This window comes from Sapajus apella, unplaced genomic scaffold, assembly GCF_009761245.1.
Source record: "Sapajus apella isolate SASKATOON/1434 unplaced genomic scaffold, GSC_monkey_1.0 scaffold43, whole genome shotgun sequence".
NCBI classification, from domain to species: Eukaryota; Metazoa; Chordata; class Mammalia; order Primates; family Cebidae; genus Sapajus; species Sapajus apella.
Window position 1 is genome coordinate 8,868,111 of NW_022436983.1, and position 71,026 is coordinate 8,939,136.

The 71,026-nt window shown below is 47.0% G+C and overlaps 2 protein-coding genes and 2 long non-coding RNA genes across 17 annotated transcripts in view; 3 read left to right on the forward strand and 1 right to left on the reverse strand.

The window, feature by feature from the left end:
- The first annotated feature begins 9,107 nt into the window (after positions 1-9,107).
- TMEM51 (transmembrane protein 51) lies at positions 9,108-32,429 on the forward strand. Of its 2 annotated transcripts, none has more exons than XM_032301165.1 (4): positions 9,108-9,118; positions 21,585-21,657; positions 26,662-27,199; positions 31,328-32,429. In XM_032301165.1, exons 3-4 carry the CDS (start codon positions 26,859-26,861, stop codon positions 31,740-31,742), a joined length of 756 nt encoding a protein of 251 aa, XP_032157056.1. In that variant the 5' UTR covers positions 9,108-9,118; positions 21,585-21,657; positions 26,662-26,858; the 3' UTR covers positions 31,743-32,429. The 2 variants fall into 2 exon arrangements, with proteins under 2 accessions (XP_032157056.1, XP_032157057.1); XM_032301166.1 differs by having other exon boundaries at positions 31,332-31,392.
- On the forward strand, positions 19,632-32,429 carry LOC116566595. The gene is made up of 3 exons (XR_004275929.1): positions 19,632-19,645; positions 24,038-24,040; positions 31,856-32,429. It is a non-coding gene; the product is annotated as an uncharacterized LOC116566595 (long non-coding RNA).
- A 19,699-nt stretch (positions 32,430-52,128) lies between these two features.
- Positions 52,129-53,769, reverse strand: LOC116566324. The gene is made up of 2 exons (XR_004275832.1): positions 53,731-53,769; positions 52,129-53,098 (listed from the first exon to the last, which is right to left on the reverse strand). It is a non-coding gene; the product is annotated as an uncharacterized LOC116566324 (long non-coding RNA).
- Positions 53,770-56,410: 2,641 nt separating this feature from the next.
- The window catches only part of FHAD1 (forkhead associated phosphopeptide binding domain 1), a 160,279-nt gene continuing 145,663 nt past the window's right edge, over positions 56,411-71,026 (forward strand). For all 13 annotated transcript variants that reach the window (XM_032300467.1, XM_032300474.1, XM_032300468.1 and 10 more), the window contains exons 1-2: positions 56,411-56,555; positions 61,293-61,399. In XM_032300467.1, coding sequence (XP_032156358.1) covers positions 61,307-61,399 — 93 coding nt within the window. In that variant the 5' untranslated portion in view covers positions 56,411-56,555; positions 61,293-61,306. The remainder of the gene's footprint in view (positions 56,556-61,292; positions 61,400-71,026) is intronic.

Here is a 71,026-nt window from a genome sequence, read left to right on the forward strand (position 1 = left end):
CCACCTCAGCCTCCTGAGTAACTGGGATTACAGGTGCCCTTCACCAGGCCTGGCTAATTATCCTTTTTTTTTTTTTTTTAATAGAGACAGGTTTTCACCATGTTAGCCAGGCTGGTCTCAAACTCCTGACCTCAGGTGATCCACCCACCTCGGCCCCCCAAAGTGCTGGGATTACAGTCATGAGCCACGACGCCCGGCCATTGTCATTACTATTGTTATTGTGGTTGTTGTTCAGCCTGGAGGTTTCTCCAGGCCCAGGAGGAAGTCTTGACCCTTGCTGGCCTTCACCCCTCTGGCTGCCTCCATTCCATGCCTAAACATGTGGAATTACAATTCCTTAGCTCATCTTTGGATCCAAACACCCCAGAGGATAGAGTTGATGCTGGCGTAGCTCCGGGCCTGAGGGAACACTCACCCATGCACCAGAGGCCGGGACACCTACCATGAGGCTTTCAGGAGGAGGATCTGGGTTTGAATCTGCACAGCGCTGGTTATGAGCTTGTGACCTCAGCTCCCTTCCCTCCTCTTACAGCAGGGATTAGGTAGCAGCCAGGGAGTGCTGGGATGATTCCAGTCACAAAGATGACGTCCAAAATGTCCAGCTCCGAGCCTGGTACCGGGTCAGGGCTCTAGGCCTGTGGGTTCAGATTCATCTGTGTAGCCCAGAGAGGGCAGAGTTCCCGGACATAAAGCTTCGGGCAGCCCCGTGAGCCCTGGATTGCAGGGGCTGAACCAAGGTGTCAGAGAGGCCCTTTTAGCATTCAGCCTTGACCCTTGTCTTCAAGGCAGATTACTTAACACATTGGCATTCATCTTTGCTACTGACGGCCTGAGACAACCCCTCGTCCCCTTCCCTCTCTCTGTCATTAGCAAACCTCTGCTTCTGACCTTAGATAAAGGAGTACCTTGTTCATGGAACTGGTGCATAGATTAAAAACTCCTTCTTTTAGAGCGGGGCTTGGGGGCAGGTGAGAGACAGGATTTTAGAGGGGTTGAGAGGATGGACTCTGGACTCACTATCTGTCTCACAGCCATGCCCTGCTACTTATTAACATGAGGCTTTGGGCAGATTAAGGAACATCTCTGGGCCTGACTATCTGTGACTCTAGCATGGGAATGGCAGTGGTGGTTGTTACATGATGACATGAGATGATCATCCAGGCTCAGAGGAGGCATTTGGTGCGTATTAGCTCTTCTGAAGATGATCTGAGATGCATACATGCTTTTTTTTTTTTTTTTTTTTTTTGAGATGGAGTTTCGCTCTTATTGCCTAGGCTGGAGTGCAATGGCGCAATCTTGGCTCACCAAAACCTCCACCTCCTGGGTTCAAGAGATTCTCTTGCCTCAGCCTCCTGATGCATGCTTTTAAAAACAAAGGGCCCCCTGAAAATGTGTACTCCAGTTTGGAATCTGACACACATTGTCTAGATCCACCTGAAGCTGCAAGAGCCATGCTGCCAGATACCAGGGTAGGAAATCTTATCCTGGGGGACGGTCCGTGAAAAGCCAGTGAATTTCCTTTAAATTATACAGGATTGTGGCTGCGGCCCTTGTAGTAGGCTAAATAATGCCTCCCAGTCCCACCCCCAAAATATCTACATTCTAATCTTAGAATCTGTGGTTATTTACATTATATGGTAAAAGGGCCTTTGCTGGTGTGATTGAAGTAGGACTTTGAGACAGGAAGATGATGCCGATTTATCCAAGTGAGCATGATGTAGTCCCAAAAGTTCTTAGAAGGAGGAGACAGGCAGGCTGGAGTCAGAGCCGGAGACGTGATGAGCAAAGCAGAAGTCGGAGGGATGGACTTTGAAGATGGAAGAAGGTTCCAGCAGCCAAAAAGGGCAGGTAGCCTCTAGAAGCTGGAAGAGGTGAGGAAATGGATTTCTCCCCTGAAGACTCCAGAAGGAACACAGCCTTTGGTCACCTTGATTGTAGACCTCCGACCTCCAGAACCACAAGAGGATACATTTGTGTGGCTTGAAGCCACTAAGTTGGTGGCATTTGCTATATTGAAATTAACAACATGAAATTAACACATCTCTTCTTGCAGAGGTGGGTAGCCATTTATCAGGTTTTCACCCACATCAAGTCTGCTGAGGAACAGCCACTGGTCCAGGTCACCCCACCTGGCCCCTAGAAACCCCTGCTGGGAAGGGCAGCCACCACTGCCATTCCCATGCGACGCTCAGGCCCAGAGAGATTCCGTAATCTGCCCAAAGCAGATTACTGTAGCTTTCTGAAGCGGCATCTACAGCAGTCAGGTCATCCGACGTTCCTTCAGTTGTCGTGTCTGTATTTGAAATGTCATACCCGACGTTGTCACGTTGAGGGTCAGAAGTGGCGGCAGCAGACCCACCCACCACATGACATGGAGAGGATCATTTCTGACCAACTGTCCGTTTTAGCAAACAGCATTTCACCCATAGACCGCGCTGTCTCTAGTCTGCCAACTGCACAGATTTCTTCATTTTCAGGGATTGTTTAAGAAGTCTTTTTCTTTCTTTTTTTGTCGCCCAGACTGGAGTGCAGTGGCGCAATCTCAGCTCACTGCAACCTCTGCCTCCTGAGTTCAAGCAATTCTCCTGCCTCAGCCTCCCGAGTAGCTGGGATTACAGGTGCCTGCCACCATGCCCGGCTAATTTTTTGTATTTTTAGTAGAGACGGGGTTTCACTATGTTGGCGAGGCTGGTCTCAGATTCCTGACCTCATGATCTGCCCACCTTGGCCTCCCAAAATGCCGGGATTACAGGCATGAGACCCAGCCACAGGTCTTTCTAAATCCAGAAAATCTAGGGGTCTTTCACTTAGTGTAGGTACACAATGTGGTGTTTTTAGCGCCAAGGGTTTAAAGACAGTTGATTGAATAAGATCAAGATCTGCTGGTCTTGAAAATGGGACATCTTCATTGTTCCCTGCCTCGACAATCCTGGTTGGAACCTGCATGATCACACCAGCATCTGGAACTCCTTCTTGGACTCCTTGTTCCAGGTCAGCATTGGGCGGTGCTACTTTTCACTTTTCTGGAACCCTCATTGGCTGACTCATGCCTTCCGTCTATTCCATTTCGTACTGAATTCGACTGATTTCTGCATCTCAGCGGCAGTGGGAGAAGGAGACGCTGCCCCCACTCACCAAATGTGTACCGGCTACTGCTCGCTACTTGGCCCTATCGGCTTCTGTGCTTCGGACTAAATTCTTTAACTTGCTTCAATGTGCATATGCTGGATTGAGAGCCACTTTTGTCCCCCTGGGCCCGCAGAAGGGTCCCTGCAAAGGCCGCCACCGCCGGCTCCCCAGGCTCAGGCTGGCACTCTTAGAGGCCGTTGGCCAAGAGCACAGAGGTGCCCAGGCACAGCACCAGCATAGCAGCCCGCAGAGGGCCCCTCTGGGGAGGAATCTGAGAAGCCCATAGAATAGTCTGCACTGTCACTGTGGTTTCTTTTTTCTTTCTTTTTTTTTTTTTTGAGATTGAGTCTCGCTCTGTTGCTCAACCTGGAGTTCAGTAGCACAATTTCAGCTCACAGCCATCTCCACCTCCCCGGTTCAAGCAATTCTTCTGCCTCAGCCTCCCGAGTAGCTGGGATTACAGGTGTGCGCAACCACACCCAGCTAATTTTTATATTTGTAGTAGAGATGGGGTTTCACCATGTTGACCAGGCTGGTCTTAAACTCCTGACTTCAAATGATCCACCTGCCTTGGCCTCCCAAAGTGCTGGGATTATAGGTGTGAGCCACCGTACCCGGCCTACCCTGGGGGTTTCTAAATCGGAGCCATTCCAGGTGGTCCATGGAGGTACCTCCCCTAGTCCCCAATTGCACCTTCGACCAGCCCTCGGCCTCCTCCTCCAAGCTGCCACTGCCTGTCTTTGTGAGGAAACTGGCTGCGGTTCCTGCAGTGGGATATGTGCCCTTCTGTCGGGATATGGGCCCTTCTGTCTTGGGATAACCTCTCAGCAGCTGCTTGAGGTCACAGGCTGGTGCCTAACTTGGGGTTATGATTCACACACCCAGAAAGGCAGCAGCCCTCTGGCACTGCTCTCCGGCCTCCCAGCCTCCCCAGGTTTCCCACAGCAAGTGACAGCAGCAACTTGCAGTGTGCCTGTCCTGTGCCAGACCTGGACTCTCAGAAGTGGCTGGGGAAGTAGACAGCCTTTTCATCTTTATTTTTATTGTAAGACAGAGCCTCACTCTGTCCCCCAAGCTAGAATGCAGTGGCACAATCTCAACTCACTGCAACCTCCACCTCCCGGGTTCAAGCGATTCTCCTGCCTCAGCCTCCTGAGTGGCTGGGATTACAGGTACGCATCACCATGCCCAGCTAATTTTTGTATACTTTTTTTTAGTAGAGACGGGGTTTCACCATGTTGGTCAGGCTGGTCTTGAACTCCTGACCTCAAGTGATTCATCCGCCTCGGCCTCCCAAAGTGCTGGTATTATAGGTGTGAACCACTGTGCCTGGCCAGCATTTTCTTTTTAACAGATGAGGAGGTGAAGTGCATTGCCAGGAATGTATAGAATTAAACCCACATCCCACAGACTCCAAAATCCATCTATATTCCACTCTACTGCTAAGTCAACTACGGATTCTCTTGACAAATTCCACTATACCACTGTGCTGTGCTGTTCCTTCCTTCAACAAACATCTATTAAGCTCCTCTGGCCTGGCTTGTTCTTGAACTAGAGAGAGCAGTGAACAAAAATGACAAAAATTCACGCCCCTGAAAGCTTACTTCCCGCAGCCATGCTTTCCAACAGAAATAGAATTCAAAGCCCAAATATAATTTTAAATTTCCTGGTAACCATACCTTTTTTAAAAAGGACAAAGAAACAGGCAAAATTGATTATAATAATATATTTAGCTCGACATGTCCAAAATATGTCATCTCAGCATGTAATTAATATAAAAATGTTAGCGAGGTATTTTTTTGTCCCCCAAAGCCTCAGAAACCTGGTGAAAGCTAGTTCCCTCTGGCCACCCGACAGCAAGCTGGGTGTGACTATTGTTGGGTCGCCCGGTGGAGCTCAGCCCCGCATTCTGTCCACCAGTCCGTTCCCGCCACGTGCACCTTGGGACTGCACTGGCCACAGCCATGGGCTCTGTGACTGCCTGTTGCAGAATTGGGGAACCACCGTTTCTTTTTTTTTTTTTTTTTTTGAGACAGAGTCTCACTCAATCGCCCAGGCTGGAGTGCAGTGGCGCCATATGGGCTCATTGCAATCTTGACCTCCTGGGTTCAAGTGATTGTCCTGCCCCAACCTCCTGAGTATCTGGGACTACAGGCAAGTGCCACCACGCCCAGCTAATTTTTGTATTTTTAGTAGTGACGGGGTTTCACCATATTGGTCAGGCTAGTCTTGAACACCTGACCTCGTGATCTGCCCTACTCGGCCTCCCAAAGTGCTGGGATTACAAGCATGAGCCACGGCACTAGCCTGCTCCATATATAATTTTAAATTTTCTGGTAACCACTTCTTTTTTATAGAAGGACAAAGAAACAGGAAAAATCAATTTTAATAATATATTTTACTTGATATATCCAAATATGTCATCTCAACATGTCATTAATATGAAAATGTTAGTGAGATTTTCTTTTTATCCTGATAAGCCTTGGCAATCTGGTGTGTGATTTACACTTTAACAACACATCCCAATGCAGACTGGCCACATCTTGAGTCCCACAGAGTTTATTGGGACTCTCTTGTCTCCAGAGATTGCTCCCATGAGACCCCCACCCTCATTCATCTTCTCTAAGTTATCTCAAAGGAACTGGTTTTGCCCTGATTCTCTAGGATGTTCTAGCACCTTCTCTGAGTCCCTTGATGAGTCTCTTGACTCACTGATTCTTCCTTGAGTTCTGAGATTACTACCTGCTGGTGCTTGCCACGTGTCACCTTGTCCTCATGTCACCACCGTTCTGAGACTCAGGGAAGAACTGGCCCAGGGTCGCACAGCTAGTAGCCACGAGCCCGATTCCAGACTCCAGCAGCCTGAGCACAGAGCCCGGCTCCTGATGAGCGTCCGCTGCCCGACTGACTGCCCTCCGCCTTGACCCAGCAGGATTCCCGGGAGATGTGGCTTGTGGGAAAGAAGCCCAAGCAGTCCTGGCTGAACTTCTTTTTCTGAGACGTGTTGAGAGTATCAATTACGTGTGGGTCCTCAGAGACCTGCAACTTGACGGCTTATTCAAGGCAAAACATTCCCTCCCACTCACTTAAAAGATGGAGGCAGTCCTCAGCCCTGAGTTTTTCTTCCTGTTACTTTGCTGCGTGTGCATCTCACTCACTGCATCTGACAACTGCACAGCCCTGTGTGGTGTGCACCTGGTTCATCCACCCACCCGCCCCCCAACCGGAGACACCCACACTGCCTCCCGCAGTCTGCAGTGGACAGCCTTGCCCCCCACCCCTGCGTGGGATATGAACTCAGATGAAGGCCGGCAGTGCCGTGCCAGAATGAGTGTGGATCATTTTGTGACAGCCAATTGTGTACATCTCCTGCCTGAGTTCAGTGACCTTACGTCAGTAGCTTGACAGTGCCGTGGTGGGAATATTTATACCACAGCAATGGGCAGTGGCAGTCATTACAAATCTGGGCTCTGTGTGTGTGTGTAGGTGCATGCGCACACACATGTGGAAGAGAGGGGGAGGGAGAGAGAGCCAGTTTACCAGTCACCACTGGGATGGGGTATGTGGAGACTTTGTTTTCTCGAGATATGATCTCAAGCATGGTTACCCAGGCTGGAGTGCAGTGGTGTGATGAAAACTCACGGCAGCCTCAAACTCCTGGGTTCAAGTGATTCTCCCACCTCAGCTTCCTGAGTAGCTGGGACGACCAATGTGTGCCACCAGCACACATAGCAAGAGACAGGGTCTTGCTATGTTGCCCAGGCTGGTTTCAAACTCCTAGCCTTAAGCAATCCTCCCACTTCGGCCTCCCAAAGCACTGGCATTACAGGTGTGTACCCCTGTGCCCAGCCCTTTAGTTTTATTGAATTCAGTGCTTCCAGGCTGGTACCAGAATGACCATCCAATTTTATGGATCATTTCAAAATTTTTTTCCCCAATTTCCAATTTAAAGAGATATATGAACAAGTATGTGCACCAAAAAACAATGACAGCTGGGCACGGTGGCTCACACCTGTAATCCCAGCACTTTGGGAGGCCAAGGCAGGTGGATCACCAGGTCATGAGTTCAAGACCAGCCTGGCCAACATGGCGAAACCCCGTCTCTACTAAAAATATAAAAAAGTAACTGGATGTGGTGGCAGGCACCTGTAATCCCAGCTACTCGGGAGGCTGAGGCAGGAGAATCTCTTGAACTCAGGAGGCGGAGGTTGCAGTGAGCTGAGCTTGTGCCATTGTGCTCAGCCTGGGCGACAAGAGCAAGACTCTGTCTCAAAAAAAAAAGAAAAGAAAGAAAAAACAATGACAGCGTAATTTCAAGTCACTTATTAATTCAGCCAGTTGGCCCCAGATGTAGTGCAGAATTCTAAAGATGAGTGTTGGCTAGAATTCAGTTTCTAGTTCTGGTATTCTAGGACTCTTTCAAATGCAAGGGACAGAAAACTCAACGTAATGAATGAGCTCTTATCACTGAGCATTCCGGATAGCAGCATCCAGGTTTGCTAACAGCGTCATGAAAACACTCACTTCCAGCCGTTTGGTTCTGCCTTTTGCTGTGTTCATTCATTCCCAGGCAAGCTCTCTCTACCCACCACTCTGAGCTGCATCTGAGCTGCATGTGCAATGGAGGAGTGTCTCTTTCTCAGCAATTCCAGGGAAAGTGTTGAAATTTGAAACTCATTGGCCCAGCATGGGTCACGTGTCCATCCTGAAATTATTACTGTACCCAGGAGTGTGGGAGGTCCTGATTGGCCAGGCCTGGGCATGTGCCTGCCCCTTGAGCCAGAATCAAGGTCAACCCTATGGACTGAGAATGGGGAGGGCACTAAAGAAGGAAAACCAGGCACTGTTCCCTACAGGATGGGAGTGGCTGCTGGGCAGGTAAAACAACAGCACCTGCTCAACTTCTCTGGGGCGCTTGAGACTGACCAGTGCCCCTCCCTGTTGGGCACCTCCTCCTGTGACCTTTGGACCCTGCGTTTTCAGGGCTTCCCGGCCTCTCTGCCTGAAGAGCACTTTTCTGAATCTCTACCCTGGCCATTTTCTTAGCCCGCTTCTGGCTGAGGCTTTCTCTAAAAGTCCCGTACTGAATCACTCACCTCATTCCTGCCAAGGGTGTGTCATGACCAGGACTCTGATTGTGGGCACAGAAACTGTGTATTCTCTCGTGAGGATGGTATCATGATTGCCATTTTGCAGATGAGGAAACTGAGGCTCTCAGGAGCGGAAGGAGCAGCTAGTGAAGCAGATGCATGCCAGGGACCTTGCCTTCAGCTGCCATAGCCCTCCACTTCCCCGATCTCCGTGTGTCCCTGTCACCAGGGCCCTACAGCTCTGAAACTATGTCCCTTTCTTTGTGGTATCTGCACCCAGCATAGCTGCCCACGTTTGCTTCTACAACCGTGAGTCTCTCAGGCTGCGTGGGCAGGCTTAGCTTTGGCTGTCCCTGACAAAAAAAAAAAAAAATCAGATTCAATAAAATAAACCTTTATTTTTCTTGTGTAAATAGAGTCCAGAGCTCAGCAGTCCAGGCTGAAAGGGCAGCTTCGTGATCCTCAGGGACCTAGGCTCTTTGTGCCTTGTTGCTCTGCCATTCTCTACCTCATGCCCCAGTTTGGCTGCTTGAGCTCCAGCCATCACATCTGCACTACAACCAACAGGAAGCAGGAAGCAGGGAGAGACATGTCTCTTCATTTAAGAACGCTTCATGAATGTACCCTACCCCCTATACACACCCTGCTAACATCCCATTGGCCAGAACTTAGTCACATGCAACAGCTAGTAAGTTGCCTAAGAGGCTGGAAACTGCTATCTTTATTCTAGGAAGCCACGGAAAGCCAAGCATCAGCTTACTATGGAGGAAGAGGAACACGGATATTGGGAACCACAAATAGACAAAATTATTATTATTTTTTGAGACAGAATCTCACTGTGTCACCCAGGCTGGAGTGCAGTACTGCGATCTCGGCTCACTGTAACCTCCGCCTCCTGGGTTCAAGCGATTCCCCTGCCTCGGCCTCCTGAGTAGCTGGGACTACAGGTGTCAGCCACCATGCCCCGCTAATTTTTATATTTTTAGTAGAAATGAGGTTTCATCATGTTGACCAGGCTGGTCTTAAACTCCTGACCTTAAGTGATCCACCTGCCTTGGCCTCCCAAAGGGCTGGGATCACAGACGTGAACCATCCCACCTGGTCAGGCAAAATTAACCACCCTACTGACCAGATGAAAATGTCAGACCAGTGAATCAGCACGCTGTCTTTTCTTTCTCTCCCTCCAGCACAGGTAGAAGGAGACAAGATCAGCAGCTCACTGTGCGTGGAGGTGAGCCAGGCCCTGCAGGTGTCATCTCACCTCGGCCAGATCTCGCTGGTGCATTCCTCAGGAGGTCAGCCCCATTTCTGGCCTTTAGCTGGGACCTGCTTGGTGTTTATAGATTGATGTGGTAGAGGGGAAAACCACCCAAGAGGTGCCCAGTGAGCCCCCTGTGAAAGCAGTTTCCAGCATAGAAGTTTCACCAGGGCTCCTTTAGAGAGAGTGAGGCCACTTCTGAATGGCATGCTGGCTGGGAAGAAAGTCAATTGTGTCTTTTTTTAGTTCAGGAAGACTTTTTTTTTTTTTTTGAGACGAAGTTTCACTCTTGTTGCCCAGGCTGGAGTGCAGTGGCATGATCTCGGCTCACTGCAGCATCTGACTCCTGGGTTCAAGGGATTCTCCTGCCTCAGCCTCCTGAGTAGCTGGGATTATAGGTGCCTGACCATGCCCAGGTAATTTTTTATATTTTAAGTAGAGAAGGGGTTTCACTATGTTGGCCAGGCTGGTCTCGAACTCCTGACCTTCAGGTGATCCATACACCTCAGCCTCCCAAAGTGCTGGGATTACAGGGGTGAGCCACTGCACCCAGCCAGTTCATGGAGACCTTAAAATCCGGGGGAGTGGTTGGTTGTGAGGGTGGGCTAGCCATGGGTTGGAGAATCATGACGCCAGCTTGTCCCTACGGTGTCATGGCTTGGCAGCACCAAACACAGATGAGGAAACTGAGGTTCTGAGGGGTGTAAGGAGCAGCTAGTGAAGCAGATACATGCCAGGGTCCTTGCCTTCAGCTGCCATAGTCCCCCATCTCCTTGACCTCCATGTTTCTCTGTCACCAGCATCCTCCGGCTCTGAAATGATGAGCCTTTCCCTGTGGTATCTGCACCCAGCCAGCCAAACACTCCACTGGATAATCCTCCACATGGATAACACGCTCACCCCTCAACCCTGTGAGACCTATATTTCATCCCCACTGCCACTGGACAGAGGTGGGATTTAGTTCCCTCCGGTGCGCTCATGTGCCTTGACGTCTCTGTGAAGCGGAAACATGGCCCTTCCTTCCCAGGGCTGCTGGGAGATGATGTGTGAAACGCATTAGCAATACCGTGGAGGTTGTAAGCGCTCGGTCCAGGGTAGATCCTTTTTATTACCCAGTGGGAAAGAGGAGCTAAGCGAAGCAAATGTGGCCTGGATTGCGTTCCCCCTAAAATTCCTCTGTTGAAGCCCCCTGTCCCCAGTACTCACAATGGGATTGCATTTGGAGATAAGGCCTTTACATAGGGGATTAAGGTGAAATAGTCATGAGTGAGCCCTAATCCAATATCACTCGTGTCCTTGTAGAAAGAGAATCACTTGAGCCCAGGATTTTGAGACCAGCCTGGCCATACTGCAAGACTCCATCTTTACAAAAAAATTGTATACACACACACACACACACACACATTAGCCAGGCTTGGTGGCATGCACCTATAGTCCCCAGCTACTCAGGAGGCTAAGGTGGGAGGATCACTTGAGCCTGGGATACTGAGACTACAGTGAACTGTGATCATGCCACTGTATTCCAGCCTGGGCAACAGAGCAATACTCTATCTCAAAAAAAAAAAAAAAAAAAAAAAGAGAGCGACAGATCAGGACACACACACATGGGGACAACCACTTGAGGACACAAGGAACAGGTGGCCATCTACAAGCCCGCAGAGAGAGGCCTCAGAAGGAACCAACCTTGATCTTGGACTTCCAGCCTATAGAATTGCAAAAAAATCGACCTTTGTTGTTTTAGCCACCCTGTGGCGCTGGTTATGTCAGCCCCAGCAAACTAATACAAGCTCTTAGTCTCCCCTCCCCTCGCCTCCGCTGCAAGCTATCCTGTTTTAACCTCAATTTCAGTTTTATGATTAAACATCTCAGCGTCAATTATTTACAACACATCCAGATGAGTATCAGAGTTGCAGGGGACTGAGTGACTCACATCGGAGAAGCTGGTTTTTATGAAGGGAAATGACACTAAGAAAAGCAGGGAATTGTATCTCCTGGCCACAGAGATGAAATTGACCTGGGAGAGTTTCTGGCAGCCGCAGCAGGGGAAGGGTCTCTTCGTGGGAGTGGGGGTCCTGGGGTCACTGGGCAGTGGAGCATGCCACAGGTGCCTCACACCTGTATATGGCACCTGCCAGCACACAGGCTGTTTGCTTACCCAAGAGTTGGTTTGACTGGGCACAGTTCCTTCATTCTGATAAAACTAATCACTCGGGCCAGGCACGGTGGCTCACACTTGTAATCCCAGCATTTGGGGAGGCCAAGGTGGGCAGATCACGAGGTCAGAAGTTCAAGACTAGCCTGGCCAACACAGTGAAACCCTGTCACTACTAAAAATACAAAAATTAGCTGGGTGTGATGGCAGGCGTCTGTAATCCTAGCTACTCGGGAGGCTGAGGCAAGAGAATCACTTGAACCCGGGAGGTAGAGGTTGCAGTGAGCCAAGATCGCACCACTGCACTCCAGCCTGGGCGACGGTTAGACTTAGTCTCAAAAACAACAACAACAACAACAAAACTAATTGCTCGGAGTGAGTTGTGTCTAGTTTGACTCTTTGCTGCGCCATTGACTATATGACTGAGCAAGTTGCTAAACTTCCCTGAACTCCAGGCTCCTCTTCTGTGAAATGGGGCTTATTCTAGAAACTTCTTCATCAGGTCCTTGGGACGTTTAAGCATGATAATAAATAACTGATAAATTAGAATATGATTATATTAAGTAAATGATATTCATAATAGATTAAGAAAAGTATATATAAATAATATTTTATAAACACAAAATAGATCAAAATTAATAAAGTAAATACATAATGAATATTAAAATTTTATAAATAAAAAAATAGAATACATGAAATTAATAGTAAGAATAAGTAATAATAAAGGCATGTAAAGCACCCAGCACTGGCACCTCACAGGAGCTCAGGAGAATGGTCACTGCAGTTGTCACAATTCCAAAATGTAACAGTTGGAAAAAGAACCAAGTGTAACAAGTGACTTCCTAAAAATCAGAGGCAGGAAGGAAACCCAGGACTCAAGAAAGCAGCTCTGGCTAAAATGCCTCAAGTAGGGATGTCAGGTATGACGCGGAGACGAGGGAACGGGGGACGGCGAGAGGAGGGGACTGGACAGGCTCGGCTCAATACCAAAAGGGCTCTTGGCAGCAGGTTTGGGAACCACTTCTGTAGAGATGGCGTTGCTGTGGCTAAAAAAGAAAATGTCCAGATATGGGCAGGACAAGCTTTCTCAAACGGTGTCCTAATCTCCAGAAGCAGAGCTGGTCTAAGAAAAGTCTGGGAACGCAGAGGGCTTGCTTGTACAGGACTCATCGGCCTGCAGTGGGCTGGCTGGCTGCGACGCGTACCTCGAGTTTGGACTTAAAAGCCCTCATCTAATGAGTACTTGAAATAAACATCAGTCTTGTCCCGTCGTCAGCACTTTGGAATTGCGGTTTTGAGCCCCCAGGCAGTGGGGTGCCCGATGACTCAAGCATGAGAATACCTTTATCATGGTTTTTTGTCCCGGCAATGTTAGAACAAGTGTAAACTTGGCTCGCTAGCAGAATCCTGGGTTAAAATGCAAACTTGGTAGAGGTGCACCGCCATGCTGAGCCTCCCTCCAACCTGGCCACACGAGGAAAGGGTGCATAGTTCACCAAGCGATTGGTTTTATCAGGATTAAGGAACTATGTCTAATCAAACCAACTACAGGGTAGGGAAACTGTGTGCTGGCCGGCGCCATGCACAGGTGTGAACGGGATCTACACTGGTGTGAACAGGATCTACACAGGTGTGAACCGGATCACCACCTGCAGGAGTTTCCTGGGTCTGCCATACTAATCACTCCTAACTTCATGGCTGAAAGCAACACACATTTATTATCTTGCAGTTCTGGAGGCCAGAAGTCCAACATCAGTTTCACAGGCAGTGCTGCAGGGGAGCATCCGTCTCCTTGCCTTTTCCAGCTCCTGGAGGCCACCTGCATCCTTGGGCTGGTGACCCCCTCCTTACCTCCTCCCGCTTCCTCCTTTGACCTTTCCGCTTTCCTCAGAGTTTTGATTACGGGTGTTTATTCATTTACCCAACAAAATATTAACTGAGCACCTACAATGACCAAGCGAGGGCACGACTCACCAAATTGGGCCCACCTGGATGATCCAATGTAATCCTCCCCATTGCAAGATTCTTAACTTAATCATGTCCCAAAAGGCACTTTTTCCATATAGGCTAACAGCTACGAATTCCAGAAATTAGGACCTGGATATCTTTGAAGACCATGATTCAGCCTCCCACGTGCCTATTTCCAAATTCCAAGAAACACAGGGTAGTGAGCAGCAAAGAACCCTGAGCAGGACCCCAGCTTCTTCTCTGCCCCTGACTAGAAAGGCCTTGAGTTAGTCTCTGACCCCTTCTGGGCCTCTGTAAAGATGAATGGACGCCCACCTCCTCCACGGCCTCTAAAGGATTTCTGCTACTGTTAGAGCAGGTGCTGTCTGCCCGGCACTGGGTCAAGGTCCTCACGTATTCATTCATGGATTCTTCAGCTTTATGGTCCCTGGAAACTGCCAGGCAGACTCCTGTCTCAGAGCCTTGGTTCTGTGGTTCCCTCCTCCACCTGGAATGTTCTTCCCCAGGTATTCATGTGATTCCTCCCCCCGCATCTTTCGAATTTCTGCTCAGATATCATTTTCTTGGTGACTGTGTGCCTGGCCACCATTTTTAAAATCACAACCCACAGCTGTGTTACTTTCTTCTAGTTTGTATTACCTTCTACCATACCACAGACTCGAATGTGAGCTCTATGGGGACAAGGCCTTCTGTCTGTTTTGATTGTTTCTGTATCCTCAGTGCTTAGATCAGGCCTTGGTCCATAGTAGGTGCTCAGTTAATATTTTGTTGGATAAATGAATAAACACCCGTAATCAAAACTTGGAGCTCATAACTTATGAACCCAGTGAGGTAGATCCCAGTAAAACTCACTTTGCACAGATGACTGAGCTGAAACTGAGAGCCCTAAGAATTGTCATGTCTGGGTAATTACTAAGGTACAGAGCTGAGATATAAACGCGGCCTCTGGTCCGGAGCCCAGGCTCCCAGCCCCACGGCATGGCGGGTGAAGTGGATACTCACCAGCACCCTCTGCAGTCCCTGATTTGATAAATTCTCATTTCTGCCCTTCTCTGCTTTTTTGCTGCTAAATGCCCCTTGGGGAAGACAAACCAAATGAATCCAGTCAGTGTCCAGAACTGCCTGCCACACAAGGACAAATGCTGTGTCCAGATGGCACCGAGGTTGACACAAGCCTGGCTGGCCACCAGGAACACTGACCAGAGGCAGTAACACGGGACGGGCTCCAGCTTCTCTTCCAGGCCCCCGGTCCTCCCACTCTTCAGATTCCAGGACTAAGCCTCCAAAGTTGTCTGCCTAGGCTGGGTGCGGTGGCTCATGCCTGTAATCCCAGCATGGATCACCTGAGGTCAGGAGTTCAAGACCAGCCTGGCCAACATGGTGAAACCCCATCTCTACTAAAAATACAAAAATAAGCCGGGCGTGGTAGGACACACCTGTAATCCCAGCTACTCAGGAGGCTGAGGCAGGAGAATCGCTTGAACCTGGAAGGCGGAAGGTGCAGTGAGCCGAGATCATGCCACTGCACTCCAGCCTGGGTGAGAGAGTGAGACCTCATTGATGGAAACTCTGCCCCGCCTTGGCGGAAAGGCTGGTTTTTCTGCTGCCCTATGGATGAGGATGGCCTAGACAAGGGGGTTTTGTGGAGGGGGGCTGCCACTCACTAAGCTGAGACTTTGGGCACACCGCTCTGTGCCTCAGAGTATTCCTTGATGAAATGGATGGAGATGGGGATGACACTACCCCCTTATATGATTGTTGGATGGGACAAACGAACTAAATTGTGTAAAGCACTTGGTGTATCAGTGCCCTAACTATGTGCTGGGGGTTGGGGGGCTGGGGGCTGACTGGTGGTCAGAGCCTGTGCTTAGCCTTGTTTGCCAGGGTCGGGGGGCTACTGATGTCATGGCCAGAGCCTGGAGAAGGTTCGAGGCGCCAGACTCAACATCGGGCTGACGAGGACAGGAGGTCTCGATCCCTCAGTGCTATCCTGGCAGAAGGAGACACAGAGATGTCACATTTCCCAAGAAATACTGAATGTGACTGGGTCCTCCGTGCCAGCCTTCTAAATGAGGTTGCACCCCAGCCACTTGCTTAGAGAAAGACACTATGTCAGGCTCCTCAAGAAAAGATGTGCTGTTCATGAACTCGCTGCTTCTGCTTCTGGTCCCTGGAGTCTTCAGGATGAACTTGTCTTCCTTAATTTCTCCAACACTCACTAGGATTAGCAAGGACCGTGGTGATGTCAGGGTTCATAAAATTCACTGACATCTTGTGTTTGGAGTCAGGGAGGGAAGCTGCCTCTTTTCTCTGCCAGCCATGACATACTCTGGAAGATACCCACTTTCCCACTGCGGTGGGATTACTGAGGCTGAGCCCTCACTCTGGAGTACCCTGATTTCTTACCCCCAAATTCCACCCAGAGGAAGGTCACAGAGGCCTCAAGACCCCGAAGTGCTGCGTGTGGATCTTCCTTCTCCCTCCCCTCCTCAAATTGAATCCGTCACTCTTTTCAGAAGCTCTTCAGATATGCTCCATTTCACAGTGCTACTTGGTGTTTAAAAGCATGAGTTTTAGGCTGGGCGCAGTGGCACATGCCTGTAATCCCAGCACTTTGGGAGGCCAAGGCGGGCAGATCACAAGGTCAAGAGATCAAGACCATCCTAGCCAACGTGATGAAACCCTATCTCTACTAAAAATACAAAAATTAGCTGGGTGTGGTGGCCTGCGCCTGTAATCCCAGCTACTCAGGAAGTGAGGCAGGGGAATCACTTGAACCTGATAGGCAGAGGTTGCAGTGAGCTGAGATTGCATCACTGCACTCCAGCCTGGTGACAGAGTGAAACTCCGTCTCAAAAAAAAAAAAAAAAAAAAAAAAAAAGCATGGGTTTTAGAGTCAGGTACACCCTACCCCTGCCGTGCACTCGCTGTGTGACATTAGATAAATTACTTTACCTCTTGGAACCTGTGTCCTTATCTATAAAATAGAACAAATAACTATTAAACAATTATGCACGTAAAGAGCTCCCCAGAGGGCCTGGCACAGAATCGGCGTTCAACACACACTGCCTCTTTCTCTGATGTTGACTTCCCTTCCGTTAGGGAGAATCACCTGTTTTCCGGCTGGATTGTAAAGGTCTGTCTCACAAATCTCTGTATCTCCCAAAGCCTCTGGCCCACAGGAGGGGACCGGGAATTGTTTAAATCAAAATCTTCAACAAGTCATTTTAAAAGAAGGGTTCAAGTCCAGTGGTTCATGCCTGGTAATCCTAGAACTTTGGGAGGCTGAGGCAGGCAGATCGCTTGAGGCCAGGAAATCAAGACCAGCCTGGGCAACAGAGCGAGACCCTTTCTCTACAAAAGACACACAAATTAGCCAAACATGGTGGTGTGTGCCTGTAGTCCTGGCTCCTTGGGGGCTGAGGTGGGAGGATTGCTTCAGCCTGGGAGGTCAAGGGTGCAGTAAGCCAAGATCATGCCACTCCAGCCTGGGTGACAGAGTGAGACCCTGTCAAAAAAAAAAAGAAAAAGAAAGAGAGGAAAGAAAGAGAAAGAAAAAGAAAGAAAGAAAAAGAGAAAGAGAAGGAGAAAGAAAAAGAATGAAAGAAAAGAAAGAAAGGAGAAAAACATTTGCCTGTCACCCCCTTGCACTTCTGTCCTGAAGCACCTCTGGAAACCTGGGTGCCTTGCCCAGAAAGTGGCCCCCAGGGACTCAGCTTTGTGGGAACCCGCACAGTACAGGCGCAGGTGGGCTTTACAGTCAGCTGGATTTCATTATGAGTCGACTGCCGCTTACTGGCTGTGTGGCTCAGGGCAAATTACTTACCCTGTCTGAGACTCTGAGATGGTGGGAAGGATCATTCCTTGAAGGGTGGCCGTGAGGATCGGGTGAGTTTAGAAATGCGCCTGATTCATGCTGAGGATCAGCTGCTGCTGCTTTCACGCCAGCTGCTGCGGGGACTATTATTGTTACCGTTATTATTCTTACCCTGCCTTGTGTATTACTTAGCAGCCTTTCTTCTTTTTCCCACCAGCTCTCTGCAGCTGGGCAGCCCTCCTCCCCGCTCCCCGGCCTTTATACCTCATTTGCACATTGCTTTTTGTTTTTCCTGAGTGCACAGTCTAAAAGACTCCTTGCGCTCTGTTGAAACAGGAACCTGACACCCTTTGACCTTGGTCCTTGGGGAGGTGGCCTGAAACTCCCTCCCAGGCGGGACAGGAGCAGGCGCTCAGTGCCTCTCTTCCTGCCCCGACTGCATGGGACTGGAACTTGTGACAAAAGTGATTGTGGGCTGAAACTTGGCCCAGAGAGCCCCACTGAATTCCTCCTTTGTGATGAGAATGTAGCGCAGCCCGGTGGAACCTGGGATCCCTTTCCCAATTATGCAGCTTGGCAGGAAGAGGTCGGTGCAGGGAGAATGCTCAAGGAGCCCCTTTGTCACGGGGGTTGGTAGCACTGCCAGCTGCCTCCAACTGGCAAGACCTCATCCCACTAAAGCCAACTGGGCTGGGCGCTTCTGCCACTGCACCTTCCAGGGCTGCAGCACAGAGCACAGTGGCCACGTGAGGGTCTACATCCAATTCCCAGTTTCTCAAGTATGTCCTGGAGAGTTTCTGCAATTCAGCAGGAAGGCCCAGCCATCAATGCTTGGGCCCTGTATCTGTTCAGCACGGGCAGCACTGCTTTCCATTGTGCCATCTTATTTCAGTCATTGTCTTCACGTTCAAGTTCACGGAGAGTCAATCCAGATGTGCCTGGCTGTGATGGCCCCACTCAGGTCTCAGCCACACTGATGCCTGGAGCTGGGTCTACCTCCCCGGCCCCCACTCCTCCACACCCACAGCACGGTCCCTCCCCGCCGGCTCTGGTTGGCCAAGGGCGTGCACAGGAGTGGAAAGAGCCTCTGCCCAGGATGGAGGGATAAGGCTAAAGGCTCCCACGCTCTCCGGCTGACTTCCACCTGCGAATATCAGGCAGCCGCTGAAATCTCCAGCCCCACCAGAGAGTTCTAATACAGACACTTTCTCAGGTCACAATGGAAACCACATGTATTCTGCACATTTTTCTCATGTTGCCAGCAAATTATTTGCATACAGATACAAGATTTGGGTATCGGCTCTTCCTGAAAGTTAGCTCTTTCTAATCCTCTCCCCTTCAGGGTCAGCCTTGGACAGGGAATTTCCCCTCATTGAATGAGATATTGGTTAAACTTTTGAACTTGCCAGATATTCATGTATTTGTTCTATAAATAAATATCTACTCAGTACCTGCGTAGTTCCTGGCATGCGGTGCTGGGGCCTGGAGCACGCATGGACAAGACAGACAGAAACCTTGTTTCAGAGAGTTCATCCTCCAGCTGGGGAGACAGGGAGCCAGCGAGAAGGCAAAAATGAGATTAGTACTGACTGCAGTGTGTTATCAGCCATCCCTGGGAAGGAAAGCAAGGAACTCAGCAGGGGACCCGAGTGTAGCTGTGTGGGGGGGACATTTCCATTGGGTAGTCAGAGAGGTGTTCACTGAGAAGGTGGCATTCCAGCTTAAAAACAGAGGTCTCTACTGAGAAGTAACCAGATGGCCAAGCATGGTGGCTCATGCCTGCAATCCCAGCACTTTGGTAAGGCCAAGGCAGGAGGATTGCTTGAGGCCAGGAGTTCAAGACCAGCCTGGGCAACACAGTAAGACCCCATCTCTACAAAAGGATTAAAAATTAAAACATTAGCTGGGTGTGATGGTGCGCACCTGGAGTCCCAGGTACTTGGGAGTCTGAGGCGGGAGGATCACTTGAGCCTGGAAGTTCGAGGCTGCAGTGAGCTATGATCGTACCACGGCACTCCAGCCTGGGTGACAAAGAAAGACCCTGTCTCTAAAAATATATATATTTTTTAATTTTCAGTACAAAAATAAATAAGTAGCCGGACGAAAGAGACGGAAGGGTGGTTTCAAGCAGTAGGTATAGCAAGTGCCAAGGCCCTGTGGTACGAAGGGGTTGGTGCTGCTGGGGAGCAGAAAGGAAGCCACTGAGGGCTGGTGAGCAGGAGATGCCAGCTGTGACGGCAAGACAGGGCCTCACCCCGTCCAATGGGGCTTGAGGGTCCTGGCCAAGGAGTTTGGATTTTAAGCTAAGAGTAATAAAAACACGTTGATGGGTTTTTGGACATTCTTGTTACAAAATATTTCAGTCATTTAAAAGAGTACATATAAGATATACATGAATTTTAAGGAATATTATAGTAAAACCATCATGTACCTTCCGCCGTTCCCCTCCCCATTACCATTCTTCATTCTTTATTTCTCCAGGAGTTAGTTTTTGTTTGTTTGCTGTTTTTTTGAGACAGGGTCTCATTCTGTCACCCAGGCTATAGTGCAGTGGCACGCTCAAGGCTCACTGCAGCCTTGACCTCCTAGGCTCAAGCAGAGCCTCCCACCTCAGCCTCCCAAGTAGCTGAGACTACAGGTGTGAGCCACACACTGGGCTTTTATTTATTTATTTATTTGTAAGTAGAGTTGGGGTCTCACTATAGTGCCTGGGCTGATCTCGAACTCCTGACCTCAAGCGATTCTCCCACCTTGGCCTCCCAAAGTGCTGGCATTACAGGTGTGAGCCACTGCGCCTGGCCAGAAGATAGCCTGAATTTGTCCTGAATTTTAGTTTATAGTCTTTGCATTTCTTCCTCATAGTGCAAAAATGGAGCAACCTATGGTTTGGTTTTGCCTGGTTTTGAACTTCCTTTAAGTGGACTTCTGCAGTGTGCTTTCTTCTGCAGGGTGCTTTTCTGTTCCACATTAGGTTTGTCAGGATTATTCTCACTGGTGCACACAGCTGCAGCTGACTCACCTTCACTGCTGCATAGTACTCCACAGAGTAACAGTGTTCTGATTTATCCTTTCTCCTGGGACCAATTTCTAATGTTGAACCAAACCCTGCATTCTTGGGATAAACCTATCTTCATTGTGATATGTTATCTCTTTTCCTTTTAAGATGGAGTCTCACCCTGTCGCCAGGCTGGAGTACAGTGGCGTGATCTCGGCTCACTGCAACTTCCACCTTCTGGGTTCAAGCGATTCTCCTGCCTCAGCCTCCTGAGTAGCTGGGACTGTAAGCGCACTCCAGCACGCCCAGCTAAATTTTCTATATTTTTAGTTGAGATGGGGTTTCACCATGTTGGCCAGGACAGTCTGGATCTCCTGACCTCGTGATCCGCCCGCATCGGCCTCCCAAAGTGCTGGGATTACAGGCATGAGCCACCTCAGCTGGCTGTGATGTGTTATCTTTTTAAAAAACATGATTGAGGCTGGGTGCCCACGCCTGTAATGCCAGCACTTTGGGAGGCCGAGGTGGGCAGATCTCCTGAGGTCAGGAGTTCAAGACCAGCCTGGGCAACATGGTGAAATCCTGTCTCTACTAAAAATACAAAAATTAGCCAGGCATTGGGGTGTGCGCCTGTAGTCCAGCTACTTGGGAGGCTGAGGCAGGAGACTCACTTGAACCCAGAAGGTAGAGGTTGCAGTGAGCTGAGATTGCACCACTGCACTCCAGCCTGGGCAACAGAGTGAAACTCCATCTTTAAAAAAAAAAAAAAATGGTTGGATTCCATTTGCTGATTTTTGTTTGGGCTGTTGGGTCAGACTGGCCTGTCATTTTCCTCTCCTGCCTTGTCCTTTTCTAGTTTTGGTGTCAAGGTCTATACATTCCTTATAAGATGACCTGAGGGTGTTTCCTCTGATATTCTCTGGAGCACGTGTCTAAGGCAGATAAAACCGTGAGAGGGCTTGATAAATGTTAGCTACCATGTTATCCTTCTGCAGCTCACATTCTTCGTACAGAATTCTGGCTTCTTTTGGTACGACTTGTCTTACACAGACACCTACCCCAACCCCTGCCCTTTCCCCCTAAAAACAAAGAAAACATATGCCTCCCCCACGGGTGACTCCAATTGCAATGCTCACAGCTTACTTAGAAGGCTGCATGTCTGTGGTTTTTTATAGGTGGATCTTTAACTCAAGACTAGCATGAAGAGTTGCCTTCATGCCTGCCCTGAGTCTCCTCAAGTAACAACAGGTAGGAACCTTTCTAACTGGTTAATAATTTTTTGAAAAAAACTCAGATATCAAATCATTCATGTCTCCCTTAGGGCCTCCTCAGACATGAGCAGTGATAGGGCTCTAGAGGTTGAGTTTGGCCAAGCCAGGACCCCAGACTGCCCACCAAGCCTACTCTGTTTTAGGGACATATCGAAAGCTGTGTGGTCCAAATTCTCTAAGCATAAAATTAGCTTCTTTCCATATTTTTGAAAGGGAAAGAACATCATGCTAAATATAACTGGGGTGCTGTCCAGGGTCAACAAGCCAGAAACAGGACAAACAGCTGAGCAGCCAACCCTCTGGGAGCCGGGTTTCTACACTCCCCATGGACCCATCAAGATTACGGTCCTTCACCATGTTGAAGACAACGGGCCTTCACCGTGTTGTCCAGGATGGTCTCAATCTCCTGACCTCCCCAAAGAGAGGGCTGAACTTGAAGAACAAGTGTATGTGACCGTCGCACACGTGACCCGCCACGAACCCAGAAAACCAAAACTAGTTTATGAAAGCAACAGATAGACACTTCTGTTTTCTAATTCTTATTCTCCCGGGAAGAAAAAGAAAATGAAAATCATCGTTAATTCCATCACACAGGAAAAATAACTATAAACATCATAATAGATAATCCAACTGTTGTGAAACTTAGTATGATACATTAAAAAGTGGTTCTCAACCTTTCCCCCCACCTCGCCCTCCCTGAGAAGTCTTTTTAGACGTTCTTTTTGGAGTACTTGAAAATGTAACGCCAAGGATGCACTGTGTATCTATTTATGTTCTGTGGCCCTGTGGAGGGCCACAAAGCACTGTAAATAGCCAAGATTTTTCTCACCCCATCCCCAGGAAACAATTCTTGCCCCTTGTGGGTGATTTTACCCACGGAGAATACAAGCTTTAATATTAAATCACAATTTTTTGTCTGTTTAAGAACTTACGGTTGTGCTGCTCACATACTGCTCTCGGTTCTTTATGTATATCGTTGATTTGTCATAACTCCCCTATGATGTAGGTACTAGAGAGTTTTGTGTGTGTTTTTGTTTTTGTTTGTTTGTTTTGTTTTGTTTTTCGGGGTTTTTTTTGAGACGGAGTTTTGTTCTGTCGCCAGGCTGCGGTGCTGTGGCGAGATCTCGGCTCACTGCAACCTCCGCCTCCCAGGTTCAAGTGATTCCCCTGCCTCAGCCTCCCGAGTAGCTGGGACCACAGATGTGCACAACCACGCCAGCTAATTTTTTGTATTTTAGTAGAGACGGGCCTTCACCATGTTGTCCAGGGTGGTCTCAATCTCCTGACCTCATGATCCACCCACCTCAACCTCCCAAAGTGCTGGCATTAGAGGCGTGAGCCACCACACCCAGCCGAGAGTTTTATCTCCATTTTACAGTTGTGGAAACTGAGACACAGAGAGGTTAAGTAACTTGCCAGGGGTCACACAGCTGGGAAGGAATAGAGTGAGGATCTGAGCCTGGGTAGCCTGGGTCCCAAGCTCACTCTTAATCACTCAGCAATGCTACCATGCAGCAATACAGTCAGACTGTAAAAATTCAAAAGAGAGAAATAGAGAGCGAAGGGTACGCTTTCCAAGTTTCCTTTATTCCCAGAAGCAATCATTGGTACAAGGCTGGAAGGTGTCCCCTGGGATTTTTACATACGTGTATACATATATAAATACGTCGTCTCTTTATTTTAATGTCAGTACAATCATCCAGACTTCTTTTCCCCATATATTCATCTGTGTATAGAGAAGTTTTATAAAATTAGAATCAAGCTGAACATACTGTTGTTTTAACCTTGTTGTTTGATTTAAAAATATATTCGCTGCTTTGAGACCATAATTTCATAAGTGCATGAACCATAATTTATTACCCTGATCTGGATTATTGGCTATTGAAGTAGTTTCTAGCTTCTCACCACTGTAAAGCTGTGATGAATATCTCTGTACATAATTCTTAGACGTTGGAATTACAGAGCCAAAGGGTATAAACATTTTTGAGACTTTTGTTCTACAAATGCCAAAACTTGTCATCTAAAAAAATGCCATGTAATTGCCATCCCAACACCTTTCTCCACGCTGAGTATTATCACCTGTTTTTAATCACTGACAGTTTATCAGATCAAAAGAATGTATTAACCTTTTTTTTTTTTTTTTTTTGCTTTTTTGAGATGGAGTCTCGCTCTGTAGCCCAGGCTGGAGGGAATGACTCGATCTCAGCTCATTGCAACCTCTGCTTCCCAGGTTCACCTGATTCTCCTGCCTCAGCCTCCCGAGTAGATGGGATTACATGCACGTGCCACCATGCCTGCCTAATTTTTCATGTATATATATTTTTTAGTAGAGATGGGGTTTCACCGTGTTAGCCAAGCTGGTCTCGATCTCCTGACCTCGTGACCCGCCCGTCTCAGCCTTGCAAAGTGCTGGGATAACAGGCATGAGGCACTGTACCCAGCCAATCCTGACATTTTCATCTCCGCCCATGACCCGCATCTGGAGCCTGTCTTTCTCTCATGCAGCATAAGGCTAAAGCTGGAATGGAGAATTAATAAGAGCAGACAGGGAGGGGGTTAAAGCGGCTCAAATCCCTAGTCTGCTACACACACTCTCAGCGCCCCAGGTACAGGGCCTCCCTGCCGGGCACTTAGCAGGTGCTCAGAACATGGTAGTTGCATCACTCCTGCTTCCAGCAGCAGCCCCCGGCGTCCACTTCTCCACCCTCCGAATCCGACCTTGTCTCGGATCCATTTGGCAGAACCAGTGCATTCCTAAGGCTGTCAGAGCCCCCATCCTTCCTTTGGCCAGCCATGAGTGATACTGTAAGAAACAAGTATCCTTGTGTACAGTGCCCTTCCCAACCGGTCCTACCGCAGCGGTCTGCAGTGGGATCCCTATTCAACGCCCTGCACACCACACACATGCCCGCACCTACCTGTTCATATTCCATCCATATGCATGCATACGTACACAGGTGCTCACAGGTATGCATATGTGCTCATGTGTGCATAAACATGCACCAACTCATGTGTTCATGCACCGGTATACCTTGGTGCTTCTTCCTAACTCCTTCAAGAGCAGAGCCAGTGCGTTCACACACATGCACACACACAGTGCTGTGCATTCAGGGTGCAGGCCCAATGACGCCAGGGGGACTTCTCTCCCACATAGACTTGCTGTGTCCCACAGCCCTGAGCTAGGACACCCTGCTGTCTAATCCCACAGTTCCTATATTTCCCTCCCACTTTATTGGTATTCCCTATAGATCATTTTCCTGCTGGCCTAGAAGCTCTACTAATCCTTTTTTTTTTTTTTTTTTGAGACGGAGTTTCACTCTTGTTGCCCAAGCTGGAGTGCAATGGTGTGATCTCAGCTCACTGCAACCTCTGCCTCCCAAGTTCAAGCGATTCTCCTGCGCCACCACACCTGGCTAATTTTGTATTTTTAGCAGAGACAGGGTTTCTCCATGTTAGTCGGGCTGGTCTCGAACTCCCGATCTCAAGTGATCCTCCTGCCTCGGCCTCCCAAGGCGCTGAGATTACAGGCGTGAGCTCTGCTAATCCTTAACTTGCTCGTTGCTGTTTCTCCAGTGCCTAACATGCTGCTTAGCAAGTAGTTAGATGGAGAAGAAATATTTGTTGAGCAAAAAAAAAGAAGGAACAGACTTCAAGCTGATAAAGGATGTTATTCCAAATATTTTTAGAGTATCTTTTAACAAAGTGGTCAATTTCAGATAAGCTCACAGTTTCATAAGAAAATATCTTCGCAACATCAGATTTCAAGCAGCCTGGTCAACCATCCTTTTGGAGAGATTGGAAAGAACGCAGAATTGTAAACAGGACCTTGCCCAGCTAAACATCTTGTAAATTTTACTGTTTTACAAAAGTGCCTGTCACAGGAATAACTTATGGGCTAGGGGGTGGGGGGGTGCAGTTTAGCCAGGGGCATTGCTAGCTTCTCCTCCTGGGTGCTTGAAAATGTTCTAACCTAAAGCCTTAAGTGACTGCTTCTCTGGCTCACTCGCAACCGACAAATGCTGTGGAATCCCAGGACTGCGGGCTGTTCCCTTTAGTGCAGGGTCTCTGAGCTGCTTCGTGGAAAGAAGGTTTATTTTGTCCAGCTGGGCACAGGAGTGAAGAGGAAGAATGTGCAGGCCTCTGCCCCTTTTAACAAAGGGAGAATTCGGTGTGGCTTCAGAGAAGCTTGTCTTGCTGGGTGGCTTCTCGTGGCCTCTATTCATTTTATCCAGCATTGACTCTGCAAACATTTTTTGAGTCCCTGCTGTGTGCCAGGCTTAGAGATGATGACGGATGCTGTGGTTATGGGAAGAGAGAGACTCTACAGTGGTTGCTGGAAGCTTTGGGGAGCACATGAAAGAGGCACCTGAGCTGGGGTGACCAGAGAACTGAGGAGTTCTGGAGGGTGGTGGGCGGCATGTGCAAAGAAAGGCAGGCTGGGAGATGCAATAGGAGAGGCAGGACCCAGGCTAAGGCCACCGTGAGCAGCAACATTCTAAGCTGGATTTTCTCCTGCAGGAAATAGGGAGCCCTTGAGAGTGGTGGACAGAGGGTGGTAGGCTGTTTGGCCTGGACATACCATTGGGAGGCCCTGTCCCCCGGGCGAGTCTGTTAAAACTATCAATCGTGGCCCATTCATCCCATCCCTCACTCTCCGAGAGCAGCCTCCATCCAGAGCTGAGATTTTACTGCATTTCATTAAATTCCACACAATGTTTTAATGACCTGAGTTCTGAACTTTCTGGCCTCCTGCAGGGCAAGGTCTCGCTTTTCCTTTTCAGGGAGTAGGGGGTGGGCAGACCAGCCTCCCTTCTTGCAGCCTCACACGTAAGACATCTGGAATGCATCAAAGGCGAGGCCCAGCCAGAGCCAGCGGGCTCAGTGCTGTGGCTTAACTCCTTCAAGAGCAGAGCCGCCCCGTTCGCAAAGCGTCTGGAATTGGAACTGATCGTTCTCTCTGCTCTTTCTGCTTTCCTTGCAGGCTCTTCCGCCGCAGCCATCTACACAGGAGTCCTCATGATTGCTCAGAACCATCCCTCCGGAGTTTGGCTGATACTTTTCTAGCGTGGGGCGGGCAATTTTGTGGGGTGCATTTAAGGGGGCTTTGTTGCAGCTGCTCCTTTTTGTATATTTATTTTCTTTCTTGGAACCGGGCCTCGCCCTCCTCCCACTGACACGATGGCCCAGTCCAAGGCCAATGGCTCGCACTATGCGCTGACCGCCATCGGCCTGGGGATGCTGGTCCTTGGGGTGATCATGGCCATGTGGAACCTGGTACCTGGTTTCAGTGCGGCTGAGAAGCCAACAGCTCAGGGCAGCAACAAGACTGAGGTGGGTGGTAGCATCCTCAAGAGCAAGACCTTCTCCGTGGCCTACGTGCTGGTCGGGGCAGGGGTGATGCTGCTGCTGCTTTCCATCTGCCTGAGCATCAGGGACAAGAGGAAGCAGCGGCAGGGCGAGGACCTGGCCCACGTCCAGCACCCGACAGGCACCGGGCATCATGCCCAGGAAGAAGACAGGTAAGGCCTGACTGTGCCCTTCCCTCCCCAGATCGGGGATGGGCAGGCATGCACGCACACACATGTGCACACCTTTCCGTGGTGAAAAGACTGTCATCTACAAGGCTTTACTGTCCCATGTTTGCCCATGAAGGCTCTGTAAAGAGTTTATCATTTTACAGATAACTTTAGACTTTTCTACCAGAGATTCCCAAATAGAGTGGTACAATGGATTACAGGTGAACCAAGATTTTTTTTAAATTTTATTACAATAGATTTTTACACCATGGAATACTATTCAGCCATAAAAAGGAACAAAATACTGTCTTTTGGGCCAGGTGCAGTGGCTCACGCCTGTAATCCCAAAACTTTGGGAGGCCAAGGCAGCTGGATCACTTGAGGTCAGGAGTTGAGACCAGCTTGGCCAACATGACGAAACCCCATCTGTACTAAAAATACAAAAATCGCCAGGCATAGAGATTGCACTGAGCCGAGATAGCACCACTGCACTCCAGCCTGGGCGCCAGAGCAAGACTCTGCCTCAAAAAAAAAAAAAACTGTCTTTTGCAGCAACTTGGGTGGAGCTGGAGTCCATTACTCTTAAGTGAACCAACATTTTGACCTGCCCAGGGCCACTGAGCAGGGCCTGGGGTGGCCAGCACCTTCACACTCAGTGCCTGTCCCTTCACCCCAGCATGCTGTGTATATGCTTTGATTTGAAATGGCTGGGAAGCAAGTTTCCATTTATGCAAAAATGCCACCAACAAATTTAAAAGTGATAACGGGGAACATAAGATAATAGTTGATACCCCTATTATAAAAAGAGCCCTTACAAATGGATATGTAGGATGAATATGCTAATAGGAAACAGACAAAGGTTATAAATATTCCCTGGTCGTTCAGCCAATAGATGTTCGACTTCATTAATCATGACATGCAAGCAAAAAGATGTGTTTTTTTTTTATTTTTGTTTTTTTTTGCCCATCATATTGGTCAAGATAGACAGCCCCTACTGTTGGAGAGTTGTAGGGAAGATGGATGGCTGATGGAACGTTGACTGCTATACACTTTCTGGAGTTTCACCGTAAGGGGCAATACTGAAGATGTGTGCACTGATTCTACTTATAAGAGTTTATCCCTGGGAGACAGTCCCACAAATGCAAAGGAGTGTGTACCAGTAAATTTATCAGATCGTTGTTTAGGATAACAAAAACTTAGAAACAGCCTAAAAACCCATCAATGAAGTGAAATGAAGATGTACCTACTCAGTGGAGTTCTCTGCAGCCACTGCTGAGCTGTATTTGCTAATGTGGGACCATATCCACAGCACTGAGGAAGGGAGTAAGACGGCATCTCTGGTCAGGTTCTGGTCCCATCAAATGTTGTGGCTGTGGGATTGGAGGGTCAGAAGAGGTGTACACCAGAATGTTACAGTGGTCATTCTCCAGGTAAAAGGATTTGGGATGTTTTTCTTTTCTTCATTAGATGTTTCTGTGTTGTTTGAATTTTCTACAAGCATTTCTTATCTTTCTAGTGGGAGGGGAATTGTTCTTAATTTAATACGGATTAAAGGAAACCCGGTACACTAATGGCGGGAATGTAAATTAGTGTAACCACTATGGAGAAGTTTAGAGGTTCTTCAGAAAACTCAAAATAGAGCTGCCAAATGATCCAGCAATACTGCTGGTGGGTATACACCAGCGTTACCAGCTACCATCCCTTTCCATGGTAATGACCCCGAAGTTACCGTCCCTTTCCTAGAAAGTTCTAAATAGCCTGCCCCTCAATTTGCATTAACCCACCCCTTAATTTGCACGTAATTAAAAGTGGGTGTAAGTGGGTATATACAATTTCCAAATTAAACTCGTTTTCTGATACAAAAGATAACAAAAGATAATGCATGCTATATTGGTCAGGGTTCTCCAGAGAAACAGAACCAGTGGGATATATATATTTTTTATTTTTTTTTAATGGAGATTTATTATGACGAATTGGTTCCTGTGATTGTGGAAGCTAAAAAGTCCCACAATCTGCCATCTATAAGCTGCAGACCCAGGAAAGCAAGAGGTATAATTCGTTCCGAGTTCAAAGGCGTGACTGAGAACCAAGGGAGGTGGGGGTATCTATAAATCCCAGTCTGAGAGCAGGAGAGGATGAAATGGGATGGCCCAGCTCACACAGTGAGGCAGGGAGAAAAGGGTCAAATTCCCGCTTGCTCTGACTTTCTGTCTATCTAGGGCCTCCATGGGTTGGATGGTGAGGAGGGGAATCTGCCTTACTGAGCCCACTGAGTTGAATGCTAACATCTTCCAGAAACATCCTCACTCTCACAGCGTTTAATCTGGGCAACCGTGGCCAGTCAGGTTGACACCTAAAATACCTAAAATTAACCATTACACATGCTTATTCTAGAAAACTTGAGAAATACAGAAAAGAACAAAGAAGGAATATCAATCACTCATCATCCCCTACCCTAGCTGTGAGCACACTGAGCTCATTCCTAAAAGAGGGTGGGAGGAGAACCAAGGCAGACGTTGAGGTTTCCGATGTTGGCCATGATCACCCCACAGGTTCAAGTGTAGGGCCCTGGAAAGTGCCTGTTGGCGTTAATTCCTATAAATGTGGAGAAAACATCCCGACTTTTTGGTTTTCTCTTTCAACAGTCAAATAAGAATAAGGCTGAGAGGACCTGATTTTTTTGAGTCTTGGGGTAAACTTGTAAGATAAAATTCCAGAATCATTTGAGACACACATAAATGTTACATTTCAGATATTCTTCCTCTACCTGGAGGCAACCATTTTACTGAAAGTCGGTAGCTACTTCCTACATTTTTGTGTTGCCTTTGGCCAGAGGACCCAGCTGAGCATGGAATAGCTCACCTGGCATGTTGCTAAGTGGGACAGACTCAAGGCAAAGGAAGTTTAACACCCAGATAGCATGGTGCAGTAGTTGAAAGTATGTGTTCATAGGGGCCGGGCGCGGTGGCTCACGCCTGTAATCCCAGCACTTTGGGAGGCCGAGGCGGGTGGATCACGAGGTCAAGAGATCGAGACCATCCTGGTCAACATGGTGAAACCCCGTCTCTACTAAAACTACAAAAAATTAGCTGGGCATGGTGGCGCGTGCCTGTAATCCCAGCTACTCAGGAGGCTGAGGCAGGAGAATTGCCTGAACCCAGGAGGCAGAGGTTGCGGTGAGCCGAGATCACGCCATTGCACTCTAGCCTGGGTAACATGAGTGAAACTCCATCTCAAAAAAAAAAAAAAAAAAAGAAAGTATGTGTTCAGTTCCGGCCTCCCATTTCTGAAGGTCTGACCAAGTCACTTAATCTTGATGTATCCCAGTCCATCTATAAATTGGATATAATAATAGTGAGAGAGAAACTGGCAGGACTTGTTTTCTGGTCATAACCCTGCTGACCAAAACAGGATGTGGTCCAGATGAGATAAGGTTAGAACAAACTAGCCAAAACCAGCAAACAGCAATGAGGGTGATAACACGGCTGCCCTCATTGTTCATCAGCATGGGACACTCTCACCAGTGCCACAACAGTTTACAACTGCCATGGCAACAACCGGCAGTTACCATCCCTTTCCATGGTAATGACCCAGAAGTTACCGCCCCTTTCCTAGAAAGTTCTAAATAGCTTGCCCCTCAATTGGCATTAACCCACCCCTTAATCTGCACGTGATTGAAAGTGGATATAAGTAGATATAAATGCAATTTCCAAGAGCCCCTATGTTGCCGACTCTGGGTGTACTGCCTATGAGTTAGCCCTCATCCACAAGGAGCAGTGCCCGCCCTTCAGTGAAGAATGATTGTCTAACGTCACTGGCTCACCCTTGGATTTCTTCCTGGGTGAAGCCAAGAACCCTCCCAGGCTAAGCCCTGGTTTGGGGACTCACCTGTCCTGCGTGAATAATACTTATAGTGTTGTTAGGAATCTGAAATTGGTTCCTATGTGTTAAAGTACTTAGAAGAGAGCCCAGCTCATAGTAAACACTTGGAATGTTTGCTTTTATTGCCTCTAAGACCCATTTGCTATTTACAAGGCTGCTGTGTGTGGACTCTTTGGAGCCCATCTCTTTGGGATTTTGGATGACTTGAGTGCATGCTAACACTCTCCCTGTCTGTGTGTCTTCTCGCAGCCAGGAGGAAGAAGAGGAGGAGGAGGCTGCCTCAAGGTACTATGTCCCCAGCTACGAGGAAGTGATGAATACAAACTACTCAGAAGCAAGGGGAGTGGAGCAGAACCCGAGGCTGAGCATCTCTCTCCCATCCTATGAGTCATTGACGGGGCTCGATGAGAACACCCCCACAACCACCAGGGCTGATGTGGAGGCCAGCCATGGGAACACCCCTGACAGGCAGAACTCTAAGTTAGCCAAACGACTGAAACCGCTCAAAGTTCGTAGGATTAAATCCGAAAAGCTTCACCTCAAAGACTTTAGGATCAACCTCCCAGACAAAAACGTCCCTCCTCCCTCGATAGAGCCTTTGACTCCTCCACCGCAGTATGATGAAGTCCAGGAGAAGGCCCCCGACACCCGGCCACCCGACTGAACGGCCCCACTTGAGCCACACTCCCTCCCATCTCTCACACCTTTTGCCCCCAAGACTCTAACAAAGCCACGTGAGCCACGGTTGAGAAACAGAGAGGCCAGCTGTGCACAGAGCCATTTGGATGGGGGGAGGGGATTCTCTGTATCCGGAGTGACTTTGTTGTCCCACACTGCCTCCTGCTGCAGGTGCCTTGGAAAGAGATGCTGCCTTGGAGCTGGTGAATCCGTGGACCACACTCACTACAGGCATCTCCTAATCCTCTTAACTCTGAATCGCAGGTCACATTCTCCTTTCCAGCTAGGAAAGGGTTCCTAGCAGCTGGTTTAGACTGTGGTTGTTTTGTTTAAAAAAAAAAAAAAAAAAACAAGTTTTGTGTTTGCTGTCTTCGCTGGAGTCCTGAACTGCAGGTAGGAAATATGACCTGGCTTTGTAGGAAGGACACAGGCTGTTTTATGAATTAAGTGATGAGGCTCAGGTGGCGGCCCTCGCAGAGCCCCTGGTGCTGTCTTTCATTGAGGGCTTAAGGCCTGATGAACTTAGGCACGTGATACGTGATAGTCTTAATTGGTACACCTAACTAGTCTCTTCTGTGTAATCGCGAAAAAAGGAAAACTGTAGGAAATGTTCTGTTCTTTTTGAAATGCCACACGACGGAGCTTTTTATAATAAAATATTTTATATGTAGTACATTTGGGTGTTGAGTTACTTTAGCAGCTCTTCCAGTACTGACTTTCTTAGGGAAAAGCAGCAATAATAATAGCTAATGTGTACTGAACACTGATGCCAGGTGTTGTGCTAAGCATTTCACATATCATCCCATTTCGTCTGGACCCAAGTCTGGTAATAATGCCGTTTTTGGTTGGCTCACAGAGGTTTTAGGTTAATGTTAAGTGCCCTGTGTCACACTGCCAGTAAGCGGTAGAGCTGGGGTTTGAGCCCAGGTTTCCTGGCTCCAAGACCTAGGTTCCTATACACCCCACCTAACAGCTCAGTATGAAGAGCTTTTCCAAACTCTGAATGAGGACTTGTACTTCTCACGTTCAGAGGTTGTCCCTGTTGACCCATGTGCCCAAAAGAAAGTTCTGGTTGTTTAAACAGCAGCTTTCTACCTGTCTAGGCATCCTTCTTATCTCCCTCTCCTGAGAACTAGCCCAGGAGGGAGCTCAGTGCAGCTTGTCCTCTGCCCCCAGAACTGACAGGCTGTGTAAGTGTAGGAGGTGGGTTAGCATGTCCCCCTGGAGGGGGAAAGTGACTCTGTGCAGCCCAAAAAAGCAGTGCAATGAATAAGAAACGCCCCGGGGATCACACAAGGTTGAAGATGGGACACAGGAGGGGAATGGAGACCTATGAGGTCAGGGTCTTGACCATGAAGTGAGAGTACAGGAAAACAAGTCCAAAGGAAGCCTTCCTGCTATTGGTGGGCATGGAGCCAGCCTGCGGGGTGTCAAACCTGGTGTGTCAAACCTGGTGGGAAGAAAATTCCCAGGCCCAGATGTTTCCTACCAAGCTCCGGTGGAGAGGGAAGGGATGACAGGTAGGCAGTGATCACCTTATCTCAAGATTGGCAGCAGCAACTAAATTTCCAAGCTTTCACTTTCCTTATGCAATGCATTATTAAAAGGGGAGATGTTGGGATTGGCTTCGTGGCGTGGGACACCCAGAGGCCTGGTCCATTCCCCAGCCCACTCCTGAGCTGACTCATGGCTCTTTGTGTCTCATGTCCCTGGGCTGGGCTTGCTTTCCTGTTACTCTCTGTGCTTCTTCCCAACCAGAGGATAAATGGGAGGGAAACAAAAGAGAAGAGCAAGGACCCAGATGAGTTGAGACATGACTTTGTGGAAGAGCTCTGAATCTGACTCCTGGTAGACACCTTTTGGGATGTCTCCCTAGTCTAGACCCTCCATGGGGGAGAAGGAGTTGTGGGGCTTGGGTGGGCTGATGGGTGGTCCCCAAAGGTATCAGACTCTAATCCCTGGAACCAGTGAATATTGTAAAGTTTTTGCAGCTATGATTAAATTAAGGATTGGAGATGATGGGACTGTCCTGGATTTGCCAGGTGGGCCCTTAATGCCAACCACAAATGTCCTCACAAGCAAAAGGGAGAGAGTATATCCACAGAAGAGAAGGAGGCAATGTGATCCAGAGGCAGAGATGAGAGTGTTGAATCTACAAGTCCAAGAATGCTAGCAGACACTGGAATCAGGAAGAAGCAAGGAACAGATTCTCCCCTAGGGCCCCTGAAGGATGCAGCCCCCTGCTGACACCTTGATTTCAGACCAGTTAATATGATTTGGGGCTTCTGGCCTCCAGAACTGTGAGAGAACACATCTCTGTTGTTATTGGTCACCATAACAATTTGTTAGAGGGTTCATAGGAAACCAATAAAGGGCTCAATCTTCAACTCACTAGAGGCCCTGCTTTGTCCTCAACAGTTCATGACTCTTCCCACAGATGGGAGTGCAATGGAAATAGCATGTAGGAACCCTGCTTGTATGCCTGGAAATGATCAAGTAGAAAATTATTCATATTATAATGGATATGTAGTGATACACAATATAGAGCATAGGCTCGCCTCTTTCTAAAATGAAAGCAGAGAGAATGTTAGCTGGAAACTTTAACCCCAGGTTTGGAGTCCTAAATAGTGCCTCAAGGCAAGGAAATTCTCTGCAGTATTGGGTTAAAACCACCTGACAAAGCAGGAGGTCACCTTCACTCAAAATTCCCCAAAGCACATTTGTCCTGTTTGCTTGTTGGTTCAGAGCTAGTATTATCATCCTCAGGACTCTCTCTCTTTGGACTAGAAAAGAAGATAGGGAGAAAAAGGAAGGAGAAAAAAGAGGAAGGAACATGCATAGAAGGGGAAGGAAGGGGGGGAGAAAAGGAAGGAAGGAAGGGAAGGGAAAGGAAATGAAGGAGGGGAAGGGAAGAGAGGGAAGGGGAAGGAAGGGATGAGGATGGGAGGGGAGGGGAAGAAAGGGGAGAGAAGGGAAGGGGTAGGGAGGAAAAGGGAGGGAGGGAGAAAGGAAGGGAGAAGAAAAAAGGGAGAAGCTAAGAAGGCAAGAACCAGAAGATTCTAGCTCTTTTCTTTCCTCTCAATCATATTTTTGTTCCTAAAGTAAATATAAAGGCACAAACATGGGGGAAATGGAAGTAGCAGCCCACATGGCCCCAGGGCTATCAGCGAGCAGCAAGAAGAAATATGAATGAATTCTGGTTTTTTTAAGCCCCATTCGGCACTCCCACCCTACTCAAAAGGACAGATCTCAGCATCTTTTTGGGATCATGTGACCTCCATGCTCTCAGGTCGCAGCTGATTGGATCTGAGGTATGTACCCAGGATACCCAGGGAGAATCAATCAGAAGCTCAGTTTGGCTAGGCAAGTCTTTCCCAGGAGCCAGGCTTGGGATAGAGAGTTCAGCTGAGTGATGTGGTCTCAGGGGTTAGGTGACTGTTTGGGGGCCGTCAGGATGGGCCACAGACAAGTGAAGCAGAAGAAGCCACTCTGCAGAGAGAGAATGGAGCTAACTGCTCAAAGACGCAGCCATAAAAAATGAGCCTCAGAGACTGCTGCCTCCTGGTGACTTTCTGGTCCTTGGTCCTTGGGAAGCCCAGCTGTACTGAGAGATGGTGTCCCCAGTCAATTTCATTCTTTAGCGTTAATCTTTGTTTTTTGTTTTTTCTTGAGATGGAGTTTTGCTCTTGTTGCCCAGGCTGGAGTGCAGTGACATGATCTTGGCTCACTGCAACCTCCACCTCCTGGGTTCAAGTGATTCTCCTGCCTCACCCTCCCAAGTAGCTGGGATTACAGGCATGTGCTACCACACCCGGCTAATTTTGTATTTTTAGTAGAGATGGGGTTTCACCATGTTGGTCAGGCTGGTCTCGAACTCCTGACGTCAAGTCATCCACCTGCCTTGGCCTCCCAAAATGCTGGGATTACAGGCATGAGCCACCGCACCTGGCCAGCTTTGATCTTGAGTTTAACTGAAATCCTTGAGGACAAAGCTGCCTTTCCATTGTCCACAGTGCTGGGCCCATAGTTGGTAATCCACCTAACCTCGATATTGATTTTCCCTTTCCTCTGACTGGTTGCAGTTCTGGTGAAGGGGTGCCAGAAGCAGGTGATTAAGGCACAAGACTGGAGCGTGACTGTGATTGCAGTGTAGACCACTGCCTGGGGAGTGCAGCGGAACCAGCTGGACCCATCCATTTCCACGAATGCTTACTCAGCACCTGTTAGACGTCAGGCACAGCTCTAGGCTCCAGGATATAGCAGTGAACCTAAAGACCGCTCTTCATGGGAAAGGTTCATACATGGGAACTGATTCCCAAAGCAGGTCCTGTGGCCTTGGGTGACAATCACCTTTGGGTGATCTATTTCTGAACTGACTAGTAGAACTGGGTGCAATACATTTGAAAGCTGCAGGGTAACCATGTGCACGGAGTAAGCCAGTCCTGCAGGGAGAGATGAAGGAAGCAGAAGGGCATGGAGGAAACAGCCCTTCACAGGAAGAGACAGATTTGCTGCTTTGCAGTTCCTGGTTGGGGAGCCTGGCCACACACCATGGCCTTCGGGTATACACAATGCCCCAGTCTGCTCTCAATCATGCCTATCTTTGCTTAAGCAAGTTGGAGTGGGCTTCTGTCATTTGAAGCCACATGTCCTGAAATGACTCAGTTCTGCATGGACAAGCGTGAGATGGCAAAGCTGAAATCAATCCATAAGCCCTGAGATACTGAAAATGGGACACAGCTGCATCGCTGGAAATGCACGAATCAACTGAACCACAGGCTCTAAAAGGCAGTCCACGAAAAGCCCTTCTGAGGATTAGTGGACATATTTCTTGTTCTAAAGGCCCTGACAAGTACCATCTAGCTCCTAGGACAAACCGTGCTGCATATTCCGGTGTGGAGTTATGGAAGGACAGCCCCTGTTATGTCTGCAGGCACAGAGGGTGGGAGAAAGGTTTCCCATCTGAGCCTCAATCTCTTCACCAGCAAAATGGAGCTTCTTCATTTTGTGAGGAGTACCTGAAACCAACACAGGTAACGTGTCCAAGCTGCATCTGGCACAGAGAAAGCAAGGAGGCTGGGCGCGGTGGCTCACGCCTGTAATCCCAGCACTTTAGGAGGTCAAGACGGATCACTTGAGGTCAGGAGCTCAGGACCAGCCTGACCAAGAAGATAAGACCCTTTCTCTACTAAAAATGCAAAATTTAGTCAGACATGGTGACACATGCCTGTTCCCCACTAATGGGGAAGCTGAGGCACAAGAATCACTTGAATCCGGGAGGCGGAGGTTGCAGTGAGCTGAGATTGTACCTTTGCACTCCAGTCTGGGTAGCAGAGTGAAAGTGTTGGAAGGGAGGGAGGGAGGAGCTGTGACGAAGTCACAATCAGACGGAAAACTGACCTGAAATCGAAGCACTTCTCCTACTATGAGCCTCACACTCATTTCCACAAGTGTGTTCTGAGAAAATTCACCAGATGCCACAAGTCTGTGAGGCATCTTCACAGCCGGCTTCAGGGAAACAGCAGCAGGGCTGCTCAACGAGAGCCAACTGAGGCAGCCCCCTGGGTCAGCCTGGCCCAGGGCCTGGTTTCTCCGTCAAGGAGAGTGGACATGTCAGTCCATTTGGTGTGGTTTTCAGTCTAATGCCCTGTTGTCAGCACATTCAGAATGGAGCAGCTTGACTTAAGACCTTGACACTTAGGAGGCCACAGCTGTCGGGACTTTCCATTCCCTGGCGATTCCTCAAGGGTGTTCTGCTGGTGTTAAGGGGTGGGTGTGGGAAAGGTTCCTAATTAGATCCATTGGGAAATCCCCGAGCTAAACAAAGTCTGTGCATTCCACACTGTATTGTGCACCTACGAGCCAGCAGAGCTGTGCGCTTGTCTCCTTGCAGCGATGTAGCAGACCTCAGAGATGATGTCCGAGAACGCCTGAAGCTGAGATGGAAAATGACAGCACCATGTGCCAGGTGCTCTGGATAAAGCTGCAAAAAAACGGACCAAGTCCTTGCTGACACAGAGGTGATATTCTGAGTGGAGCCAGAACAGATGCTAAAAAATACGTATATGGTATAATGTCAGAAAATAAGAAGAAAAAGCAGGATGAAGAACAGGAGGTGACGGGCTCACTTTCAATGGTGATCAGGAAGAGCCTCTGGGGGGTAACACTGAAGAAAAGCAGGAAGTCGGCCCCGTGGGCATCTGGGTGCAGAGAATTCCAGAAAGCCTCTCATACGTTCATGTGCATTATAAATCTCAAAGGGGGTACTGCAGGACATAACATTTGCCAAACCAATTTAACACAGGACCCCTTTCCCCATAAAGCCTTTTCCACAGCCAGCGTTCACAGAACACACAACAGGGAATGATGATGCAGCCAAAGCCAATCCTTCCACAGCGGGCAGAAATGGGCCCAGAGAGGACCAGACACTTGTCCAGAAGTCCCACAGCTTGTGGACAAAGATATCCATTCGCCTCCTCACTGGGTGGCATTCAGATCACAGAACACCAGCTAAGGCAAGCCACCAAGATCGTCCCAGCACCTGACAATCCTCGGGAGGCAGTCAAGATCGTGGATCCAGGACAAGCCAGACACAGGTGCCTGGAGCCTCCCAGCTCTCCGACCCACTGCAGCCCTGCCTGTGTCCACGTCCTGATCACGAAGTGCCTCTGAAGGGAAGCTTGCCCCCTCATGACAGCCCTCCACCGTGAAGAGGCATGGATGCTTCCCCAAGCTTTTGCCATCGGTGTGGGTGACAGTTTGCCCTCTGGGGTGGTTATCGAATCACTTCCAGCTCATTCCTTCACATCAGGCTATCAGGAAAAGGCTGTCCCTGTCTCTTCGTCGCAAAGCATCTAGAAATGATGTCTGAGAATGCCTGAAGCTGAGCTGTGACAGTGAGCTCCAACACATGCATCTCAGATTCTCCAGTCACGGATGGAGAAGTTAGATACCAGCTGTCCTCAGATCCCGCAGAGCAAGCTGGCCAGGAGAGGGAGGAAAAGACCCCAAGAGACAGAGGAAAAAACATGTGGATGCAACTGTCCAGAAAAGCCACTGGAGAGAACACACATGCCCACACACCACAGGCCTTGAAAATGTGGCCCTTGCAACAGAGGTTTCCTCAGGGCCAACCAGGCTACCTGCCACATGCGTTTCCTCCACACCAATGCCCCAGGGGACAAGCAGTCCTTGGAATTCTGCACATTCCAGGAAGGAAGTCAGAAGGAACACACGTCCATACAAACCAACCAACCCCCAGATGAAACGTATACGATGAAACGTTCTGCGCACCCAGTAAAGCTGTTAAATGGTTGCACCAACACCAGAACTCTCCGTTTCACCTTAGGTCGGTGACTCTCCACCAGGACTGATTTTGCGCCCGGGCAGCACTTGGCAATGTTACAGTGGTGGGGGGAGGCTATGGGCATCTAGTAGGCCAGGGATGCCGCTAACCCTCCTGCAATGCCCGGGACGGTCCCCACAGCAAAGAATGATCCTGCCCCAAATGTCACTAGTGCAGAGGTTGAGAGCCCCTGCCCTACATGCTCTTGGGCAGTGGGGACTGAGGTCATACAGCCTGGTCACTCAGTGTGGACCCTGTCGAAAAAAAGCAAGGAACAGTCATCCTTGCATTACTTATCATTTTTCTTTTAAAAGCCTGTCAAGACTGTTTTTCCATCCTTCCCCATCCCAGAACTGTCCATCAAATTCTCCACGCCACGGTATACAGATTTCTCTTCCTTTCTCCTTTTCTCCATCTATCTCAGCTCAACGTCTGTTCATTAAAAACCTGATATGTATTCACTATAATATAAAGGGTGTGGAAAGATAATGGTACAGTACTTGCAAACCCAAATGGACTCTGAGAAACTTTAGACTATTGAAAACCATCCTTAAAACCAATGAAAGGTGCGTACGTAACAAAATAAAACAAATGGAATACAATTTCGGAAGCAAAAATTATAGCGTGACTTTTTCTGGGTTATAAATCTTAGAAGAACAGTATCGGATAATACAGCATGTTTCTGAGAGATATGCTAGGCTTAGTACTTTGTTTTGTGGAGTTTCTTCTTTTTTTTTGTTGTTTGTTTGTTTGTTTGTTTTCTTTTTGAGATGGAGTTTCACTCTTGTTGCCCAGGCTGGAGTGCGATGGCGCAATCTTGACTCACCACAACCTCTGCCTCCCAGGTTCAAGCTATTCTCCTTCCTCAGCCTCCCGAGTAGCTGGGATTGCAGGCATGTGGCACCATGCCTGGCTAATTTTTTTTTTGTATTTTTAGTAAAGACAGGGTTTCCTCCATGTTGGTCAGGCTGGTTTCAAACTCCCGACCTCAGGTGATCTGCCCGCCTCGGCCTCCCAAAATGTTGGGATTACAGTCTTTTTTTTTTTTTTTTTTTTTTTTAGACAGGGAGTCTCATTCTGTCACCCAGGCTAGAGAGCGGTGGCACAATCTTGGCTCACTGCAACATCTGCCTCCCAGGTTCAAGCAATTCTCCTGCCCTACCCTCCTAAGTAGCTGGGATCACAGGCACCCATCACCAAGCCCGGCTGATTTTTGTATTTTTAGTAGCGATGGGGTTTCACCATGTTGGCCAGGCTGGTCTAGAACTCCTGACCTCAGGTGATCCACCGACCTCAGCCTCCCAAAGTGTTGAGATTAAAGGCATGAGCCACCATGCCTGGCTGTTTTTTTTTTTTTTTTTTTTTTTTAATCAGCACAAATGCAGTAGAGAAAAGAAAATAGGAATACACATTTTATAGGAGAAGTTGGGGCAGATGATGGCAATAATTTTATTAACTTTAAAAGGTAATCCGAAGTTTGTTTAAAACATCCATTCAATCAATGAAAATGGCAAGGAGGGTTTGGGCACAGTGGTTCATGCCTGTAATCTCAGCACTTTGGGAGGTCAAGGCAGGCAGATCACCTGAGGTCAGGAGTTCGAGACCAGCCTGGCCAACATGGTGAAACCTGTTTCTACTAAAAATACAAAAATTAGCTGGGCGTGGTGGCACATACCTGTAATCCCAGCTACCCCGGAGGCTGAGGCAGGAGAATTGCTTGAACCCGGGAGGTGGAGGTTGCAGTGAGCTGAGATTGTGCCACTGCACTCCAGCCTGGGTGGCAGAGCGAGATCCTGTCTCAAAAAAAAAAAAAAAAAAAAAGCAAGGAGAAATCAGGACAAACATTCTAGCTGCTATTTGGGACAAACCTTGATTTTGATGTTTATTTTTCCAGTTAAAGTTTTAATGCCTAAAATTTTTCCAATGGCTGAAAGTAGTAAAAGTCGTCCACTAATCTTCCCTTAGGCCAATAATAGAAAGGTCTCAGTGAGCAAAATAGGAACCAGGAATAAGACCAGACGGGGAGGAGAAGAACACCACTGCCTAAGTCCTATGTGTATGTTGAAAGCAGACCATCCCATGCTTCTACTTCCTATATAGTCAGTTTCATAGATGTGTACGTTATCATACGCCCCCTCCATTGAACAAACACTGAATTAGGCGGAATGTGATTTTATCTCTGTGAATTGATCCAAGTCTAGGTTTCTGAACCCTAGCACTATTGACATTTTGGGCTGGGCAACACTGACACTGGCAAGCCATGGGGAGGTAGAAGGCTGTTCTGTTCCTTATAGGAAGTTTACAGCAACCCTAGATGCCAGAAACACTGCCCAGGTGTGGCAATCAAAAATGTCCCGAAGCATTGTCAAAAGTCTTCTGGGGGTCTGGGACGGGGGGTAAAATGCCCAAGCTTAAAAACTGTACAAACTGTAGCTTTAGGTCTACTGGGGCGGGGGCGGGGGGGCAGGATGTAGGATGGAGGAGAAAAAAAGATTGTCATCTGAGTGGCAATTTCCATGTTCGAAAAATGAAATATTGATTATTGCGTTGGGCCACAAGTCTGGGAGAATCAAAAGAGTTAAATTATATGCTACAAAATGCTACAAAAAGTAGAATTTTAAGGAGAAATGGCTCTAGAGTTCATCTTGTTCAGCTTTCTTGTACAGGAACAGAAAACGGAGTAAAAACCACACTAACGCTTCACAAACACAGATGATTGTAATGAAACGTTGAGTTGTTTCCACCCAGAAAAACAAACAGGAGCCAAACCAAATGGACCCCTGAGATGCCACCATGTGAGCATCAAACCAAATGATGACTTCAATGGATGGAAACACACCTACATATTTCCAAATCAAATATTCCTAATGATACTTTAAAAAACTCATTGGTCACTTTGGGAAGTTGCTTGTTACTCTGAATATTGATACATAAAGAATTCATCATTTATTATGCCTTTCCTGAACAAAGTATATTTTATGATAAACACGTAGTTGGCCTGGCACAGTGGCTCACGCCTGTAATCCCAGCACTTTGAGAGGCCAAGGCTAAAGGATGCTTGAGCTCAGGAGTTTGAGACCAGTCTGGTTAACATGGAGAAACCCCATCTCTACAAAAAGTTTAAAAATTAGCTGAGCGTGGTGGTGTGTGCCTGTGGTCCCAGCTACTTGGGAGGCTAGGATGGGAGGATCGCTTGAGCTCAGGAGGTTGAGACTGCAGTGAGCCATGATCGTACCAGCGCACTCCAGCCTGGGCAACACAGTGAGGTCCAGTCTCAAAAATAATAATAATAGTTGATGAAGAAAATTCACTAATAGTTGATGAAGAAAAATTCTAGCAATAATTACCAAAGGAATATCAGAAAGATCACTATTCTGTAACCCCAAAGGAAAGAATGGATCTAGGAAATGATTTTTAAAGAATGCTAAAACTATTAGGTAAAAAGCTGATGAGGCCAGGCACAGCGGCTCACACTGGCAATCCCAATGCTTTGGGAGGCCGAGGTGGGGGGATCACATGAGGTCAGGGATTCGAGACCAGCCTTACCAACATGGTGAAACCCTGTCTCTACTAGAAATACAAAAATTAGCTGGGCATGGTGGCACTTGCTGTAGCCCCAGCTACTCAGGAGACTGAGACAAGAGAATCACCTGAACCCGGGAGGGGGAAGTTGCAGTGAACCAAGATCTTGCTACTGCACTCCAGCCTGAGGGACAGAAGGAGACTCCATCTAGAAAAAAGAAAAAAGTTGATAAGCCCAAGTGTCCATTGATGAACGAATGGACAAACAAAATGTGGTCTATGCGTATAATGAGATATTATTCAGCCTTAAAACAGGTGGAAATTCTGACACATGCTACAACATAAGGAACCCTGAAGGCCTCATGCCGAGTGAAATAAGCTAGTCACAAACACACAGACTGTGTGATGCCACCTATAGGAGTTATCCAGAATAGCCAAACTCATAGGAACAGAAAGTAGAATGATTTCTCAGGGCCTGGGAGGAAAGGGAATTACAGAGTTAGTGCTGAGTGGGGAAAGAGTTTCAGTTTTGCAAGATGAGAAAGTTCTAGAGATTGGTGGCACAATGATGTCAATGTACTTAACACTACGGAGCTGTATGCTAAAAATGGTTAATGTGGTAAATTTTATGTTGTGTGTATTTTACCACAATCAAAAATAAAAATTGGCCAGGCCTGCTAGCTTACGCCTGTAATCCCAGCAATTTGGGAGGCCAAGGCAGGAGGATCACTTGAGGTCAGGAGGTTTGGGACCAGCCTGGCCAACGCAGTGAAACCGCGTCTCTACTAAAAATATAAAAATTAGCCAGGCACAGTGGTATGCACCTGTAGTCCCAGCTACTTGGGACGCTGACATGGGAGGATTGCTTGAACCCAGGAGGAGGCGGTTGCAGTGAGGTGAGATCTCACCACTGCACTCTAGCCTGGACATCAGAGCAAAACTCTCAAAAAATAAAATTAAAAATTAAAAGTGTCTGGAGAAAAATCTGATGGGAACTTTATGATGGACAGATCAGCCTGTTAGCACTAATCCTACTGAGCCCATCGTGGCACCATTAAAAATGGGCCTACCAAGATGTTACATGTTCACAATGTGATAGGAGAGGAACCACACAGCCTGCCTAGGAAATATTCTTGACAACAAGAAGACCGAATCTCATCAGGCCTCAAGATTTAACTCTTAGTTTGCAGGAAACATGGGGAAGAGAGGAACAAGTTAATTGAAACTATGAAGAAGCAATCAGTCAAATCTAGCGTGCAAATATTCTATAGGATGAAACACCCAGTTTTTCCAACAGATCAGTGATATGTAAAACACAGGGGATGCTATTATGGAATAAAAAATATTTCAAAGGCATAACAACCAGACACAATGTGTGGATGGCGTCTAGATCCCCATGTCAACAAATCGTCAACACAAGGGCATCTCTGAGAGATCAAGAAAATGTGAGCATGGGTGGGTGTTAGATGATATTCAGAAACTGTTACTAGTATTGTTAGTGCAACAATATCATAGGGGGTAACATAAAGGGGAAAAGCTCCCTCTAGTTAGGAAGTATTTATGTGTGAAATGACACAATGCACTTTAAGTTAATCCAAAAGGAAGTTAATCAAAAAGGAAGAAAAAAGTGATAAAACAAGATTGGAAAAATACTGAAGCTAGATTATGGGTACATGGCATTAATGATACTCTTTTCCCTACTTCTGCGTTTTATGTTTCAAAAAACTCCATGAAAAAACTCAATTTTTTTTCCATAGAAAAGCAACAAGTTTATACTAAAAACTATAACTCTCTTCTATAATACATTTCTAATGTAGATGGAAAGATTAATTTGATTTCTAGCTACTTCTAGCCCCCAACCTACTAGCATTTTTAAAAATGTCAACTTTTACTTTAGACACAATGGGTACATGCGCAGATTTGTGCATGGGAATATTGAACGATGCTGAGGTTTGGAGTATGGATCCTGCCACGCTGGTAGTGAGCATAGCGCCTGATGGGTAGTTTTTAACCCACCTGCCCCCCACACCCTCTAGGAGTCCACAGTCTATGGTCTCTATATATTTATGTCTATGTGTGCTCTACGCTTAGCTCCCACTTCTAAGTGAGAACATGCAGTATTTAGTTTTCTGTCCCTGAGTTAATTTGCTTAGGATTATGGCCTCCAGCTCCATCCATGTTGCTGCAAAGGACATGATCTCATTATTTTTTTATTTTATTTTATTTTATTTTTTTGAGACAGAGTCTTGCTCTGTCACCCAGGCAGGAGTGCAGTGGTGTGATCTCAGCTCACTGCAACCTCTGCCTCCCAGGTTCAAGTGATTCTCTTGCCTAAGCCTCCTGAGTAGCTGGGATTACAGGCACATGCCACCACACCCAGCTGCTTTTGTATTTTTAGTAGAGACAGGGTTTCACCGTGTTGGTCAGGCTGGTCTTGAACTCCTGACCTCGTGATCCACCCGCCTCGGCCTCTCAAAGTGCTGAGATTACAGGCATGAGCCACCATGTCCAGCCATGATCTCATTCTTTTTAATGGCTGCACAGTATTCTATAATTGTACATATACCACATTTTCCTTTCCAATCTACCACTGATGGGCACCTGTATTGATTCCGTGTCTTTGCCACAGTGAAGAGCACAGTAATGAACTGACAAATGCATGTATCTTTTTGGTAGGATGATTTATTTTCTTTTGAGTATATACCCAGTAATTAGATTTCTGGAATATGCCCAATTTTTTTAAGTAAGTAGCCCCAAAGGAACATACACACGCACCACATAGGCAGAGCTCGCTATAACCAAAGTATAAGAAAACGAGGAAGCCAGAAATTCCTGAGGATAAATACCTCCATCAATGTGGAGAGTTAACAGGTGCAGGAAATGAGAAGTCAGACCTCAGGCCTTTGAAAACTGAGCTAGCAAAGTCTACAATGCCCATATTAAGCCAGAACCTTGCAAGGTGGCCTACATCCTGAGAAAGGGAGGGCTTTAAGTCTATTTTTCTGGACTGCCAGAAAAGGGAGCCCATGGGCTCTTCAGGGGGTCTGGAGGGGAAAATTAACAACGGCCACAATAATAACGATGATTATCAACCCTGAGGATTTGTAACCACATGGGACTAGGAATTTGTTGAACACACTGTGCATTCAAGGGGTAAACTCCAAGCTGAGGAAGTAAGTGTAAGGGGTCACAGGTTGGTAGCAGCCCTGGCATCCAAATGAAACAAACAAAAAAAACCTAGAGGAACGCAGCCAGGAATCTAACCCCTCAGGACTCCCACAGATAAATTTCAATCAAAACCGAGATCACATTCAAATCATTAGCCATCCAAGAAACAAGTCAGTATGAGGAAAAGTGAGCAGAAAGAAAAGACAAACAGTAGACTGAGACACTCCCTCGCACCCCAAGGACGTCAGGTGTTGGAATTCCCAGATACTGATTCTACTTTGTATTAAATCGTTTTTCAAAGAAGGGTTTAAAAATGAACAAGGAAAGAGATGATCAAAATGGCCAGGCTCGTCATCTGTAATCATCAGAGAAATGCAAATCAAAACCACAATGAGATACCATCTCACAACAGTCAAAATGGCTATTGTTAAAAAGTCAGAAAAAAAAAAAAAAAAGAAAAGAAAAAGAAAAAAACCCAAAAGCCAGCAAGGCGGTTGAGAAAAGGAAATGCTTATCCACAGTTGGCTGGAATGTAAATTAGTTCCACCACTGTGGAAGGCAGTTTGGAGATTTCTCAAAGAACTTAAAACAGAGCTACCATTTAACCCAGCAATCCCATTGCCAGGTACATACCCAAAAAGAAAAAGATCATTTTACCAAAAAGACACGTATGCTCTGATGTTCATCAGAGCACTATTCACAATAGCAAAGACATGGAATCAACTTAGGTGCCCATCAATGGTGGATTGGATAAAGAAAATGTGGTACATATACACCACGGAATACTACGTAGCCATAAAAAAGAATGAGATCATGTCCTTTGCAGCAACATGGTTGCAGCAGGAGGCCATTATCCTAAGCAAATTAACAGAGGAACAGGAACCCAAATACTGCATGTTCTCACTTAGAAATAGAAGCTAAACATTGAGTTCACATGAACGTAAACATGGGAACAGTAAACACTGCAGACTACTTGAGTGGGGAGGGAAATGGAGGGATGGGTTGAAAAACTACCTATTTGATACTATGCTCACTACCTGGACACAACGTGCCCATGTAGCAAACCTGTACATCTGCCCTCTATATCTAAATTAAAAGTTGAATTTTTTTTTTTTTTTTGAAACAGAGTCTCACTCTGTTGTCCAGGCTGGAGTGCAGTGGCATGATCTCAGCTCACTGCAACCTCCACCTCCCGGGTTCAAGCAATTCTCGTGCCTCAGCCTCCTGAGTAGCTGGAATTCCAGGCACCCACCACCACGCCTGACTAAGTATTGTGTTTTTAGTAGAGACAGGATTTCACCATGTTGGCCAGGCTGGTTTCAGACTCCTGACCTCAAGTGATCTTCCTTCCCAAAGTGCTGGGATTGCAGGCGTGAGCTACCATACCTGGCTAAAAGCTGAATTTTTTTAATGGCCAGGCATTTGACCTCAGAACTTTGTGGGAACACAGGGAGAACTATTTGACCCCTGTACTTTTGGCACTTCCATTCTGGCAGGATAAACAGATCCACATAATCGAAATACATCAGGGGTAAAAACTCAAGCAGTTATAGAACATGAGAAGGAATAAGAATAAGTGGGTCGGGCGAGGAGGACCCAGGCTGTACCTAGAGGTGGCAGCCTCTCCACATGCGTCACAGACTATTGCTCTGTGCACAGGAACAGAGCCCAAGTATTGCCAGATGTTCCAGTTTCCCCAGAAAAGACATAAATCCAAATTGTAAAGTAAGTCAGCATGGTTTGTACATGTTAGCCACTGCAGGAGACATCTGAAGCTTCTGCCACCCAATATTGATTCACCTTTCTTCTAAAATATTATGGCGTTACATATGATTCCCCTTTGGAGACCACCCTCTTTCTTATTCTCAGCCCAGTCTCAGTCTTTTCCTGGTAGAATTGACTCCATCTCTGGGGGCAAGGATGGGCATGTAACTCAAGCTTGGCCAATCAGAGCAGAGCAGTCCCCTGGACCATACTAATTGGCTTAGAAGTGGGTCGGTGATTCAGTCAGAGAAAATGAGAAGCCATGAGGCCTTTGGGAGAATCTTAGGGAAAAATTCTCTCTTATTCCCTTGGGATCCAAAGCTGAGTAGTATAACACTCTGTCAAGGCAGCACCTGTAACTTATTTTAGGGTGTAAAAAACAGCATAGGTGATGGGATGTAATTTCTGTGATTACGTTATATAAGATCGTAACTTCCACCTCTCTCTTGAGAGTCTATTGAGGGTCCAGAGTCACAGACTCTGTCTATTGACTCTTATTGGCATTGATGAAGAAGCCATGTTCCAGAGGGGCCCACGTGGGAAGAAACCAAGGGTGAGCTGGGCTGATACCCAGGAAGGAGCTGAGGCTCTCCTTCTGACAACGCTCAAGGAACTGAATGTTACCAATAAGAATGTGAGCTTGAAAATGGATCCAGCCAGGTGCAGTGGCTCATGCCTGTAATCTCAGCACTTTGGGAGGCCAAGGTGGGAGGACCACTTGAGCACAGGAGTTCAAGACGAGCCTGGGCAACATAGTAAGATCTCATCTCTACTAAAAATATAAGTAAAAAAATAACTGGTCTTAGTGGTGCATGGCTGCGGTCCCAGTTACTCAGGAGGCTGAGGTGGGAGGATTGCTTAAGGCTGGGAGATCAAGGCTGCAGTGAGTTCTGATCACACTGCTGTACTCCAGCCTGGACAACAGGAGAGACCCTGTCTCAAAAAAAAAGAAAGCAGATCTATCCCCAGTTGAGCCTCAGATGAGACCCCAGTCCTGGCCAACTCCTTGATTGCAGCCTGTGAGACCCTAAAGCAGAGGACCCTGTTGAGCCCTGCTCAATTCCTGAGCCCCAGAAACAGTGAGATGATAAAAGTGGGTTGTTTTGAGTTGCTAAGTTTGTGGTAGTTTGTTAAGCAGCAATAGATAACCAATAGAATGGAATGCCACAGAGCAAGGAAAATGAATGAACCGCAGCTACTTGAAAAGACATACCTGAATCTCCCGAACATAATGTTGAGCAAAAGAAACTAGACAGAAGATGGAATTTGCAGGATTCCATTTACATAAAGTTCGAAAACAAACAGAACTGGCTGAGCGTGGTGGCTCACATCTGTAATCCCAGCACTGTGGGAGGTGACGCAGGTGAATCACCTGAGGTCAGGAGGTCAAACTCCTGACCAACACAGTGAAGTCCCACCTCTACTAACAATACAAACATTAGCTGGGCATGGTAGCAGGTGTCTGTAATCCCAGCTACGTGGGAGGCTGAGGCAGGCGAATCTCTTAAATCCGGGAGGCAGGTATTGTAGTGAGCTGAGATTACGCCATTGCACTCCATCCTGGGCAACAAGAGTGAAATGCTGTCTCAAAACAAACAAACAAACAAAACAGAACTAATCCATGACATTGGAAGTCAGGATAGAGGCAACCCCCGGGGGTAGATAATGACTGGAAGGGGTCACAGGGAGACTTCTAGGGGTGCTGGTGATGTTTTGCTTCTTGATCTGGATTCTGGTTAGCTGAGTAAGTACACTTAGTAAAAATTCAAATGGTGTCTCAGCCCATTTGTAATGCTATAAAGTGCAATTATGAACTGAGACAAATGCGTATTTTCAATATGTATATTATCTTCAATAAAAAGTTTACAGAAAGTATAGCACTTTGTAGTCTAGCAGCCAGCGTTTGAATTCCAGAACTACCATTTGTAAGACTTGTAACTGGGTAAGTTACTTGACTTTTCTGTGCCTCAGTTTCTCCTTCTGTATAATGAGTTGGGCTAAGAATTAAAACTGTGCATGACATGGTGGTGGATACCTTGTTAGCCTTAATAAATACTGAAGAGGGAGACCCAGGCATCTCAGATAACTTCCCCTTTGACTATCACACTGCATTTCAATAGAAGAAAAGGCTGACCGACTGGGCCTCCTGTTTCACCTTCCTGCAGGTGGCAGGCTGGGTCTTAGGGAAATTCTCCGGAAGGCACTATTTTTACTTAAAACAAGATCAAACCAGAAACCTTTTCACGTGTGAGTCCTAAAACTGTAAACCGGAACCCTTTCATATGTGATTCCTGAAACTGTAAACCAAAACCTTTCCACATGTGAGTCCTAAAATTGTAAACTGGAACCTTTTCATATGTGATTCCTGAAGCTGTAAACCAAAACCTTTTCACATGTGAGTCCTAAAACTATGATGAAACCTTTTCATATATGATTTCTAAAGCTATAAACCTTAGATTATTCCATGTGTAATAACTAAAGTATAAGCCTATATAAAGGCAGAACCTTCCTTTGTTAGAGGAGCTGAGCTTTGGACAAATTATGCCCAGGCTCCCGGCCAAATAAACTCTTTCCTCCTGTATTCAGTGATAGGGAAATCCATTTGCCGCGGCCACTCCTGCTACAATATGAGCTGATTTTGTTAACCACATTCATAAAGGTTCACTGTCACTCAGAAAAACATAGTAGAGGTTTGCCCACATGCCTGGAAGCAGAATTTACGGAGTTGTCCAGCAGGTGCCACCCCATAGAGACTGCTGGGTTCCCAGGAATCACCTCAAGTTGTGACTAGAGGAAGGAGCACACCCTATCTCTTATATCCATATCCACATCTAGAAAGGTCTCAGAGCAGCCAGCCAGATGATACGAGACTAGTCATCTAGAGATCAAGTTTATTTTGGAGTGGGACTGAGTTTTGATGCAAATCAAAGTTTCTCCAGAGTGTGTGTGACCTGGGTTGATATTGGGGCTCTCCTCCCACAGCATCAGAGGAAAAGAAAATAGGTAATCATTGCAGACACTCATAGACCCATTCAGTTGTACCAGCCACTGATCCACTCTTTTGTACATATTAACCCATTTAATCCTCTCGGTCGGTGCTATTGTTATACCCATTTTACAGGCGAGGGACGTGAGGCACAAACAAAATGCAACAAAAAGCAGGCCCAGGACGGGGGAGAGGGGGTCAGCACACTTTGCAGTTTTTGAATGGATGGTACAGCCAGACCCCCACAGCAAAGCACAAGGAAACAAGGGGAGCTGACTTTGAAGACCGATTTGCAAGATAAATGGATGGTCCAAACCAGCATTCAAGAGCCCACCTGAGAGGAAGCGGCATGTTTTCTCATTTTCTGCCTGGTGAAAAGGCAAGGATGGCTACAGAGGCCTCAGTTACTAGTGATTCTCTCCATGGTTTGAAACGATTTTTATGAGTCTGTATGTGTGTGTCTGTATATAAAAATCCGTACTTCCTGAACTTATATGGTCAGGTTACTAACGGGCTGTGGAGTCTCTAGTGGGCCCTCTGCTCTCTGTCACCCGTCACCCTGCACAACAGCTTGGCTATTTCCTGCACTCGTGTACTCTCTCACTCTTGCTCTTTCTCTGGCTTTCATGCCATAGAGGCTGGGGAAGCATCCCCACCTGTCCTGGCCGGGGCTGGGGCCTGAAGCCAGCACTCATTTCATGTTGGAATGCAACATCAGGGAGCAGAGAACATCAGGAGAAACATCAGGCAGGTCTCCGAGGATGGAGCACATGGGTGGGCTCTCCCCAGTCAGGAATGGCCCAGGAAAAGTGGCTGGAAAGGAAGGAGATTTTATGGGGGCAGAAGTTCTGCAGGAAGGAAGCCCAGTGCCCAATGTCAGCAGGGAATGTGGGTGGCAGGCCTGAGCTGCCTCCTCTTGGCGTATGTCCCCTTCCCTCCCTGCCTGGGCACTGTCTGAGCCTTTGGAGAGACAAGAGTGCAGGCTGCTCAGAAGTGAAAAAAAGCAGGCGGTGAGTGAGTGGCATCTTGTGACTGTGACAGCTGTCACCTGTAGGTCCCCATGGGAAATACCTTCTTTGTCACATTCATCTAGATTCAAATCCTGCCAGATTTTCTAGCTCTGTGAACCTTGGGCACATTTCTCCCTGTTTCTGAGTGTTATTTCCTACAATATGGGCTTGCTAGCCACCGAGAGTTCAATAAAAGATTAACTGTAGGGCCGGGCGCAGTGGCTCACGCCTGTAATCTCAGCACTTTGGGAGGCCGAGGCGGGTGGATCACGTGGTCAAGAGATCAAGACCATCCTGGTCAACATGGTGAAAACCCGTCTCTACTAAAACTACAAAAAATTAGCTGGGCATGGTGGCGCGTGCCTGTAATCCCAGCTACTCAGGAGGCTGAGGCAGGAGAATTGCCTGAACCCGGGAGGCGGAGGTTGCGGTGAGCCAAGATCGCGCCATTGCACTCCAGCCTGGGTAACATGAGTGAAACTCCGTCTCAAAAAAAAAAAAAAAAAAAAAAAAAAGATTAACTGTAGGTGCTACCAAGAAGCACAAATAATCTAGAAACACCTCTGTGTTTTTTTTAAGGGACAGTATTTTTAATGTCTCATCACTGTTTAATTGCAAGGTACAACTCTCCCACCCAGCCCGGGAAATGATATCATAAAGCCCTAAGTTATTGGGTATTTGATTTTCTGTTTACAAAATGAAAATGGATGATACGAAATTGGGTTTCAAGAGTTTTGCACCCCTTGAGATAATGGCATCCTGAGGGACAGAGCATCCTTAATTAAGATTTGGCAACTTCAGCTTCACTGATTCTGAGTGCCAGCTTTGCTCTCAGTTTAGGTTTTTGTTGCTTTATTTTTTTCATTGAGATATTAACTAACAGCAACAGATGACCTCTTAAAGCCTGGTGAGGGTCATGGGCTGTTTCAGCTCATGGCCGGCCTGGGTTTCATTGGGGTCTGTTGGATAGTGAGCAAGTTTGTGTCCTGGGTTGTAGGAAAAGATGGCCGGGGCAGATCTGTGTTACTCATAAATGATTACAAGCTTGCTTTGCTTTTTATACACTGAGATTTGTGCCCCGGATCAAATAGTGAATTAAGAAAACTCCAAACTATGGTGCAGTGAAATAAAAGCAGAGATCAAGTGGTAACAGGAGGCCTCTAGTGAAGACCGTCTGAGAGCACTTTAAACCGCGAACGCTGCAGTGGGGTTGGGAGGCGGCAAAGACGGCTTTGGTCCCACGATCTCTTCCCAACATAGGGTCTGCATGAGGGGCTCGTAAAGAGGGCTTGTGCAGGAACTCTGAGCGGGAATGCGACCTCTGCTCACAAGACACAGGACGGTCTTTGCAGATGGGAGCTTGCAGGACAGGAAAGTCTTGCAGGGCAGTGATAACCAACGCCACAGGCTCTGCCTATGTTCTCAGAATATGGAGTAATTCCGATTGCTCTGGGTCTGCAGTGCTCAGGAGTTAAAAGCCCCTTGATGCATTGTGTGTGCTCAGACCTTGTGGCGCATTATCTACTGTGCCTCTTTTGCAGAGGCACCTGGATAGAATAGACAATGGGTGGTAAAACTCAGTGTCCTTAGTTAGAATTTCTTAGAAGAATCACATTTGCTATTGAATGCTGTAAGACACACGCCCTTCCCGCTCTGCCCCCAGTCCCCACCCAGCCCAGAGCTCAACGCCAACAGGGGTCACCGTTGGACCCCCGGACCCATACTGTGAACTTCTACTCTTGTCTGTCTTACTTCTTTTCTCACTCCCTCATCACCGCGGGGACTCCGGGCACCCACGTACAGGGTTGGGCTGGTTCCCAACACTGGGTTCATGTTAATGACAAGAGTATGGAGCGATAGGAGTAGGGGTGGAGATGGTGTTCAGGCCTGGGCAGGGGACTAGAGAAACCGGCATCCTGGGGCGAGGACAGGAGACCAGAATTCAGAAGAGTGGCAGGGCCTTCCCCCTGCATATTTATTCATTCAGACATTGTTCTGGGGACTGGTAGCATAGCAGCCAACAAAACAGGAAAAAAAAAATCCCTGCCTTCATGGCATTTAGTGTCCACCAGGGATCAGGGAGAGAGACACAATAAACAACATAAAGAAAGAAAAGAAATAGTATGTGAGTTAATGGTAAGTGGCATCTTAGTCCATTTGTGTTGCTATAAAGTAATACCTGAGGCTGGGTAATTTATCCAGAAAAGAGGTTTATTTGGCTCACGGTTCTGCAGGTTGTACAAGAAGCGTGGCACCAGCATCTGCTTCTGGTGAGGGTCTCAGGCTGCTTCCACTCCTGGCAGAAAGTAGAGCCTGCAAGTGCAGAGATCATATGATGAGAGAGGAAGTGAGAGCAAGCAAGGGGGAGGTGCCAGGCTCTTTCTAACAATCAGCTCTTGTGGAAACTGAGAGTAAGCATTCACGCACCCTACAAGAACAGCACCAAGCCATCCATGAAGGATTCGCCCCCATGACCCAAGCACCTCCCACCAGGCCCCACCTCCAACACTGAGGATCAGAGTTCATCATGAGATCTGGAGAGGTCAAATATCCCAACTACGGCAGGCAGCAAAAAGAAAGGAAGAGGGATAGAGTGTTGGGTTTTTATTTTGTCTGGATGTGCTCTTGTTCTTTTGTTTGTTTGTTTCTTTGTTTGAGACAGTTTTGCTCTGTCACCCAGGCTGGAGTGCACTGGCATGATCTCGATCTTGGCTCACTGCAACCTCCACCTCCTGGGTTGACGCGATTCTCAGGCATCAGCCTCCTGAGTAGCTGGGTTTATAGGCATGTAGCACCACACCCAGCTAATTTTTGTATTTTCAGTAGAGACGGGGTTTCACCATGTTGGCCAGGATGGTCTCAATCTCTTGACCTCGCGATCCACCTGCCTTGGCCTCCTAAAGTGCTGGGATTACAGGTGTGAGCCTCCACGCCTGGCCGTTTTGTTTTTATTTGCTTTAGTTTTTCTTGTTGTTTTTATTTGTTCTTTTTTGCTGTTTATTTGGTGGTGGTGGTTTTATTTTTCCAAAAAAACAGTTTTAGAAAAGATGATATATGAGTAAAAAGCTAAAATAAAGAAGGCAAAGAAGATTACTGGGAGGAAGTGCATTCCGGGCACAGGAACCAGCAAGAACGAAGGCTCTGAGGCAGAAACGTGTGGGGAGTGGGGCCTGACCCTCTCTGTTCCTGTGAAGCCATCACGTGGTTCCCAGCCCTTGTGGTCACTCCTAGCACTTTATGCCTAGAATCTTTCTGGTTGTAGAAAACTGATCTAGGCAGAACCTTCCAGACTGAGGGCCTGGAAAAGGTCTCTAGGGACAGACTCCAAGAGAGGTCTCTGCAGTTCAATTGTATAAATCAGGGTTTTTGTCAAGCTTGCTGCAAATGCACATTCCTGGATTATGCCCCAGGCCTGCTAAATCAGGATCTCTGAGGTCTGTGCCTAGAAATCCGCATTTCTAAAAGCTTCCAGGCATGTTTGAGCATCTTCACCATATATTCCACCCCAAATCAGTGTCTACGATTTCTCTCTCTCAGATCCTCTTCCTACTGGCTAGGTGTATTAGTCTGTTCTCACACTGCTATAAAGCAATTACCTCAGACTGAGTAATTTATAAAGAAAAGAGGTGTAACTGACTAACAGTTCTGCACTGCTAGGGAGACCTCAGGAAACTTACGGTCATGGCGGAAGGCCAAGGGGAAGCAAGGAAGCTAGATTGTTGAACATGGTGTAGCAGGAGAGAGAAAGAGAGAGCAAAGCGGGAACTGCCACACTTTTAAATCATCAGATCCCTTGAGAACTCGCTATCAAGAGAAAAGCAAGGGGGAAGTCTGCCGCCAGGATTCAATCACCTCCCACCAGGCCCCTCCTCCAACATACGGGGATTGCAATTCGAGATGAGATTTGGGTGGGGACACACAGCCAAACTTTACCGCCAGGCTAGAGTGTGCCACTGTTCATCTCTCTTACAAAAACGCTTGGAGTTTTTTTTTGAGGTACTTGGTCAGCCATTTCCTGCCAGTGAAAGGAATCACCTCTAGGTAGAGTCAGCAAGGCCGGTCTGCCCCGAATTGGAGGTGGGCGGCGGTGGGAGACAGGATTTGCCCATCTTCACTCACTCCAACCCCTGAGTCCTGTGCCGACTGACAAGGCGCTTCTCAAGGACAATACCTGTTCCAGGTGTATCCTGGGAACGGTGTGTGACATTCACAGGACTCAGAAGATGTTTGCAGAGATAGAGAAAGAGCAAAAGAACGAATAACTGTCACTCTTTACAGGGAGGAGCAGGGGCAGCAGCATTGTGAGTTTGGAAATATTTTTTTCCCCAGCACATGGAAGAAATCCTCATTCTTTCAAAGTTGTTCGCTCCGCCCCATCCCTTTCCCAATCCCCACCCCACTCCCAGAGGAACCCTCTGGCTTACTCTTTCTATTTTCTGGTCTGTAACGGAGAGGAGGAGATTTGGGTAGGGCAGGGGGCATGCTAACCTCCAAGGGTCTCCATCAATCTCTTGCCTCTCCCTATCGCCCCCCACCCTCCCTCAACGCATCCAGCTTACGGCGAGGGGTAATGAAAAGGATTCTTGAATCAAATCTCCTCCCTGCTCTTTCCCCGCTGTAAAGCCTTGGGCCGCTTCCGTGACCTCTGAGCCTCCGCTTCCCCCATTGTGAAACGGGGCAGTCTCGTGAGGCCTGGAGCGCGCGGCAGGCGGTAACCCGGATGGGCGCCCTTGGCGCGTCCCCACGCCCCCTCTGCCGCGCAGGCCACGCCCCCTCCGCCGCGCAGGCCACGCCCCCACCTGTTGGGCCGGTCCCCCCGGCGCGCGGCGGCGTTGCCATGGCGACGCGCGTACACAGGCCGGACGGGCGCGCGTGGTGCCGGGTGCCGGCTGGAGACTCCGTGGGAGCGCGGCCGGGAGGCCTCGCCCCGGAGCGGGCCCGGCGCCTCCCGAGCTGGCAGGGCCCTCGGCGGACGGCGTAGCGTGGGCTTCCTCCTCCGACCAGGTGAGTGCCGCGCGCGAAGGGGCGGTGGGCAGAGACCGGGGACCGGAAGGGGCGGCCCCATGAGAACTAGAGCTGGGAGAAGGAGAAGGGGTGACTCCCTGGCCCCATCCTCCGGGATCCAGGCTCCGGTCCCCAGGAGCACCGCAGTAGCTGCCCCAATACCAACCCCTCCTTTCCAGGTGCAGCCCCCACGCCTCCCGCGGAGGAAGACCCCGGGAGCCTGAGACCCCTCCTTGGCACCAGTCATGCCACTCTGGGAAGTCCTGGGGGTACAGCTGGGGTTAGGAGGGGCACCCCTGCTGCCCCTGATTTATGGACGACACCCACCCAGCGGTCAGAGAGAACCCCCTTGCCGAACAAGAGCGAAACTCCGTCTCAAAAAAAAAACACACAAAAAAAACCCTCTCCCTTTCTAAATATTGAAGTATTTCTAGGGCTCACAGGCCACTTAAGATCTGATAACCCCCTCAGTAGACATGTTGCTTCTCTCTCTCAGTGATGACCCGGGAGCAGGGAGTGCAGATGATTGAAGCTCTTTTGCTCTTTTCCATGGTCGGTGCCCTATGTCATGGAACTAATTTACAGAGTTTAACACATCTAATCACTTTCTACAGTGTTTTCCGGTAGGGAGGTGACTTCACAGGGCAAGATTAAAGTGGGGAAATATTGTCCAACCCATTCAGCTAAAGAAATAGACAATTTTTTCAAAATGTCATCTAGGATTAATACTGAAAGGAAAAATGAAATTGGAATAATGAACAGAACTGTGAGGAACTGCAAAGGGTCTGAGATTTTACACTACTTGCAAGCTAAGTGAGTCTGCCACTGCTTAATGATGCTAGCAGAAGACCAGAGACACCAGGACCAGAGACAAAGGATGTTATTACTCAGCACAGCAGGCACTGTGAGCTTCATGTTTGCATTGGTTCAGCTTGCCCTGCAAGACCCCTGGGGTGATCAGGGCAGCCCAGGCGGATGCTGTGCACACTGCAAGTCTGATTCCCAGTAAGGAACCCCAAGCTCAGGAAACTCCAGTCTTTTAAAAGGAGCTGCTAGCCAGTGCCCAACCTTTGCCCTGGAAAAAATGATCTCTCTCTCTCTCTTTTTTTTTGAGATGGAGTTTCACTCATGTTTCCCACCTGAAGTGCAGTGGCACAACCTCGGCTCACTGCAACCTCTGCCGCCCAGATTCAAGCCATTCTCCTGTCTCAGCCTTCAGAGTAGCTGGGACTGCAGGTATATGCCATTATGCCCGGCTAATCTTTTTGTATTTTCAGTAGAGATGGGCTTTTGCCGTGTTGGCCAGGCTGGTGTCGAATTCCTGAGTCCTCAGGTGATCCGCCCACCTTGGCCTCCCAAGGTGCTGGGATTACAGGTGTGAGCCACCATGTTCAGCCAGAGATGACATCTTTATCATAAACAAATCTCTACTCTGCCCTTGACAGGGACACTATCCCTATCCTCCCAGGAAGCTTGCCCTACAGATATCCTTGGAAAGATCGTGTGGAACAAAATCTGTCAGTGTCTTTGCTCTGAAGATGGGTAAAAACACAAGAAACCCATAGATAATTGACTAACAAAAGCTACACAGTTCTGACTCTCTTGGAACGTATATCTTAGTGAAAGGGGAACAGTAAACACATAGCTAAGTAACGAACAAGAAAATGGCAGAATGATAAGCTCAAGGAAGGCACCACAGCAGCGACACATGCTAGCTAGACAAAGAAGCGACTGAAGTCGCCTTTAGCCGGGGTGGCCAGATAGCTACCACAAGGCACCAGCTGTGGGAACATCTGGGGAAGTGCTGAAGAACAAAAAATGCCAATCGTCCAGGTTTGGGGTTTTATTCTGGTGGCATTTCCTGTGGCTTTCTCGCAAGGGACATTTCTCGAAAGTTGACTTTAGGTTAGTTTTACTTTAGTTTTGAATGTGGTACTTGATAATGTAGTCCTCCTCAACTGAAGATTATTAACTCAGGCAATTCGAGGGCAATAGGGCGTGGTTCTTTTGGAAAAAGAAATGTCTTTTTATCTCTATTAAAGACAGCAGACTTAAAAATATTATTTATCTTGATATGAAAGTATTAATATTTCTGAGAGTTTCTCATAGGCTTTGGAATTTACAAACATAAACTACCTGGCTTGTTTTTATTTCTCTTACTCCCAGGTAGGGTCTTTTCTCTTTTTCAGAGGATAGAATTCTGGTGTTAAGGGCTATCTGTTATTTCATGTCCCAAGTGTCAACAAACCAGGACAACCTCTCCCTTCCCCCACACAATCCCTCTCTCTGCTCCTCCAACCCATCCCCTCCCCACCCAGCAGCCATGGAGGTGTGAAAAGGTGAGCTGCCTGAACGGCTCAGCGTTCTCTCCCTGACCTAATGCTAGGTGACCTTAACCTCTCTGCAGCTCATTCTCTCCTTATCTGTAAAGTAGGACAATAATCACACTTACCTTGCAGGGTTGCTCTGAGGGTGAAAAGAGATTATTCAAGGAAGAGTGCCTGGCACTTATTAGGGACTCGTGAATGATGACAGAGATGATGGCGACAGGCGGAACCAGCCCTGAGATTCTGTGCCATCACAACTAGTTGATTTTTGTTTTTATCCATAGTCCAATAATTTGGCATTTCAGTGACTTTTCACTTGATAGGCAAGAGAGAGACTGTTCTTCTTTGACAAGGCATTGAGGTAGAGGACATCACACTGCATGTTTGGACCTAATCTCAAATCGGATTCAAGCATTGAAATGAATTACTGTTGACATTTTAGAACTTCCTAAAGACACTGAAGTGTCTGTCTTAAAAGAATGTGTACAGAACTTATTTCGAAATCACCACAATGTAAGATGGACACATGGTTAGCTGGAAAGATATGTAATAAAGCAAATATGGCAAAATGCCGATTGTAGAATCTCGGTGGTGAGTACATAGGAGCTCACTATCTGCTTCTTTCAGCCTCTCGGTATGTTTGACATTTTTATAGTAAAATGTTGGGGGAAATCCTGTCCAGGGTCCTGACCACATGGCTGAGCTATAATCTTGATGTTTTGCCTTTAGAAATAATCTTTTTTCCCCTAACTAAATAAATGAAGAAATACAGTGATTTCACAAGAAAAACATCATTGAATGCCTGCCTCTCCAATGCTAACGCTTCAAGGAACTCTAAAGCAGGCATGGTGGCATGCATGTATTCCTAGCTACTCTGGAGGCTGAGACAGGAGGATCACTTGAGCCCAGGAGTTCGAGGCTGCAGTGAGCTATGATTGTGCCACTATACTCAGCCTGGGCAAAGAGCAAGACCCCATCTCTAAATATGAATGAATGAATAAAATAAACCCCATAGAAGTTTAGGCTTCCTTGGATCAGAGTTTGACAAGCCCAGGTTAAACAACACTAATACGAGTAGTACAAATGAGTGTTCAGTGTGTGCCAGGCACTGTTCTAGATACCTCACATGTATTACCGCATTTAATCCTCACAAAACCCATTTTAGGCTGGTGTGGTGGCTCACATCTGTAATGTCAGCACTTTGGGAGGTCAAGGTGGGAGGACTGCTTGAGCTCAAGAGTTTGAGACTAGCCTGGGCAACGTAGCAAGACTCCATCTCTACAAAAAATTAGCCAGGTGTGGTGGCATGCACCTGTAGTGTCAGCTACTTGGGAGGCTGAGGCAGGAGGATTGCTTGAGCCCAGGAGATTGAGGCTTCAGTGAGCCAAGATTGAGACCCTGATTGAGACAAATTGAGACCCTGTCTCAAAAAAACAATACCCATTTTATAGATGAGGAAACTGAGTCATGGAGAGCGAATAAGTAACTCCAAGGTCACAGAGCTAGTAAGGGATGGGTTAGGAACACTGAACTTGAATTTCTGGTATGCCAGATCACTAAGCTCATACTAAGCTTGCTGGGTGGTGGAAAGCAATTATCAGTGGAACTCAGATTTGTTGTCAGGTTGTTTTAACTTTTGTTTGTGTCCTGAGTTACTTAAGAAATACCCTCTGTTTGATGATTAGAACCAGGCTTTCCTATGCCAGATTTCATGGTTAGAAGACATCATCTTAAAAACCTGCAGAATTGTAAACAGTGCTGCAATGAACATTCGTGTGCACATGTCCTTATAGTAGACCAAATGTCCATCGATGACAGACTGGACAGGGAAAATGTGGCACATATACACCATGGAATATTATGCAGCCATCAAAAATGATGAGTTTGTGTCCTTTGTAAGGACATGGATGAACCTGGAAACCATCATTCTCAGCAAACTGACAGAAGAGCAGAAGATCAAACACCGCATGTTCTCATTCATAGGCGGGTGTTGAACAATGAAAACACATGGACACAGGGAGGGGAGCACTACACACTGCGGTCTGTTGGGGGGAAATAGGGGAGGGATGGTGGGGGGTGGGGAGTTGGGGAGAGACAGCAAGGGGAGAGATGCCAGATGTAGGTGATGGGGAGGAAGGCAGCAAATCACACTGCCACGTGTGTACCTATGCAACAATCTTGCATGTTCTTCACATATACCCCAAAACCTAAAATGCAATAAAATAAATTTAAAAAAAAAACCTGCAGAATTGTCCTTTTCATTGTTGACTCATCTATCGACTCCCCGCTCTTCGAATTTCTCACTTTGGACATGACTCAATGGTTATTTCATTCATTCTAAGTGTGACTTTGCTGAATAATTGGAGGACTGAATTTTTCTAACAAAATTCTTTCTGAAAACCTTATGTAGGGAAAACAGAGAGAATGAAAGCCTATCTGAAGAGCGCAGAAGGTTTTTTTGTCCTAAATAAAAGTACCACAATTGGAAGGCATGAAGATTCAGACCTTGTTTTACAGGTAAGAAGTCTTCCCACCTGTTCCCTTCCCCCCCCGGCCCCTTCCTTCCCTCTCCAACAGACCTTAGCATTATGTGGACACAAATCTCTTGTACAACATGGCCTTAAGCAAACAGCCATACCTTTCCTTTGTGTGCCACCAACAGCCAGTTGCCAAGGGTACCCCATTTCCCTGGGATAAAGAGTGAAGCTGAGTGCTGTGCAGAGCATGATGCTGTCCTTTGCTGAACACATCTGTTGATGTCCCACCCGATGCAGAGCAGATGAGCCCCAAAGTAGGGATTATCCTGAGAGGGTTCTTGGCTTTGCCTGGGAAAGAATTCAAGGGCAAGCCAGGAGTAGAAGCAAACAGCCTCACTGAAGCGGCAGTGTGACAGCTGTGTGACTGCTCCCGCAGAGCTGGGCTACCCCGTAGGCAGAGAGTAGCAGCTCAGGGCAGTTTTGCAGTCATATTTATACTCACTTTAATTTTAATTTTTATTTTTATTTATTCATTTATTTTCCAAGGCGGAGTCTCACCCTGTCACCCAGGCTGAAGTGCAGTGGCGTGATCTCAGCTCACTGCAACCTCCACCTCCCAGGTTCAAGCGGTTCTCCTGCCTCAGCCTCCTGAGTAGCTGGGATTACAGGTGCTTGCCACCATGCCCAGCTAATTTTTTGTATCTTTAGTAGAGATGGGATTTCACCATGTTGGCCAGGCTGGTCTTGAACTCCTGACCTTGTGATCTGCCTGCTCAGCCTCCCAAAGAGCTGGGATTACAGGTGTGAGCCACCGTGCCTGGCCTTATACTCACTTTTAATGGCATGCAGATTAAGGGGTGGTTTATGCAGGGAAGGGATAATAACTTTTGGATCATTGGGTGCCGTGGAAAGGGGTGACAACTCCCAGGTGTTGCCATGGCAATAGTAAATTGACATGGCACACTGGTGGGCAGGTCTGATTGAAAACTGCTTTCACCTTGGCCCTGTTTTAGCCAGTCCTCAATCTGGTCTGGCGTCTGAGCCCCACCTCTGGAGTGGAGTACCACCTCCTACCTAACACCTGTGGTCATCTCCCCAGCAGCCTGATGTGTGGTTCGGAAGGTGGGCATAGACCTGGTGCTTTGGCCTTTGCCTGCTCTGGGCTAGGGCTCTCTCCCTTTCAAAACCCCATGGGACTGCTGTGGGCCCCTCAGAGGCCAGGGAAGCCCTGGACCTCCAAGTCCTGGGCTTAGCCTGGGCATTCTTTCATTTCATTCTTTGAGTTAGCTGTGGTTTGGTCCAAAGCCTCAGCTCATTGACAGCCGAGGAAATTGAAGGAAGGAGAAGAATAATGAAACCAGTGGCTTTGAGCCTTTCGAAATATGGAAGGGGGTTAAAATATTGAAGTGGAAAGAGAAATGCTGTGGAATCTCTTCATAACTGTGAAAAGCAGATTTCTTTCAGACCTTACTCAAGAGACTTTTTTTAACTCTTTATTTTGAAATTAGAGATTCACAGGAAGTTCCATAGAGATCACACCTACCTTTCACCCAGTTTCCTCCAATGGTTACAAACTATGTGTGACTATAACAATATCAAATCCAGGAAATTGACATAGGTGCTGTGTGTGTGTGTGTGTGTGTGTGTGTGTGTGTGTGTGTGTATGTGTGTGTGAGAGAGAGAGAGAGACAGTAGTTCTGTACCATTTTATAGATCACGTGTATATGAATAGATTTGTGTGTTGCAATCAAAATATAAAACTATTCCCTCATCAAAGGTTTCCCTTTTGGTAGCCTTTATAGCCACAATACGTTCTCTCTGCACCACCCCTACCCCTGGCAATCACTCATCTGTGCTCCATCTCTAGAATTGTGTCATTCTGAGAATGTTATAGAAATGAAATTATATGACCGGGCGTGGTGGCTCATGGCTGTAATCCCAGCACTTTGGGAGGCCGAGGCTGGTGGATCACTTGAGGTCAGGAGTTCGAGACCAGCCTGGCCAAAATGGTGAAACCCCATCTCTACTAAAGATGCAAAAATTAACTGGGCGTGATGACGGGCACCTGTAATCACAGCTACTTGGGAGGCTGAGGCAGGAGAATCACTTGAACTGGGAGGTGGAGGTTACAGTGAGCCAAGATCGTGCTCCTTCACTCCAGCCTGGGCGACAGAGCAAGACTCTGTCTCAGAAAGAAAAAAAAAGAAATGAAATTGTACAGTGTGTGGCCTTTTGAGACTGGAGCTTTTGTTTGCTTTGCTTTGCTTTGGCTCAGCATAATGCCTTGAGATCCATTTAGGTTGTCGGCTTGTTCATTTTTGTTGCTGAGCAGGATTCCATCGTATGGATGTACCACTGTTTGTTTAGCCATTCACATATTGAAGGACATTCTTATTATTTCCAATTTGGGGCTGTTACAAATAAGTCTGCTATAAATATTTGTGTACAAGTTTTTGGGTAAACATACGTGTTTCTTTCTCTGGGATAAATACTTTGGAGTGTGATTGCTAGATCTTCTGGTCAGTATATGTTTGGTGTCTAAAAAAAACGGTGAAACTCTTATCTAGAGTGACTGTACTATTTTACATTCCCACCTGTAACCTATGAGATAGTTTCTCTGCATCCTCACCAGCAATTGGTGTTGTCATTTTTAATTTTTATTTTAGCTGTTCTGTAAGAATACAGTGTTGTCTGTAAAAATTGATGTTGTCATTTTTAATTTTTATTTTAGCTGTTCTGTAAGATTACAGTGATATCTCATCATGCTCTTAATTTGCATTTCCATAACAGCTAGTGATGCATGACATCTTTTCATGTCCTTAATTGGCTTTTGCATATCCTCTTTGATAGAATGCCTCTTCAGGTCTTAGGCCCATTTTCTGCTTAGACTGTTTGGGTTTTTTACTGTTGAGTTTTGAAAGTTCTGTGTGTATTCCAGATATGAGTGCCTTGTCAGGTACATGGTTTGCAAATATTTTCTCCCAGCCTATGTAGCTTGTCTTTTCATCCTTCTAACAGAGGAGAAACTTTTGCTTTCCTCAGAGCAAAAGTGTGAATTTTGATGAAGTCCGGTTTATCATGTGTTTGGTGTCACGTCTGTGAACACTTTGCTAAGTCCTTGATCCTAAAGTTTTTTCTCTGTTTTTTTTTTTTTTCTAAAAGTTTTAGAGTTTTATGTTTGAGTCCATGAACCATTTTGAATTCATTTTTGTATACAATGTGAGGCTTAGGTCAAGGTTCTTTTTTTCTTCCCCCACTATAGATAGCCAGTTGCTCCAGCACCATTTCTTGGAAAGACTATTCTTTCTCCATTAAATTGCATTTGCATTTTTGTAAAAAATCATTTGGCCATACTTGTGAGGGGCCTGTTTCTGAGTTCCCTATTGTGTTCCATTGATCTATGTGTCTACCCTTTTACCAAATGACACAGTCTTGATTACTGCAGCTATGTATGTCTTAAGTCAGATAGAGTAATTTCTCCCATTTCATTTTTTGTTTTCAAAATTGTTTTACCTCTTCTGCTTCCTTTCCCTTTCCATATAAATTTCAGAATAAGTCTGTCTGCATCTATGAACCGTCTTACGGAGATTTTGATAGAAATTATGTTTAAACCTATATATCAATGTGGAAAGAATTTATGTATTTACTATGTTGTTTTTCAATCCATGAACATGGTATGTTTCTGTGTTGATTTAGGTTGTCTTTGATTTCTTTCATGAATACTTTGTAGCTTTCAGCATACAAATCTTGTACATGTTTTGCTGAATTTATACGTAAGTACTTAATTTCTCCTTTTTTGTTTGTGATGGTAAATAGTATTACACTTTAAATTTCAGTGGCCATCGTTCATTGCCAGTATATAGAAACATAATTGTTTTTTGTATGCTTATATGGTATCTTGCAACCTTAACTGAACTTTCTAGAAGTTTTTTTTGTCACTTTCTTAGGATGTTACCATGTTATCTACAAACTGAAACAGTTTTATTTTTACCTTTTTCATCTGTATACTTTTAATTTTCTTTTCTTGAGATATTGCATTGGCTGGGACTTCTAGCACTCTGTTGCATAAGAGCAGTATAAATCTTTATATTTGCCTTGTTCCTGATTTTAGGGGAAAAGCATTCAGTCTTTCATCATTAAATATGATATTAACTGTAGGGTTTTTTGTCGATGTTCTTTATCAAATGGAGAACAATCCCTCTGTATTTATAGTTTTCTAAGAGCGTTGTAAATGCAATAGATTTTAAAATAACCCAACATACCTTCCCTTGAGATTCTCATCCATTACATGGTCTCCCTACAAAAACACAAAAAAACTGCTCTTGTGCAAAGAGGAAGAATCAAATAAAAAGAATCGTTGTTTCTTCTGTATCATAACAAGGGATAGATTTAAGGTAGCTTTACTTTCTGAGTGGCCAAGGTAGAGACAATGATCTCTGTTTTGAACTGGACTATGATATTAGTCATAAATTAGTAAAAAACTAGTAATTTTTAAAAGCACAGACTTTGGAGACAGACCTGGATTTGAATCTCTTAGACCGTTTTCTGTCTGTGTGACTTCGAGCAAATTACTTAATCATACTGAGCTCATTTTCTCCATCTGTAAACCACTTATCTCACAGGATTGCAGGGATTAAATGAGAAAATGCATATAAAGTACTTGGCACATGGTACTAAATAAATGACACCATAATCATTATTATGGTCACGTAACATGGAGACTGAGAATTCTTGTTCATAGGGTTAAGATGGGTATCCACTGATATTAACAAGTTACTTGGAAAAGGAAACTAATGAGGACAATTATTTTATATATATATATATATATATTATGTATATGTATGTATATATATATATATATTATGTATATGTATATATATAGAGAGAGAGAGAGAAAGCGAGAGAGACAGACAGAAATTGAGCAGCATTGACTGTATAAAAATAATAGCCTGCTTACTGCTCCTTGGCCTTGGTTTAAAAAGTAAGTCACCACTGTCAGCAACAGTTCCATTGATTTATGAAGGAATCAGTTGCATTTCCAGAAGCATGTGCTTACATTGGCTCCCGAGAGAACAGATGATACATGAATTGCCAGATGCTTTGTGAATAGACTTTTAATGGGCTTTTATATCTTCTCTTAGACAAATCTTCTTCCCAAAGCTTAAATTGATTTGGGAGAGGAGATTTGCTTTAAGAAGGGATGTGGGGGACACAGACTCGTTTTTGAAGAACTGAAACCTACAGGGTGCCCATATTTTTCAGAAAATATAAGACAAGATAAGGTGAAAATTACCCTGCTTCTGCCTTCACTGTGCTTTCTGATTAACTTGAGAATCATGCATGATCAGCTGTAGGCCACCCTGAGTAATAATTCAACAGTCAATTTATCGTTTGTCTTATTTGTGCCACTAGAAGTCATTCCACTAAATAAGGTGCAGGAATCTAGAAAAAAAAATCAGCGTTGAAATTACTCAGCAGTTATACCTAGCAAAGAAAAAAGATTGTTTTATTTACTTGGATAAATCTAAAGAATAGGAGCCATGCTTCTAAAGATTTATTAATATATTGATTTGCAAAGCTGACATTTTTTTTTGCTTATTGATATTGTCATATTCTAACATCATTCACATATTCTGATAATGGAAGGTAATTATGTACCTATTGGTTTTTAAAACATTGGGAGAAAACAAACTGTGAAGAAAAAAATAAAAGTCACTTGTAATCATATGACTCAGGGACAATCCGAATTGATATTTGTAGGGTGTTGCTCTCCAGACTTTTTTTTTTTTTTTTTCTGTATCGTGAAAGGAGTTTGGTTTCCTAATGGCAACAGGAAGCCTGTTTTAGCCAGCCTGGTTTTTGCTCTTATTATCACTCATTCATTCCACAGACATTTGCCTGGAGCCCCAGCACAGAGGTAAGCCTGGGGATACTCACACATGGTCTTTGCAATCAGGAAGCTGCTAGGAGAGAGACATAGTTCTTTCTCCTATGAGAGGATCTGCTCTGCAGATGGTTTCAAGCCTATGTCAGGGCTGTAAAGGAAAGGCATATAGAGGATGACGAGGACTTAACTAGACAGAGAAGAAGCCGCATGTGCAAAGGCCCTGGGGTGGAAGAGCATGTGGTACGCCTGTTAGACTGAAAGAAAACCAGTGTGTAGAGGTCAGAGTGGGAAGGGGGAGAGCTAAGAGACAGGCAGGACTCCTTCATGCCACCTTAAGCATTTTGGTCTTTATCTGAAAAATGATGGGAAGATGCCACTGACGGATTTTCATCAAGTGGGAGTCCTGCCTGTTGAAATGGGCTCCCTGGTTGCCATGTGATAAAATCAGAAGCTCCTTTCAGAATCTCCCCTCCTGCATTGCACAGGGCTGGAAAACCTCGGCCACCAGCTTCGCCCATTTCAGAGCTGAACCTTCTGATTATAATCCATATAATATGATGCTGTTTTTGAACTGTAATGTTTATAGTTGGATGTGGCTGTTACTTAAACACCGATAGGAAAGGGACTTAATTCTTCCAGAATGCAGCAATGTCACAAGCCAATAGTTGTTGGGCTTTTTGTGTGCATAAGAGTGTGATTTTTAAACATGAATCCCCAGGCTTCTGACACAGTGGGATTAGGTGAAGTCAGGAATCTGCCCATTTCTCTGCTTTGCTCAAGTGGAGGTCCCCACAGAGATGCTTCCAGGACCGCACCTTGAGAGCCCAGCCTTGACGCTTCCCTCCCTCTTGCTGTGCCATCTCCAGGGACAGTGGCTTCTTCCATTCTGATATCAGGGGAGCTCCTGTTTGCTCTTTTTGTTTTTCTTTTTGTGTATGATTTCAATATACTTTGTTTTGAGGAAAAGAGGAGCAAAGACCAAAGAGTGGAAAACTGGCCGGGCGCAGTGGCTCACGCCTGTAATCCCAGCACTTTGGGAGGCCAAGGTGGGAGGATCACTTGAGGCCAGGAGTTTGAGACCAGCCTGGCCATCATGGTGAAACCCCATCTCTACTAAAACTACAAAAATTAGCCAGGTGTGGTGATACATGCCTGCAATCCCAGCTACTTGGGAGGCTGAGGCAGGAGAATCACTTGAACCTGGGAGGTTGCAGTAAGCCGAGATCATGCCACTGTACTCCAGCCTGGGCAACAGAGGGAGACTCTGCCTCAAAAAAAAAAAAATGAGTGGAGAGTTGATCTTCTTCCTAGGACCTTACCCTTTCCCTGCCCTTCACTGGGGAGGTTTCAGGATTCCCTTTACAATTAACTTAGAGGGCAGCCCGAGCGAATGCAGTGCCATGGCTAGAAGACCATGGAGAAAAGCAAAGGACAGAAACCGCAGGGGATGCGGGAGAAACACTTGTGCCTGCCTTTCCGCCCTTTGTGGACAGCATCCTGCTAGTTGACTTTTTTCTCCCTGGGGGGAATGTTCTCTATAGCAGGTCAACCCCTTCTCATATGGGATCAGAGGTCAGGGCACAGGAGTAATCTCACAAACACAACAGAACCATCCAACCCCACGAGCCGTATCCCTTTGCCTGGCACCTGCCATTTCTGGGCTGCCGATAAGAACCATCAGAGCCGGTATCAAAGTCTTTTTTATGATTATTAAACAATGGTGCACTGAATAGCTTTTACCCATCATTTCACAGACGTGTGAGTCCATGTGCCGTGTCAAGGGCTTGTATGGCTGCAGCTCTGATGGCATCGCCACACTGCCCTCCAGTGAAGGCTTACAGGGTCAGGCCCCCCCCCAGCAGTGGGGGCACCCCCTCCCCTCCCTGGTGAAGTGTGTGACCTACCTGACAAATCTCTGCTCACCTGGGGGGCACAACATGGCATCCACGGCATTTTTGATTCACATTTCCCATACTGTGAGTGAACCCTTCAAGTTTTGAGAGAGAGGATAACGGGTGTTGTGGGCCTGGATAAAGATGCTCACCCCTCCCATGTGCTGCGGTGAAATCCACCGAGGCATCAGGCCTGGGGGAAGTGCAGCTGCCCGCTGTCCCATCAGAACAGGCTGTTCACCTTCCCGCCTCGGCTGTGCCGGCACACTCAGCCCTGGCTCCCCACCGGGCGTCCTGTGCTCTGCGACATGCCTCCTCTGATCTCATCAGTCCTCGGGGAACTTTTTTCTCCCTTAATATCACAGCAATGGATGGGCCTACTCTCCCTCCAGCATGTGCAGGGCTTGCAAGAGCAAGAAGTTCCAAGAAAAGTACTAGATCATCATCTCTGTTTATTCAACACACATAACATAAAATTTACCATCTTCGCCATATTAAGTCTACAGTTCAGTGGCATTAATTGCATTCACGTTGTTGTTGTTCTTTTGTGGGGGTGGGGAGACAGAGCCTCACTCACTCTGTTACCCAGGCTGCAGTGTTGTGGCACAATCTTAGCTCGCTGTGGCCTCTGCCTCCCAAGTTTAAGCAATTCTCGTGCCTCAGCCTCCTGAGTAGCTGGGATTATGGGCATGTGTCACCATGCCTGGCTGATTTTTATATTTTTAGCACAGATTGGGTTTCACTATGTTGGTCAGGCCGGTCTCGAACTCCCAACCTCAGGTGATCCACCCACCTTGGGCTCCCAAAGTGCTGGGATTACAGGTGCGAGCCACCGCGCCCGGCCTCACATTGTTGTTCTGCCACCACCATCCATCCACAAGAATGCTCTTCATCTTGCAAAACTGAAACTCTACATCTACTAAAGAAGAGCTCCCCTTCCTCTCCCAGCCCCCCAGACCCCCACTCCCTGGCAACTGCCATCTTTCTGACAGAAAGTGCTTTCTGTCTCTGAATGGGCTTATTACATGTTCCTCATGGACATTAAATCGTATAGTAAGTGTCTTTTGCGGCTGGCTTATTTCGCTTAGCATAACGTTCTCAAGGTTCGCAGCATGTGTCAGTTTCCTTCCTTTTTTCCCTTTCTTTTTAAGGCTGAATAGTGTGCTGCTGCATGTCTGAATTATATTTTGTTGATCCAGTCATCTGTTGATGGACACCTGGGTTGCCTCCGGCTTTTGGCTACTGTGAATAACGCTGCCGTGAGCGTGAGTGTACAGATACCCTTTTTTTTTTTTTTTTTTTTTTAATTTGAGTCAGTCTCACTCTGTTGTCCAGGTTGGAGAACAGTGGCGTGATCTCAGCTCACTGCCAACCTCTGCTGCCTGGGTTCAAGTGATTCTCCTGCCTCAGCCTCCCGAGTAGCTGGGATTGCAGGCACGCACCACCATGTCTGGCTAATTTCTTCATATTTTTAGTAGAGACAGGGTTTCACTATGTTGGCCAGGCTATTTATTCTTGAACTCCTGACCTCAGGTGATCCACCCGCCTTGGCCTCCCAAAGTGCTCGGATTACAGGTGTGAGCCCCTGCACCTGGCCAAGTTCTTTGTTTTTAAGGGCTCACGTGGTTGGATTAGCCCCCTCTGGATAATCCAGGTTAACCTGATTCAAGATCACTGATTAGGCAGCGTTATATCTGCACCATCCCTTTGCCATGTAGGTAGCACAGGCTCCAGGGATTAGGACATGGACACCTTTGAGGGCCCGTTCTGCCAACCACAATTATTACCATCTCTTGCCTGGACTCTTGCCATGGAGAGGGAAGCGATGTTTTGGGATGTTGAGAGCTTCTCAGAAGAATCGGTAGGGTCACTGCCAGGGACAGTAGAG

Coding starts and splice junctions, on each gene's coding strand:
- TMEM51 (XM_032301165.1), top strand. CDS start 26,859: ATGGCCCAGTCCAAGGCCAATGGCTCGCACTATGCGCTGACCGCCATC. Junction 27,200..31,327: donor CATGCCCAGGAAGAAGACAG/GTAAGGCCTGAC, acceptor GTCTTCTCGCAG/CCAGGAGGAAGAAGAGGAGG.